Source organism: Scyliorhinus torazame, chromosome 25, assembly GCF_047496885.1.
Source record: "Scyliorhinus torazame isolate Kashiwa2021f chromosome 25, sScyTor2.1, whole genome shotgun sequence".
Lineage (NCBI taxonomy): Eukaryota > Metazoa > Chordata > Chondrichthyes > Carcharhiniformes > Scyliorhinidae > Scyliorhinus > Scyliorhinus torazame.
Window position 1 is genome coordinate 43,864,210 of NC_092731.1, and position 65,424 is coordinate 43,929,633.

At 45.6% G+C, this 65,424-nt stretch overlaps 23 non-coding genes across 23 annotated transcripts; all 23 read right to left on the reverse strand.

Moving 5' to 3' along the window:
• Nucleotides 1-260: 260 nt before the first annotated feature.
• Nucleotides 261-332, reverse strand: trnad-guc (transfer RNA aspartic acid (anticodon GUC)). Its single transcript has one exon. It is a non-coding gene; the product is annotated as a tRNA-Asp (tRNA).
• Nucleotides 333-1,624: 1,292 nt separating this feature from the next.
• On the reverse strand, nucleotides 1,625-1,696 carry trnad-guc (transfer RNA aspartic acid (anticodon GUC)). The gene has a single exon. It is a non-coding gene; the product is annotated as a tRNA-Asp (tRNA).
• A 2,655-nt stretch (nucleotides 1,697-4,351) lies between these two features.
• On the reverse strand, nucleotides 4,352-4,423 carry trnad-guc (transfer RNA aspartic acid (anticodon GUC)). The gene has a single exon. It is a non-coding gene; the product is annotated as a tRNA-Asp (tRNA).
• Nucleotides 4,424-5,715: 1,292 nt separating this feature from the next.
• On the reverse strand, nucleotides 5,716-5,787 carry trnad-guc (transfer RNA aspartic acid (anticodon GUC)). The gene has a single exon. It is a non-coding gene; the product is annotated as a tRNA-Asp (tRNA).
• A 2,655-nt stretch (nucleotides 5,788-8,442) lies between these two features.
• On the reverse strand, nucleotides 8,443-8,514 carry trnad-guc (transfer RNA aspartic acid (anticodon GUC)). Its single transcript has one exon. It is a non-coding gene; the product is annotated as a tRNA-Asp (tRNA).
• A 645-nt stretch (nucleotides 8,515-9,159) lies between these two features.
• On the reverse strand, nucleotides 9,160-9,231 carry trnad-guc (transfer RNA aspartic acid (anticodon GUC)). The gene has a single exon. It is a non-coding gene; the product is annotated as a tRNA-Asp (tRNA).
• Nucleotides 9,232-11,887: 2,656 nt separating this feature from the next.
• Nucleotides 11,888-11,959, reverse strand: trnad-guc (transfer RNA aspartic acid (anticodon GUC)). Its single transcript has one exon. It is a non-coding gene; the product is annotated as a tRNA-Asp (tRNA).
• Nucleotides 11,960-13,251: 1,292 nt separating this feature from the next.
• trnad-guc (transfer RNA aspartic acid (anticodon GUC)) lies at nucleotides 13,252-13,323 on the reverse strand. The gene has a single exon. It is a non-coding gene; the product is annotated as a tRNA-Asp (tRNA).
• A 9,350-nt stretch (nucleotides 13,324-22,673) lies between these two features.
• On the reverse strand, nucleotides 22,674-22,745 carry trnad-guc (transfer RNA aspartic acid (anticodon GUC)). The gene has a single exon. It is a non-coding gene; the product is annotated as a tRNA-Asp (tRNA).
• A 1,292-nt stretch (nucleotides 22,746-24,037) lies between these two features.
• Nucleotides 24,038-24,109, reverse strand: trnad-auc (transfer RNA aspartic acid (anticodon AUC)). The gene has a single exon. It is a non-coding gene; the product is annotated as a tRNA-Asp (tRNA).
• Nucleotides 24,110-25,401: 1,292 nt separating this feature from the next.
• trnad-guc (transfer RNA aspartic acid (anticodon GUC)) lies at nucleotides 25,402-25,473 on the reverse strand. The gene has a single exon. It is a non-coding gene; the product is annotated as a tRNA-Asp (tRNA).
• Nucleotides 25,474-30,852: 5,379 nt separating this feature from the next.
• trnad-guc (transfer RNA aspartic acid (anticodon GUC)) lies at nucleotides 30,853-30,924 on the reverse strand. Its single transcript has one exon. It is a non-coding gene; the product is annotated as a tRNA-Asp (tRNA).
• A 4,019-nt stretch (nucleotides 30,925-34,943) lies between these two features.
• Nucleotides 34,944-35,015, reverse strand: trnad-guc (transfer RNA aspartic acid (anticodon GUC)). The gene has a single exon. It is a non-coding gene; the product is annotated as a tRNA-Asp (tRNA).
• Nucleotides 35,016-36,307: 1,292 nt separating this feature from the next.
• On the reverse strand, nucleotides 36,308-36,379 carry trnad-guc (transfer RNA aspartic acid (anticodon GUC)). The gene has a single exon. It is a non-coding gene; the product is annotated as a tRNA-Asp (tRNA).
• Nucleotides 36,380-37,671: 1,292 nt separating this feature from the next.
• On the reverse strand, nucleotides 37,672-37,743 carry trnad-guc (transfer RNA aspartic acid (anticodon GUC)). The gene has a single exon. It is a non-coding gene; the product is annotated as a tRNA-Asp (tRNA).
• Nucleotides 37,744-38,388: 645 nt separating this feature from the next.
• trnad-guc (transfer RNA aspartic acid (anticodon GUC)) lies at nucleotides 38,389-38,460 on the reverse strand. The gene has a single exon. It is a non-coding gene; the product is annotated as a tRNA-Asp (tRNA).
• Nucleotides 38,461-39,752: 1,292 nt separating this feature from the next.
• trnad-guc (transfer RNA aspartic acid (anticodon GUC)) lies at nucleotides 39,753-39,824 on the reverse strand. Its single transcript has one exon. It is a non-coding gene; the product is annotated as a tRNA-Asp (tRNA).
• Nucleotides 39,825-41,116: 1,292 nt separating this feature from the next.
• On the reverse strand, nucleotides 41,117-41,188 carry trnad-guc (transfer RNA aspartic acid (anticodon GUC)). Its single transcript has one exon. It is a non-coding gene; the product is annotated as a tRNA-Asp (tRNA).
• A 2,647-nt stretch (nucleotides 41,189-43,835) lies between these two features.
• On the reverse strand, nucleotides 43,836-43,907 carry trnad-guc (transfer RNA aspartic acid (anticodon GUC)). Its single transcript has one exon. It is a non-coding gene; the product is annotated as a tRNA-Asp (tRNA).
• Nucleotides 43,908-49,220: 5,313 nt separating this feature from the next.
• Nucleotides 49,221-49,292, reverse strand: trnad-guc (transfer RNA aspartic acid (anticodon GUC)). Its single transcript has one exon. It is a non-coding gene; the product is annotated as a tRNA-Asp (tRNA).
• A 972-nt stretch (nucleotides 49,293-50,264) lies between these two features.
• trnad-guc (transfer RNA aspartic acid (anticodon GUC)) lies at nucleotides 50,265-50,336 on the reverse strand. Its single transcript has one exon. It is a non-coding gene; the product is annotated as a tRNA-Asp (tRNA).
• Nucleotides 50,337-51,621: 1,285 nt separating this feature from the next.
• Nucleotides 51,622-51,693, reverse strand: trnad-guc (transfer RNA aspartic acid (anticodon GUC)). Its single transcript has one exon. It is a non-coding gene; the product is annotated as a tRNA-Asp (tRNA).
• Nucleotides 51,694-55,531: 3,838 nt separating this feature from the next.
• On the reverse strand, nucleotides 55,532-55,603 carry trnad-guc (transfer RNA aspartic acid (anticodon GUC)). The gene has a single exon. It is a non-coding gene; the product is annotated as a tRNA-Asp (tRNA).
• Between the last annotated feature and the right edge of the window lie 9,821 nt (nucleotides 55,604-65,424).

The following is a 65,424-nucleotide window of genomic DNA, read 5'->3' on the forward strand; positions in this document are numbered from 1 at the left end:
CATATCGTGTGCGACAAATGGCGCATGTTGAAGGCAGCGTTTTTCTTTTACAGGGGCAAATATGGGAAATGAAGAAGGTAATGTGTCCGCTTCGCTGACCCATGCATTGCACAGAAATATTGGTGCAGGCGGTTTTGATGAGCGGTCTCAATTCCGCACTGTTGATTGCATCTCTGGGGCGGTGTGTCTTGGCAGATTCGACAGCCGATGTACCAATTCTAAAAAATCATTCCCAATTTTTTTCTGGTAAGGTACAAACTCTCCCCATCGGGGAATTGAACCCCGGTCTCCGGCGTGACAGGCGGGGATACTAACCACTATACTAACGAGGAACTTCGGTTTGGCACGATACGCTTGGCCAACTGAGGGTTTCTGCGCTTCTGAAATCACTCCATTTACTGAAGATGCTCGATTTGTCTGTGAAATCAGTAAAATCGCGGCAACTCAATACCATGTGGAATGGAAGATCGTCCCATGTTAATTTTGGAAGACTGGATGCAGGATCACCCAAACACTTCCGCGTGTATTGAGCTGTAAATATTGAGGCGGTTCTTCACTTCAGACCCTGACATCTGCAGGCGGGCTAATGGCAGCAATATTCACGCGATCAGTTCCAGTGGCATGAGATTCCGCAAAAATTATATCGGAAATTATGTTTGGCTCCATGTAAAGTAAAAACGATTTCAATTAACCAGTTGCCTAAACAGGGCCACTACTTATATAGTCAGCAAGCAACATTATACATCAGACTTTTGTGCAAATCAGGAGATGTGTATTTTTGCTTTTCCCAGAAAACACATTGAATTAAACTGTCTTGTTCACCATCACGACACAGTATGAAGAGAGATGGGATCGGCAGGTTCCAAAATCACGAATCACGTCGACGATGGTTACATTCGTGTCAGAAGTGTGTCGGCCCAGGGCACAGTGTCTGAGGGACTGGGTCTGCGTGGGGCAATTATGATATTCAGTCCACTGTCAATGAGATTTCGTTCCCCTTTACTTCGTATTAATAGATAGAGTAGTGAAGCAAAGAAGACATGAAAGACAAATTCAGGAACCACGGTTCAGAAGGGTCCACTATGCGTCACTTTACAAGACATTTCTTGGAATGAGGCTGATGCGTGTTGGGAGATGATCCGGTTCATCAAATTTATACATTTTGTGTCCAGTTTTTGCATTTTCATCGCGGTTCGAAGGCCGTTGTTTAATATCGCGGGGTGCAGGTCATCTGTATCGGCGAATGTGTTCCTAACCAGTAGCTGAGAGTCACTGTCCGATCCTGCTTGATTGTCTTATTATTCACGAGTTGGTTGAGTTGACCGTTGGAGAAATCTCTTTGAATTGTATCATTTTTGCGAGTGCATATCGTGTGCGACAAATGGCGCATGTTGAAGGCAGCGTTTTTCTTTTACAGGGGCAAATATGGGAAATGAAGAAGGTAATGTGTCCGCTTCGCTGACCCATGCATTGCACAGAAATATTGGTGCAGGCGGTTTTGATGAGCGGTCTCAATTCCGCACTGTTGATTGCATCTCTGGGGCGATGTGTCTTGGCGGATTCGACAGCCGATGTACCAATTCTAAAAAATCATTCCCAATTTTTTTCTGGTAAGGTACAAACTCTCCCCGTCGGGGAATTGAACCCCGGTCTCCCGCGTGACAGGCGGGGATACTAACCACTATACTAACGAGGAACTTCGGTTTGGCAGGATACGCTTGGCCAACTGAGGGTTTCTGCGCTTCTGAAATCACTCCATTTACTGAAGATGCTCGATTTGTCTGTGAAATCAGTAAAATCGCGGCAACTCAATACCATGTGGAAAGGAAGATCGTCCCATGTTAATTTTGGAAGACTGGATGCAGGATCACCCAAACACTTCCGCGTGTATTGAGCTGTAAATATTGAGGCGGTTGTTCACTTCAGACCCTGACATCTGCAGGCGGGCTAATGGCAGCAATATTCACGCGATCAGTTCCAGTGGCATGAGATTCCGCAAAAATTATATCGGAAATTATGTTTGGCTCCATGTAAAGTAAAAACGATTTCAATTAACCAGTTGCCTAAACAGGGCCACTACTTATATAGTCAGCAAGCAACATTATACATCAGACTTTTGTGCAAATCAGGAGATGTGTATTTTTGCTTTTCCCAGAAAACACATTGAATTAAACTGTCTTGTTCACCATCACGACACAGTATGAAGAGAGGTGGGATCGGCAGGTTCCAAAATCACGAATCACGTCGACGATGGTTACATTCGTGTCAGAAGTGTGTCGGCCCAGCGCACAGTGTCTGAGGGACTGGGTCTGCGTGGGGCAATTATGATATTCAGTCCACTGTCAATGAGATTTCGTTCCCCTTTACTTCGTAATAATAGACAGAGTAGTGAAGCAAAGAAGACATGAAAGACAAATTCAGGAACCACGGTTCAGAAGGGTCCACTATGCGTCACTTTACAAGACATTTCTTGGAATGAGGCTGATGCGTGTTGGGAGATGATCCGGTTCATCAAATTTATACATTTTGTGTCCAGTTTTTGCATTTTCATCGCGATTCGAAGGTCGTTGTTTAATATCGCGGGGTGCAGGTCATCTGTACCGGCGAATCTGTTCCTAACCAGTAGCTGCGAGTCACTGTCCGATCCTGCTTGATTGTCTTATTATTCACGAGTTGGTTGAGTTGACCGGTGGAGAAATCTCTTTGAATTGTATCATTTTTGCGAGTGCATATCGTGTGCGACAAATGGCGCATGTTGAAGGCAGCGTTTTTCTTTTACAGGGGCAAATATGGGAAATGAAGAAGGTAATGTGTCCGCTTCGCTGACCCATGCATTGCACAGAAATATTGGTGCAGGCGGTTTTGATGAGCGGTCTCAATTCCGCACTGTTGATTGCATCTCTGGGGCGGTGTGTCTTGGCGGATTCGACAGCCGATGTCCCAATTCTAAAAAATCATTCTCAATTTTTTTCTGGTAAGGTACAAACTCTCCCCGTCAGGGAATTGAACCCCGGTCTCCCGCGTGACAGGCGGGGATACTAACCACTATCCAACGAGGAACTTCCGTTTGGCAAGATACGCTTGGCCAACTGAGGGTTTCTGCGCTTCTGAAATCACTCCATTTACTGAAGATGCTCGATTTGTCTGTGAAATCAGTAAAATCGCGGCAACTCAATACCATGTGGAAAGGAAGATCGTCCCATGTTAATTTTGGAAGACTGGATGCAGGATCACCCAAACACTTCCACGCGTATTGAGCTGTAAATATTGAGGCTGTTGTTCACTTCAGACCCTGACATCTGCAGGCGGGCTAATGGCAGCAATATTCACGCGATCAGTTCCAGTGGCATGAGATTCCGCAAAAATTATATCGGAAATTATGTTTGGCTCCATGTAAAGTAAAAACGATTTCAATTAACCAGTTGCCTAAACAGGGCCACTACTTATATAGTCAGCAAGCAACATTATACATCAGACTTTTGTGCAAATCAGGAGATGTGTATTTTTGCTTTTCCCAGAAAACACATTGAATTAAACTGTCTTGTTCACCATCACGACACAGTATGAAGAGAGATGGGATCGGCAGGTTCCAAAATCACGAATCACGTCGACGATGGTTACATTCGTGTCAGAAGTGTGTCGGCCCAGGGCACAGTGTCTGAGGGACTGGGTCTGCGTGGGGCAATTATGATATTCAGTCCACTGTCAATGAGATTTTGTTCCCCTTTACTTCGTATTAATAGATAGAGTAGTGAAGCAAAGAAGACATGAAAGACAAATTCAGGAACCACGGTTCAGAAGGGTCCACTATGCGTCACTTTACAAGACATTTCTTGGAATGAGGCTGATGCGTGTTGGGAGATGATCCGGTTCATCAAATTTATACATTTTGTGTCCAGTTTTTGCATTTTCATCGCGGTTCGAAGGCCGTTGTTTAATATCGCGGGGTGCAGGTCATCTGTATCGGCGAATGTGTTCCTAACCAGTAGCTGAGAGTCACTGTCCGATCCTGCTTGATTGTCTTATTATTCACGAGTTGGTTGAGTTGACCGTTGGAGAAATCTCTTTGAATTGTATCATTTTTGCGAGTGCATATCGTGTGCGACAAATGGCGCATGTTGAAGGCAGCGTTTTTCTTTTACAGGGGCAAATATGGGAAATGAAGAAGGTAATGTGTCCGCTTCGCTGACCCATGCATTGCACAGAAATATTGGTGCAGGCGGTTTTGATGAGCGGTCTCAATTCCGCACTGTTGATTGCATCTCTGGGGCGATGTGTCTTGGCGGATTCGACAGCCGATGTACCAATTCTAAAAAATCATTCCCAATTTTTTTCTGGTAAGGTACAAACTCTCCCCGTCGGGGAATTGAACCCCGGTCTCCCGCGTGACAGGCGGGGATACTAACCACTATACTAACGAGGAACTTCGGTTTGGCAGGATACGCTTGGCCAACTGAGGGTTTCTGCGCTTCTGAAATCACTCCATTTACTGAAGATGCTCGATTTGTCTGTGAAATCAGTAAAATCGCGGCAACTCAATACCATGTGGAAAGGAAGATCGTCCCATGTTAATTTTGGAAGACTGGATGCAGGATCACCCAAACACTTCCGCGTGTATTGAGCTGTAAATATTGAGGCGGTTGTTCACTTCAGACCCTGACATCTGCAGGCGGGCTAATGGCAGCAATATTCACGCGATCAGTTCCAGTGGCATGAGATTCCGCAAAAATTATATCGGAAATTATGTTTGGCTCCATGTAAAGTAAAAACGATTTCAATTAACCAGTTGCCTAAACAGGGCCACTACTTATATAGTCAGCAAGCAACATTATACATCAGACTTTTGTGCAAATCAGGAGATGTGTATTTTTGCTTTTCCCAGAAAACACATTGAATTAAACTGTCTTGTTCACCATCACGACACAGTATGAAGAGAGGTGGGATCGGCAGGTTCCAAAATCACGAATCACGTCGACGATGGTTACATTCGTGTCAGAAGTGTGTCGGCCCAGCGCACAGTGTCTGAGGGACTGGGTCTGCGTGGGGCAATTATGATATTCAGTCCACTGTCAATGAGATTTCGTTCCCCTTTACTTCGTAATAATAGACAGAGTAGTGAAGCAAAGAAGACATGAAAGACAAATTCAGGAACCACGGTTCAGAAGGGTCCACTATGCGTCACTTTACAAGACATTTCTTGGAATGAGGCTGATGCGTGTTGGGAGATGATCCGGTTCATCAAATTTATACATTTTGTGTCCAGTTTTTGCATTTTCATCGCGATTCGAAGGTCGTTGTTTAATATCGCGGGGTGCAGGTCATCTGTATCGGCGAATCTGTTCCTAACCAGTAGCTGCGAGTCACTGTCCGATCCTGCTTGATTGTCTTATTATTCACGAGTTGGTTGAGTTGACCGGTGGAGAAATCTCTTTGAATTGTATCATTTTTGCGAGTGCATATCGTGTGCGACAAATGGCGCATGTTGAAGGCAGCGTTTTTCTTTTACAGGGGCAAATATGGGAAATGAAGAAGGTAATGTGTCCGCTTCGCTGACCCATGCATTGCACAGAAATATTGGTGCAGGCGGTTTTGATGAGCGGTCTCAATTCCGCACTGTTGATTGCATCTCTGGGGCGATGTGTCTTGGCGGATTCGACAGCCGATGTACCAATTCTAAAAAATCATTCCCAATTTTTTTCTGGTAAGGTACAAACTCTCCCCGTCGGGGAATTGAACCCCGGTCTCCCGCGTGACAGGCGGGGATACTAACCACTATACTAACGACGAACTTCGGTTTGGCAAGATACGCTTGGCCAACTGAGGGTTTCTGCGCTTCTGAAATCACTCCATTTACTGAAGATGCTCGATTTGTCTGTGAAATCAGTAAAATCGCGGCAACTCAATACCATGTGGAAAGGAAGATCGTCCCATGTTAATTTTGGAAGACTGGATGCAGGATCACCCAAACACTTCCGCGTGTATTGAGCTGTAAATATTGAGGCGGTTGTTCACTTCAGACCCTGACATCTGCAGGCGGGCTAATGGCAGCAATATTCACGCGATCAGTTCCAGTGGCATGAGATTCCGCAAAAATTATATCGGAAATTATGTTTGGCTCCATGTAAAGTAAAAACGACTTCAATTAACCAGTTGCCTAAACAGGGCCACTACTTATATAGTCAGCAAGCAACATTATACATCAGACTTTTGTGCAAATCAGGAGATGTGTATTTTTGCTTTTCCCAGAAAACACATTGAATTAAACTGTATTGTTCACCATCACGACACAGTATGAAGAGAGATGGGATCGGCAGGTTCCAAAATCACGAATCACGTCGACGATGGTTACATTCGTGTCAGAAGTGTGTCGGCCCAGGGCACAGTGTCTGAGGGACTGGGTCTGCGTGGGGCAATTATGATATTCAGTACACTGTCAATGAGATTTCGTTCCCCTTTACTTCGTATTAATAGATAGAGTAGTGAAGCAAAGAAGACATGAAAGACAAATTCAGGAACCACGGTTCAGAAGGGTCCACTATGCGTCACTTTACAAGACATTTCTTGGAATGAGGCTGATGCGTGTTGGGAGATGATCCGGTTCATCAAATTTATACATTTTGTGTCCAGTTTTTGCATTTTCATTGCGGTTCGAAGGCCGTTGTTTAATATCGCGGGGTGCAGGTCATCTGTATCGGCGAATGTGTTCCTAACCAGTAGCTGAGAGTCACTGTCCGATCCTGCTTGATTGTCTAATTATTCACGAGTTGGTTGAGTTGACCGTTGGAGAAATCTCTTTGAATTGTATCATTTTTGCGAGTGCATATCGTGTGCGACAAATGGCGCATGTTGAAGGCAGCGTTTTTCTTTTACAGGGGCAAATATGGGAAATGAAGAAGGTAATGTGTCCGCTTCGCTGACCCATGCATTGCACAGAAATATTGGTGCAGGCGGTTTTGATGAGCGGTCTCAATTCCGCACTGTTGATTGCATCTCTGGGGCGGTGTGTCTTGGCGGATTCGACAGCCGATGTCCCAATTCTAAAAAATCATTCTCAATTTTTTTCTGGTAAGGTACAAACTCTCCCCGTCAGGGAATTGAACCCCGGTCTCCCGCGTGACAGGCGGGGATACTAACCACTATCCAACGAGGAACTTCCGTTTGGCAAGATACGCTTGGCCAACTGAGGGTTTCTGCGCTTCTGAAATCACTCCATTTACTGAAGATGCTCGATTTGTCTGTGAAATCAGTAAAATCGCGGCAACTCAATACCATGTGGAAAGGAAGATCGTCCCATGTTAATTTTGGAAGACTGGATGCAGGATCACCCAAACACTTCCACGCGTATTGAGCTGTAAATATTGAGGCTGTTGTTCACTTCAGACCCTGACATCTGCAGGCGGGCTAATGGCAGCAATATTCACGCGATCAGTTCCAGTGGCATGAGATTCCGCAAAAATTATATCGGAAATTATGTTTGGCTCCATGTAAAGTAAAAACGATTTCAATTAACCACTTGCCTAAACAGGGCCACTACTTATATAGTCAGCAAGCAACATTATACATCAGACTTTTGTGCAAATCAGGAGATGTGTATTTTTGCTTTTCCCAGAAAACACATTGAATTAAACTGTCTTGTTCACCATCAGGACACAGTATGAAGAGAGATGGGATCGGCAGGTTCCAAAATCACGAATCACGTCGACGATGGTTACATTCGTGTCAGAAGTGTGTCGGCCCAGCGCACAGTGTCTGAGGGACTGGGTCTGCGTGGGGCAATTATGATATTCAGTACACTGTCAATGAGATTTTGTTCCCCTTTACTTCGTATTAATAGATAGAGTAGTGAAGCAAAGAAGACATGAAAGACAAATTCAGGAACCACGGTTCAGAAGGGTCCACTATGCGTCACTTTACAAGACATTTCTTGGAATGAGGCTGATGCGTGTTGGGAGATGATCCGGTTCATCAAATTTATACATTTTGTGTCCAGTTTTTGCATTTTCATCGCGGTTCGAAGGCCGTTGTTTAATATCGCGGGGTGCAGGTCATCTGTATCGGCGAATGTGTTCCTAACCAGGAGCTGCGAGTCACTGTCCGATCCTGCTTGATTGTCTTATTATTCATGAGTTGGTTGAGTTGACCGGTGGAGAAATCTCTTTGAATTGTATCATTTTTGCGAGTGCATATCGTGTGCGACAAATGGCGCATGTTGAAGGCAGCGTTTTTCTTTTACAGGGGCAAATATGGGAAATGAAGAAGGTAATGTGTCCGCTTCGCTGACCCATGCATTGCACAGAAATATTGGTGCAGGCGGTTTTGATGAGCGGTCTCAATTCCGCACTGTTGATTGCATCTCTGGGGTGATGTGTCTTGGCGGATTCGACAGCCGATGTACCAATTCTAAAAAATCATTCCCAATTTTTTTCTGGTAAGGTACAAACTCTCCCCGTCGGGGAATTGAACCCCGGTCTCCCGCGTGACAGGCTGGGATACTAACCACTATACTAACGAGGAACTTCGGTTTGGCACGATACGCTTGGCCAACTGAGGGTTTCTGCGCTTCTGAAATCACTCCATTTACTGAAGATGCTCGATTTGTCTGTGAAATCAGTAAAATCGCGGCAACTCAATACCATGTGGAAAGGAAGATCGTCCCATGTTAATTTTGGAAGACTGGATGCAGGATCACCCAAACACTTCCGCGTGTATGAAGCTGTAAATATTGAGGCGGTTGTTCACTTCAGACCCTGACATCTGCAGGCGGGCTAATGGCAGCAATATTCACGCGATCAGTTCCAGTGGCATGAGATGGCGTTTGTTTCGGTGCAACTTATTATTCATGAGTTGGTTGAGTTGACCGGTGGAGAAATCTCTTTGAATTGTATCATTTTTGCGAGTGCATATCGTGTGCGACAAATGGCGCATGTTGAAGGCAGCGTTTTTCTTTTACAGGGGCAAATATGGGAAATGAAGAAGGTAATGTGTCCGCTTCGCTGACCCACGCATTGCACAGAAATATTGGTGCAGGCGGTTTTGATGAGCGGTCTCAATTCCGCACTGTTGATTGCATCTCTGGGGCGGTGTGTCTTGGCGGATTCGACAGCCGATGTACCAATTCTAAAAAATCATTCCCAATTTTTTTCTGGTAAGGTACAAATCCTCCCCGTCGGGGAATTGAACCCCGGTCTCCCGCGTGACAGGCGGGGATACTAACCACTATACTAACGACGAACTTCGGTTTGGCTAGATACGCTTGGCCAACTGAGGGTTTCTGCGCTTCTGAAATCACTCCATTTACTGAAGATGCTCGATTTGTCTGTGAAATCAGTAAAATCGCGGCAACTCAATACCATGTGGAAAGGAAGATCGTCCCATGTTAATTTTGGAAGACTGGATGCAGGATCACCCAAACACTTCCGCGTGTATTGAGCTGTAAATATTGAGGCGGTTGTTCACTTCAGACCCTGACATCTGCAGGCGGGCTAATGGCAGCAATATTCACGCGATCGGTTCCAGTGGCATGAGATTCCGCAAAAATTATATCGGAAATTATGTTTGACTCCATGTAAAGTAAAAACGATTTCAATTAACCAGTTGCCTAAACAGGGCCACTACTTATATTGTCAGCAAGCAACATTATACATCAGACTTTTGTGCAAATCAGGAGAAGTGTATTTTTGCTTTTCCCAGAAAACACATTGAATTAAACTGTCTTGTTCACCATCACGACACAGTATGAAGAGAGATGGGATCGGCAGGTTCCAAAATCACGAATCACGTCGACGATGGTTACATTCGTGTCAGAAGTGTGTCGGCCCAGGGCACAGTGTCTGCGGGACTGGGTCTGCGTGGGGCAATTATGATATTCAGTACACTGTCAATGAGATTTCGTTCCCCTTTACTTCGTAATAATAGACAGAGTAGTGAAGCAAAGAAGACATGAAAGACAAATTCAGGAACCACGGTTCAGAAGGGTCCACTATGCGTCACTTTACAAGACATTTCTTGGAATGAGGCTGATGCGTGTTGAGAGATGATCCGGTTCATCAAATTTATACATTTTGTGTACAGTTTTTGCATTTTCATCGCGGTTCGAAGGCCGTTGTTTAATATCGCGGGGTGCAGGTCATCTGTATCGGCGAATCTGTTCCTAACCAGTAGCTGCGAGTCACTGTCCGATCCTGCTTGATTGTCTTATTATTCACGAGTTGGTTGAGTTGACCGTTGGAGAAATCTCTTTTAATTGTATCGTTTTTGCGAGTGCATATCGTGTGCGACAAATGGCGCATGTTGAAGGCAGCGTTTTTCTTTTACAGGGGCAAATATGGGAAATGAAGAAGGTAATGTGTCCGTTTCACTGACCCACGCATTGCAGAGAAATATTGGTGCGGACGGTTTTAATGAGCGGTCTCAATTCCGCACTGTTGATTGCATCTCTGGGGCGGTGTGCCTTGGCTGATTCGACAGCCGATGTACCAATTCGAAAAAATCATTCCCAATTTTTTTCTGGTAAGGTACAAACTCTCCCCGTCGGGGAATTGAACCCTGGTCGCCCGCGTGACAAGCGGGGATACTAACCACTAAAATAACGAGGAACTTCAGTATTGCGAGACACGCTTGGCCAACTGAGGGTTTCTGCGCCTCTGAAATCACTCCATTTACTGAAGATGCTCGATTTGTCTGTGAAATCAGTAAAATCGCGGCAACTCTATGCCATGTGGAAAGGAAGATCGTCCCATGTTAATTTTGGAAGACTGGATGCAGGATCACCCAAACACTTCCGCGTGTATTGAGCTGTAAATATTGAGGTGGTTGTTCACTTCAGACCCTGACATCTGCAGGCGGGCTAATGGCAGCAATATTCACGCGATCAGTTCCAGTGGCATGAGATTCCGCAAAAATTAGATCCGGAATTATGTTTGGCTCCATGTAAAGTAAAAACGATTTCAATTAACCAGTTGCCTAAACAGGGCCACTACTTATATAGTCAGCTAGCAACATTATACATCAGACTTTTGTGCAAATCAGGAGATGTGTATTTTTGCTTTTCCCAGAAAACACATTGAATTAAACGGTCTTGTTCACCATCACGACACAGTATGAAGAGAGATGGGATCGGCAGTTTCCAAAATCACGAATCACGTCGACGCTGGTTACATTCGTGTCAGAAGTGTGTCGGCCCAGGGCACAGTGTCTGAGGGACTGGGTCTGCGTGGGGCAATTATGATATTCAGTACACTGTCAATGAGATTTCGTTCCCCTTTACTTCGTAATAATAGGCAGAGTAGTGAAGCAAAGAAGACATGAAAGACAAATTCAGGAACCACGGTTCAGAAGGGTCCACTATGCGTCACTTTACAAGACATTTCTTGGAATGAGGCTGATGCGTGTTGAGAGATGATCCGGTTCAGCAAATTTATACATTTTGTGTACAGTTTTTGCATTTTCATCGCGGTTCGAAGGCCGTTGTTTAATATCGCGGGGTGCAGGTCATCTGTATCGGCGAATGTGTTCCTAACCAGTAGCTGAGAGTCACTGTCCGATCCTGCTTGATTGTCTTATTATTCACGAGTTGGTTGAGTTGACCATTGGAGAAATCTCTTTGAATTGTATCATTTTTGCGAGTGCATATCGTGTGCGACAAATGGCGCATGTTGAAGGCAGCGTTTTTCTTTTACAGGGGCAAATCTGGAAAATGAAGAAGGTAATGTGTCCGCTTCGCTGACCCATGCATTGCACAGAAATATTGGTGCAGGCGGTTTTGATGAGCGGTCTCAATTCCGCACTGTTGATTGCATCTCTGGGGCGGTGTGTCTTGGCGGATTCGACAGCCGATGTACCAATTCTAAAAAATCATTCCCAATTTTTTTCTGGTAAGGTACAAACCCTCCCCGTCGGGGAATTGAACCCCGGTCTCCCGCGTGACAGGCGGGGATACTAACCACTATACTAACGACGAACTTCGGTTTGGCAAGATACGCTTGGCCAACTGAGGGTTTCTGCGCTTCTGAAATCACTCCATTTACTGAAGATGCTCGATTTGTCTGTGAAATCAGTAAAATCGCGGCAACTCAATACCATGTGGAATGGAAGATCGTCCCATGTTAATTTTGGAAGACTGGATGCAGGATCACCCAAACACTTCCGCGTGTATTGAGCTGTAAATATTGAGGCGGTTGTTCACTTCAGACCCTGACATCTGCAGGCGGGCTAATGGCAGCAATATTCACGCGATCAGTTCCAGTGGCATGAGATTCCGCAAAAATTATATCGGAAAGAATGTTTGGCTCCATGTAAAGTAAAAACGATTTCAATTAACCACTTGCCTAAACAGGGCCACTACTTATATTGTCAGCAAGCAACATTATACATCAGACTTTTGTGCAAATCAGGAGATGTGTATTTTTGCTTTTCCCAGAAAACACATTGAATTAAACTGTCTTGTTCACCATCACGACACAGTATGAAGAGCGATGGGATCGGCAGGTTCCAAAATCACGAATCACGTCGACGCTGGTGACATTCGTGTCAGAAGTGTGTCGGCCCATGGCACAGTGTCTGCGGGACTGGGTCTGCGTGGGGCAATTATGATATTCAGTACACTGTCAATGAGATTTTGTTCCCCTTTACTTCGTAATAATAGACAGAGTAGTGAAGCAAAGAAGACATGAAAGACAAATTCAGGAACCACGGTTCAGAAGGGTCCACTATGCGTCACTTTACAAGACATTTCTTGGAATGAGGCTGATGCGAGTTGGGAGATGATCCGGTTCATCAAATTTATACATTTTGTGTCCAGTTTTTGCATTTTCATCGCGGTTCGAAGGCCGTTGTTTAATATCGCGGGGTGCAGGTCATCTGTATCGGCGAATGTGTTCCTAACCAGTAGCTGCGAGTCACTGTCCGATCCTGCTTGATTGTCTTATTATTCACGAGTTGGTTGAGTTGACCGTTGGAGAAATCTCTTTGAATTGTATCGTTTTTGCGAGTGCATATCGTGTGCGACAAACGGCGCATGCTGAAGGCAGCGTTTTTCTTTTACAGGGGCAAATATGGGAAATGAAGAAGGTAATGCGTGCGTTTCACTGACCCACGCATTGCACAGAAATATTGATGCGGGCGGTTTTGATGAGCGGTCTCAATTCCGCACTTTTGATTGCATCTCTGGGGCGGTGTGCCTTGGCGGATTCGACAGCCGATGTACCAATTCTAAAAAACCATTTTCAATTTTGTTCTGGTAAGGTACAAACTCTCCCCGTCGGGGAATTGAACCCCGGTCTCCCACGTGACAGGCGGGGATACTAACCACTATACTAACGAGGAACTCCGATTCGGTGTGCCATGCTTGGCCAACTGAGGGTTTCTGCGCCTCTGAAATCACTCCATTTACTGAAGATGCTCGATTTGTCTGTGAAATCAGTAAAATCGCGGCAACTCAATACCATGTGGAAAGGAAGATCGTCCCATGTTAATTTTGGAAGACTGGATGCAGGATCACCCAAACACTTCCACGTGTATTGAGCTGTAAATATTGAGGCTGTTGTTCACTTCAGACCCTGACATCTGCAGGTGGGCTAATGGCAGCAATATTCACACGATCAGTTCCAGTGGCATGAAATTTGGCAAAAATTAGATCGGAAATTATGTTTGGCTCCATATAAAGTAAAAACGATTTCAATTAACCTGTTGCCTAAACAGGGCCACTACTTATATAGTCAGCAAGCAACATTATACATCAGACTTTTGTGCAAATGAGGAGATGTGTATTTTTGCTTTTCCCAGAAAACACATTGAATTAAACTGTCTTGTTCACGATCACGACACAGTATGAAGAGAGATGGGATCGGCAGGTTCCAAAATCACGAATCACGTCGACGCTGGTTACATTCGTATCAGAAGTGTGTCGGCCCAGGGCACAGTGTCTGAGGGACTGGGTCTGCGTGGGGCAATTATGATATTCAGTACACTGTCAATGAGATTTTGTTCCCCTTTACTTCGTAATAATAGACAGAGTAGTGAAGCAAAGAAGACATAGAACATAGAACAATACAGCGCAGTACAGGCCCTTCGGCCCACGATGTTGCACCGAAACAAAAGCCATCCAACCTACACTATGCCATTATCAAAGAACAAAGAACAAAGAAATGTACAGCACAGGAACAGGCCCTTCGGCCCTCCAAGCCCGTGCCGACCATACTGCCCGACTAAACTACAATCTTCTACACTTCCTGGGTCCGTATCCTTCTATTCCCATCCTATTCATATATTTGTCAAGATGCCCCTTAAATGTCCCTATCGTCCCTGCCTCCACTACCTCCTCCGGTAGTGAGTTCCAGGCACCCACTACCCTCTGCGTAAAAAACTTGCCTCGTACATCTACTCTAAACTTTGCCCCTCTCACCTTAAACCTATGCCCCCTAGTAATTGACCCCTCTACCCTGGGGAAAAGCCTCTGACTATCCACTCTGTCTATGCCCCTCATAATTTTGTATACCTCTATCAGGTCGCCCCTCAACCTCCTTCGTTCCAGTGAGAACAAACCGAGTTTATTCAATCGCTCCTCATAGCTTATGCCCTCCATACCAGGCAACATTCTGGTAAATCTCTTCTGCACCCTCTCTAAAGCCTCCACATCCTTCTGGTAGTGTGGCGACCAGAATTGAACACTATACTCCAAGTGTGGCCTAACTAAGGTTCTATACAGCTGCAACATGACTTGCCAATTCTTATACTCAATGCCCCGGCCAATGAAGGCAAGCATGCCGTATGCCTTCTTGACTACCTTCTCCACCTGTGTAGCCCCTTTCAGTGATCTGTGGACCTGTACTCCTAGATCTCTTTGACTTTCAATACTCTTGAGGGTTCTACCATTCACTGTATATTCCCTACCTGCATTAGCCCTTCCAAAATGCATTACCTCACATTTGTCCAGGTTAAACTCCATCTGCCATCTCTCCGCCCAAGTCTCCAGACAATCTAAATCCTGCTGTATCCTCAGACAGTCCTCATCGCTATCCGCAATTCCACCAACCTTTGTGTCGTCTGCAAACTTACTAATCAGACCAGTTACATTTTCCTCCAAATCATTTATATATACTACAAAGAGCAAAGGTCCCAGCACTGATCCCTGTGGAACACCACTGGTCACAGCCCTCCAATTAGAAAAGCATCCCTCCATTGCTACCCTCTGCCTTCTATGGCCTAGCCAGTTCTGTATCCACCTTGCCAGTTCACCCCTGATCCCGTGTGACTTCACCTTTTGTACTAGTCTACCATGAGGGACCTTGTCAAAGGCCTTACTGAAGTCCATATAGACAACATCTACTGCCCTACCTGCATCAATCATCTTAGTGACCTCCTCGAAAAACTCTATCAAGTTAGTGAGACACGACCTCCCCTTCACAAAACCGTGCTGCCTCTCACTAATACGTCCATTTGCTTCCAAATGGGAGTAGATCCTGTCTCGAAGAATTCTCTCCAGTAATTTCCCTACCACTGAAGTAAGGCTCACCGGCCTGTAGTTCCCGGGATTATCCCTGCCACCCTTCTTAAACAGAGGAACAACATTGGCTATTCTCCAGTCCTCCGGGACATCCCCTGAAGACAGCGAGGATCCAAAGATTTCTGTCAAGGCCTCAGCAATTTCCTCTCCAGCCTCCTTCAGTATTCTGGGGTAGATCCCATCCGGCCCTGGGGACTTATCTACCTTAATATTTTTTAAGACACCCAACACCTCGTCTTTTTGGATCACAATGTGACCCAGGCTATCTACACCCCCTTCTCCAGACTCAACATCTACCAATTCCTTCTCTTTGGTGAATACTGATGCAAAGTATTCATTTAGTACCTCGCCCATTTCCTCTGGCTCCACACATAGATTCCCTTGCCTATCCTTCAGTGGGCCAACCCTTTCCCTGGCTACCCTCTTGCTTTTTATGTAAGTGTAAAAAGCCTTGGGATTTTCCTTAACCCTATTTGCCAATGACTTTTCATGACCCCTTCTAGCCCTCCTGACTCCCTGCTTAAGTTCCTTCCTACTTTCCTTATATGCCACACAGGCTTCGTCTGTTCCCAGCCTTTTAGCCCTGACAAATGCCTCCTTTTTCTTTTTGACGAGGCCTACAATATCATTCGTCATCCAAGGTTCCCGAAAATTGCCGTATTTGTCTTTCTTCCTTACAGGAACATGCCTGTCCTGTATTCCTATCAACTGACACTTGAAAGCCTCCCACATGTCAGATGTTGATTTGCCCTCAAACATCCGCCCCCAATCTATGCTCTTCAGTTCCCGCCTAATATTGTTATAATTAGCCTTCCCCCAATTTAGCACATTCATCCTCGGACCACTCTTATCCTTGTCCACCAGTACTTTAAAACTTACTGAATTGTGGTCACTGTTACCGAAATGCTCCCCTACTGAAACATCTACCACCTGGCCGGGCTCATTCCCCAATACCAGGTCCAGTACCGCCTCTTCCCTAGTTGGACTGTTTACATATTGTTTTAAGAAGCCCTCCTGGATGCTCCTTACAAACTCTGCCCCGTCTAAGCCCCTGGCACTAAGTGAGTCCCAGTCAATATTGGGGAAGTTGAAGTCTCCCATCACCACAACCCTGTTGTTTTTACTCTTTTCCAAAATCTGTCTACCTATCTGCTCCTCTATCTCCCGCTGGCTGTTGGGAGGCCTGTAGTATACCCCCAACATTGTGACTGCACCCTTCTTATTCCTGATCTCTACCCATATAGCCTCACTGCCCTCTGAGGTGTCCTCTCGCTGTATAGCTGTGATACTCTCCTGAACAAGTAGCGCAACTCCGCCTCCCCTTTTACATCCCCCTCTATCCCGCCTGAAACATCTAAAACCTGGAACGTTTAGCTGCCAATCCTGCCCTTCCCTCAACCAGGTCTCTGTAATGGCAACAACATCATAGTTCCAAGTAGTAATCCAAGCTCTAAGTTCATCTGCCTTACCCGTAATGCTCCTTGCATTAAAACATATGCACTTCAGGCCACCAGACCCGCTGTGTTCAGCAACTTCTCCCCGTCTGCTCTGCCTCAGAGCCACACTGTCCATATTCCCTAGTTCTCCCTCAACGCTCTCACCTTCTGACCTATTGCTCCCGTGCCCACCCCCCTGCCATACTAGTTTAAACCCTCCCGTGTGACACTAGCAAATCTCGCGGCCAGGATATTTATGCCTCTCCGGTTTAGATGCAACCCGTCCATCTTATACAGGTCACACCTGCCCCGGAAGAGCTCCCAGTGGTCCAGATAACCGAAACCCTCCCTCCTACACCAGCTGTTTAGCCACGTGTTTGTCTGCTCTATCTTCCTATTTCTAGCCTCACTGGCACGTGGCACAGGGAGTAATCCCGAGATTACAACCCTCGAGGTCCTGTCTTTTAACTTTCTGCCTAGCTCCCTGAACTCCTGCTGCAGGACCTCATGCCTCTTCCTGCCTATGTCGTTAGTACCAATATGTACAACGACCTCTACCTGTTTGCCCTCCCCCTTCAGGATTCCCTCTACCCGTTCGGAGACATCCTGGACCCTGGCACCAGGGAGGCAACATACCATCCTGGAGTCTCTTTCACGTCCACAGAAGCGCCTATCTGTTCCCCTGACTATAGAGTCCCCTATAACTATTACTCTTCTGCGCTTTGACCCTCCCTTCTGAACATCAGAGCCAGCCGTGGTGCCACTGCTCTGGCTGCTGCTGTTTTCCCCTGATAGGCTATCCCCCCCGACAGTATCCAAAGGGGTATATCTGTTCGAGAGGGGGACAACCACAGGGGATTCCTGCACTGACTGCCTGCCCTTTCTGGTGGTCACCCATTTCTCTGCCTGCACCTTGGGTGTGACCACACTTACATAACTGCGATCTATGACGCTTTCCGCCACCTGCATGCTCCTAAGTGCATCCAATTGCTGCTCCAACCGAACCATGCGGTCTGTGAGGAGCTGCAGTTGGGTGCACTTTCTGCAGATGAAGCCATCCAGGACGCTGGAAGCCTCCCGGACCTGCCACATCTCACAGTCAGAGCACAGCACCCCTCTAACTGACATTGCGTCAATTAATTAAAATTAAAATTTGTCTTTTTTTTTTAATAAATACTTTTTTTTTAAATTACAAAGTTACTGTCAACTATCTGTTTCCTAGCACTAGATTTCTAATAGAAATGCGATAGCTAACTATAATATCCTCCGATCTCTGGCTTAGATATCCTCTAAATTATAATTAAGTTATTATGTTTAATTAGTTCCCAAATAGTCAAAAAAATTTAGGTTAGAATCCCAACCAGCCACTCAGGTCACAGCTTTTCTGTGACGTCACTTCAGTTTCCCCCCGACACACACAATTTGAAAAAACAGGTATAAAAGTAAAAATCACTTGCTTACCTTCTGAGATGTTCTCAGGTTCTCTCGCTGACAGAGACTGCTCCTCCACCTCCAATCCTTGGCCTGCACAATGCTAATAATATATAATATAATATGGCACTTACCTTACACCAATGGGTCTTATTATTAGGTTAGAGGAGGAGGGTGGGTGGGAGACACTACACGTGTAGTGTCTCGGGTTTCCTCTCCACCAGAATTTATTGGGGGGGGGGGGGGGACTTGCCAGAGGTCGAACTTCCGGTTCCCGCCGAAATCCAAAGGGCTGCTCCTGTAAAGGTAAGGTTTTTAAACTCACTACTCACCTCCAAGAAGGCCCCTGCGCACCGCTGCCGCCGAAATCCAATGGGCTGCTCCTGTAAAGGTAAGTGCTTTTAAACTAACTACTCACCTCCCAGAAGGCCCCTGCGCACCGCTGCCGCCGAAATCCAATGGGCTGCTCCTGTAAAGGTAAGGTTTTTAAACTCACTACTCACCTCCCAGAAGGCCCCTGCGCACCGCTGCCGCCGAAATCCAAAGGGCTGCTCCTGTAAAGGTAAGGTTTTTAAACTCACTACTCACCTCCAAGAAGGCCCCTGCGCACCGCTGCCGCCGAAATCCAATGGGCTGCTCCTGTAAAGGTAAGTGCTTTTAAACTAACTACTCACCTCCCAGAAGGCCCCTGCGCACCGCTGCCGCCGAAATCCAAAGGGCTGCTCCTGTAAAGGTAAGGTTTTTAAACTCACTACTCACCTCCAAGAAGGCCCCTGCGCACCGCTGCCGCCGAAATCCAATGGGCTGCTCCTGTAAAGGTAAGTGCTTTTAAACTAACTACTCACCTCCCAGAAGGCCCCTGCGCACCGCTGCCGCCGAAATCCAATGGGCTGCTCCTGTAAAGGTAAGGTTTTTAAACTCACTACTCACCTCCCAGAAGGCCCCTGCGCACCGCTGCCGCCGAAATCCAAAGGGCTGCTCCTGTAAAGGTAAGGTTTTTAAACTCACTACTCACCTCCAAGAAGGCCCCTGCGCACCGCTGCCGCCGAAATCCAATGGGCTGCTCCTGTAAAGGTAAGTGCTTTTAAACTAACTACTCACCTCCCAGAAGGCCCCTGCGCACCGCTGCCGCCGAAATCCAATGGGCTGCTCCTGTAAAGGTAAGGTTTTTAAACTCACTACTCACCTCCCAGAAGGCCCCTGCGCACCGCTGCCGCCGAAATCCAAAGGGCTGCTCCTGTAAAGGTAAGGTTTTTAAACTCACTACTCACCTCCAAGAAGGCCCCTGCGCACCGCTGCCGCCGAAATCCAATGGGCTGCTCCTGTAAAGGTAAGTGCTTTTAAACTAACTACTCACCTCCCAGAAGGCCCCTGCGCACCGCTGCCGCCGAAATCCAAAGGGCTGCTCCTGTAAAGGTAAGGTTTTTAAACTCACTACTCACCTCCAAGAAGGCCCCTGCGCACCGCTGCCGCCGAAATCCAATGGGCTGCTCCTGTAAAGGTAAGTGCTTTTCATCCATATGTTTATCCAATAAACTTTTAAATGCCCTCAATGTTGGCGAGTTCACCACTGTAGCAGGTAGGGCATTCCACGGCCTCACTACTCTTTGCGTAAAGAACCTACCTCTGACCTCTGTCCTATATCTATTACCCCTCAGTTTAAAGTTATGTCCCCTCGTGCCAGCCATATCCATCCGCGGGAGAAGGCTCTCACTGTCCACCCTATCCAACCCCCTGATCATTTTGTATGCCTCTATTAAGTCTCCTCTCAACCTTCTTCTCTCCAACGAAAACAACCTCAAGTCCATCAGCCTTTCCTCATAAGATTTTCCCTCCATACCAGGCAACATCCTGGTAAATCTCCTCTGCACCCGCTACAAAGCCTCCACGTCCTTCCTATAATGCGGTGACCAGAACTGTACGCAATACTCCAAATGCGGCCGTACCAGAGTTCTGTACAGCTGCAACATGACCTCCCGACTCCGGAACTCAATCCCTCTACCAATAAAGGCCAACACTCCATAGGCCTTCTTCAAAACCCTATCAACCTGGGTGGCAACTTTCAGGGATCTATGTACATGGACACCTAGATCCCTCTGCTCATCCACACTTTCAAGAACTTTACCATTAGCCAAATATTCCGCATTCCTGTTATTCCTTCCAAAGTGAATCACCTCACACTTCTCTACATTAAACTCCATTTGCCACCTCTCGGCCCAGCTCTGCAGCTTATCTATATCCCTCTGTAATCTGCTACATCCTTCCACACTATCGACAACACCACCGACTTTAGTATCGTCTGCAAATTTACTCACCCACCCTTCTGCGCCTTCCTCTAGGTCATTGATAAAAATGACAAACAGCAACGGCCCCAGAACAGATCCTTGTGGTACTCCACTTGTGACTGTACTCCATTCTGAACATTTCCCATCAACCACCATCCTCTGTCTTCTTTCAGCTAGCCAATTTCTGATCCACATCTCTAAATCACCCTCAATCCCCAGCCTCCGTATTTTTTGCAATAGCCTACCGTGGGGAACCTTATCAAACGCTTTGCTGAAATCCATATACACCACATCAACTGCTCTACCCTCGTCTACCTGTTCAGTCACCTTCTCAAAGAACTCAATAAGGTTTGTGAGGCATGACCTACCCTTCACAAAGCCATGCTGACTATCCCTGATCATATTATTCCTATCTAGATGATTATAAATCTTGTCTCTTATAATCCCCTCCAAGACTTTACCCACTACAGACGTGAGGCTCACCGGCCTATAGTTGCCGGGGTTGTCTCTGCTCCCCTTTTTGAACAAAGGGACCACATTTGCTGTCCTCCAGTCCTCTGGCACTATTCCTGTAGCCAATGATGACATAAAAATCAAAGCCAAAGGTCCAGCAATCTCTTCCCTGGCCTCCCATAGAATCCTAGGATAAATCCCATCAGGTCCCGGGGACTTATCTATTTTCAGCCTGTCCAGAATTGCCAACACCTCTTCCCTACGTACCTCAATGCCTATTATTATTCTATTAGCCTGGGGCTCAGCATTCTCCTCCACAACATTATCTTTTTCCTGAGTGAATACTGACGAAAAATATTCATTTAGTATCTCGCCTATCTCTTCAGAGTCCACACACAATTTCCCATCCCTGTCCTTGACTGGTCCTACTCTTTCCCTAGTCATTCGCTTATTCCTGACATACCTATAGAAAGCTTTTGGGTTTTCCTTGATCCTTCCTGCCAAATACTTCTCATGTCCCCTCCTTGCTCGTCTTAGCTCTCTCTTTAGATCCTTCCTCGCTACCTTGTAACTATCCATCGCCCCAACCGAAACTTCACACTTCATCTTCACATAGGCCTCCTTCTTCCTCTTAACAAGAGATTCCACTTCCTTGGTAAACCACGGTTCCCTCGCTCGACGCCTTCCTCCCTGTCTGACCGGTACATACTTATCAAGAACACGCAGTAGCTGATCCTTGAACAAGCCCCACTTATCCAGTGTGCCCAACACTTGCAGCCTACTTCTCCACCTTATCCCCCCCAAGTCACGTCTAATGGCATCATAATTGCCCTTCCCCCAGCTATAACTCTTGCCCTGCGGTGTATACTTATCCCTTTCCATCATTAACGTAAACGTCACCGAATTGTGGTCACTGTCTCCAAAGTGCTCTCCTACCTCCAAATCCAACACCTGGCCTGGTTCATTACCCAAAACCAAATCCATGAAAGACAAATTCAGGAACCACGGTTCAGAAGGGTCCACTATGCGTCACTTTACAAGACATTTCTTGGAATGAGGCTGATGCGTGTTGGGAGATGATCCGGTTCATCAAATTTATACATTTTGTGTCCAGTTTTTGCATTTTCATCGCGGTTCGAAGGCCGTTGTTTAATATCGCGGGGTGCAGGTCATCTGTATCGGCGAATGTGTTCCTAACCAGTAGCTGAGAGTCACTGTCCGATCCTGCTTGATTGTCTTATTATTCACGAGTTGGTTGAGTTGACCGTTGGAGAAATCTCTTTGAATTGTATCATTTTTGCGAGTGCATATCGTGTGCGACAAATGGCGCATGTTGAAGGCAGCGTTTTTCTTTTACAGGGGCAAATATGGGAAATGAAGAAGGTAATGTGTCCGTTTCGCTGACACATGCATTGCACAGAAATATTGGTGCAGGCGGTTTTGATGAGCGGTCTCAATTCCGCACTGTTGATTGCATCTCTGGGGCGGTGTGTCTTGGCGGATTCGACAGCCGATGTACCAATTCTAAAAAATCATACCCAATTTTTTTCTGGTAAGGTACAAACTCTCCCCGTCGGGGAATTGAACCCCGGTCTCCCGCGTGACAGGCGGGTATACTAACCACTATACTAACGAGGAACGTCGGTTTGGCGAGACCCGCTTGGCCAACTGAGGGTTTCTGCGCCTCTGAAATCACTCCATTTACTGAAGATGCTCGATTTGTCTGTGAAATCAGTAAAATCGCGGTAACTCAATACCATGTGGAAAGGAAGATCGTCCCATGTTAATTTTGGAAGACTGGATGCAGGATCACCCAAACACTTCCGCGTGTATTGAGCTGTAAATATTGAGGCGGTTGTTCACTTCAGACCCTGACATCTGCAGGCGGGCTAATGGCAGCAATATTCACGCGATCAGTTCCAGTGGCATGAGATTCCGCAAAAATTATATCGGAAATTATGTTTGGCTCCATGTAAAGTAAAAACGATTTCAATTAACCAGTTGCCTAAACAGGGCCACTACTTATATAGTCAGCAAGCAACATTATACATCAGACTTTTGTGCAAATCAGGAGATGTGTATTTTTGCTTTTCCCAGAAAACACATTGAATTAAACTGTCTTGTTCACCATCACGAAACAGTATGAAGAGAGATGGGATCGGCAGGTTCCAAAATCACGAATCACGTCGACGATGGTTACATTCGTGTCAGAAGTGTGTCGGCCCAGCGCACAGTGTCTGAGGGACTGGGTCTGCGTGGGGCAATTATGATATTCAGTCCACTGTCAATGAGATTTCGTTCCCCTTTACTTCGTATTAATAGATAGAGTAGTGAAGCAAAGAAGACATGAAAGACAAATTCAGGAACCACGGTTCAGAAGGGTCCACTATGCGTCACTTTACAAGACATTTCTTGGAATGAGGCTGATGCGTGTTGGGAGATGATCCGGTTCATCAAATTTATACATTTTGTGTCCAGTTTTTGCATTTTCATCGCGGTTCGAAGGCCGTTGTTTAATATCGCGGGGTGCAGGTCATCTGTATCGGCGAATGTGTTCCTAACCAGTAGCTGAGAGTCACTGTCCGATCCTGCTTGATTGTCTTATTATTCACGAGTTGGTTGAGTTGACCGGTGGAGAAATCTCTTTGAATTGTATCATTTTTGCGAGTGCATATCGTGTGCGACAAATGGCGCATGTTGAAGGCAGCGTTTTTCTTTTACAGGGGCAAATATGGGAAATGAAGAAGGTAATGTGTCCGCTTCGCTGACCCATGCATTGCACAGAAATATTGGTACGGGCGGTTTTGATGAGCGGTCTCAATTCCACACTGTTGATTGCATCTCTGGGGCGATGTGTCTTGGCGGATTCGACAGCCGATGTACCAATTCTAAAAAATCGTTCCCAATTTTTTTCTGGTAAGGTACAAACTCTCCCCGTCGGGGAATTGAACCCCGGTCTCCCGCATGATAGGCGGGGATACTAACCACTATACTAACGAGGAACTTCGGTTTGGCACGATACGCTTGGCCAACTGAGGGTTTCCGCGCTTCTGAAATCACTCCATTTACTGAAGATGCTCGATTTGTCTGTGAAATCAGTAAAATCGCGGCAACTCAATACCATGTGGAAAGGAAGATCGTCCCATGTTAATTTTGGAAGACTGGATGCAGGATCACCCAAACACTTCCACGTGTATTGAGCTGTAAATATTGAGGCGGTTGTTCACTTCAGACCCTGACATCTGCAGGCGGGCTAATGGCAGCAATATTCACGCGATCAGTTCCAGTGGCATGAGATTCCGCAAAAATTATATCGGAAATTATGTTTGGCTCCATGTAAAGTAAAAACGATTTCAATTAACCAGTTGCCTAAACAGGGCCACTACTTATATAGTCAGCAAGCAACATTATACATCAGACTTTTGTGCAAATCAGGAGATGTGTATTTTTGCTTTTTCCAGAAAACACATTGAATTAAACTGTCTTGTTCACCATCACGACACAGTATGAAGAGAGGTGGGATCGGCAGGTTCCAAAATCACGAACCACGTCGACGGTGGTTACATTCGTGTCGGAAGTGTGTCGGCCCAGGGCACAGTGTCTGAGGGACTGGGTCTGCGTGGGGCAATTATGATATTCAGTACACTGTCAATGAGATTTCGTTCCCCTTTACTTCGTAATAATAGACAGAGTAGTGAAGCAAAGAAGACATGAAAGACAAATTCAGGAACCACGGTTCAGAAGGGTCCACTATGCGTCACTTTACAAGACATTTCTTGGAATGAGGCTGATGCGTGTTGGGAGATGATCCGGTTCATCAAATTTATACATTTTGTGTCCAGTTTTTGCATTTTCATCGCGATTCGAAGGTCGTTGTTTAATATCGCGGGGTGCAGGTCATCTGTATCGGCGAATGTGTTCCTAACCAGTAGCTGCGAGTCACTGTCCGATCCTGCTTGATTGTCTTATTATTCACGAGTTGGTTGAGTTGACCGGTGGAGAAATCTCTTTGAATTGTATCATTTTTGCGAGTGCATATCGTGTGCGACAAATGGCGCATGTTGAAGGCAGCGTTTTTCTTTTACAGGGGCAAATATGGGAAATGAAGAAGGTAATGTGTCCGCTTCGCTGACCCATGCATTGCACAGAAATATTGGTGCAGGCGGTTTTGATGAGCGGTCTCAATTCCGCACTGTTGATTGCATCTCTGGGGCGATGTGTCTTGGCGGATTCGACAGCCGATGTACCAATTCTAAAAAATCATTCCCAATTTTTTTCTGGTAAGGTACAAACTCTCCCCGTCGGGGAATTGAACCCCGGTCTCCCGCGTGACAGGCGGGGATACTAACCACTATACTAACAAGGAACTTTGGTTTGGCACGATACGCTTGGCCAACTGAGGGTTTCTGCGCTTCTGAAATCACTCCATTTACTGAAGATGCTCGATTTGTCTGTGAAATCAGTAAAATCGCGGCAACTCAATACCATGTGGAAAGGAAGATCGTCCCATGTTAATTTTGGAAGACTGGATGCAGGATCACCCAAACACTTCCGCGTGTATTGAGCTGTAAATATTGAGGCGGTTGTTCACTTCAGACCCTGACATCTGCAGGCGGGCTAATGGCAGCAATATTCACGCGATCAGTTCCAGTGGCATGAGATTCCGCAAAAATTATATCGGAAATTATGTTTGGCTCCATGTAAAGTAAAAACGACTTCAATTAACCAGTTGCCTAAACAGGGCCACTACTTATATAGTCAGCAAGCAACATTATACATCAGACTTTTGTGCAAATCAGGAGATGTGTATTTTTGCTTTTCCCAGAAAACACATTGAATTAAACTGTATTGTTCACCATCACGACACAGTATGAAGAGAGATGGGATCGGCAGGTTCCAAAATCACGAATCACGTCGACGATGGTTACATTCGTGTCAGAAGTGTGTCGGCCCAGCGCATAGTGTCTGAGGGACTGGGTCTGCGTGGGGCAATTATGATATTCAGTACACTGTCAATGAGATTTCGTTCCCCTTTACTTCGTATTAATAGATAGAGTAGTGAAGCAAAGAAGACATGAAAGACAAATTCAGGAACCACGGTTCAGAAGGGTCCACTATGCGTCACTTTACAAGACATTTCTTGGAATGAGGCTGATGCGTGTTGGGAGATGATCCGGTTCATCAAATTTATACATTTTGTGTCCAGTTTTTGCATTTTCATCGCGGTTCGAAGGCCGTTGTTTAATATCGCGGGGTGCAGGTCATCTGTATCGGCGAATGTGTTCCTAACCAGTAGCTGAGAGTCACTGTCCGATCCTGCTTGATTGTCTTATTATTCACGAGTTGGTTGAGTTGACCGGTGGAGAAATCTCTTTGAATTGTATCATTTTTGCGAGTGCATATCGTGTGCGACAAATGACGCATGTTGAAGGCAGCGTTTTTCTTTTACAGGGGCAAATATGGGAAATGAAGAAGGTAATGTGTCCGCTTCGCTGACCCATGCATTGCACAGAAATATTGGTGCAGGCGGTTTTGATGAGCGGTCTCAATTCCGCACTGTTGATTGCATCTCTGGGGCGGTGTGTCTTGGCGGATTCGACAACCGATGTACCAATTCTAAAAAATCATTCCCAATTTTTTTCTGGTAAGGTACAAACTCTCCCCGTCAGGGAATTAAACCCCGGTCTCCCGCGTGACAGGCGGGGATACTAACCACTATCCAACGAGGAACTTCCGTTTGGCAAGATACGCTTGGCCAACTGAGGGTTTCTGCGCTTCTGAAATCACTCCATTTACTGAAGATGCTCGATTTGTCTGTGAAATCAGTAAAATCGCGGCAACTCAATACCATGTGGAAAGGAAGATCGTCCCATGTTAATTTTGGAAGACTGGATGCAGGATCACCCAAACACTTCCGCGTGTATTGAGCTGTAAATATTGAGGCGGTTGTTCACTTCAGACCCTGACATCTGCAGGCGGGCTAATGGCAGCAATATTCACGCGATCAGTTCCAGTGGCATGAGATTCCGCAAAAATTATATCGGAAATTATGTTTGGCTCCATGTAAAGGAAAAACGATTTCAATTAACCACTTGCCTAAACAGGGCCACTACTTATATAGTCAGCAAGCAACATTATACATCAGACTTTTGTGCAAATCAGGAGATGTGTATTTTTGCTTTTCCCAGAAAACACATTGAATTAAACTGTCTTGTTCACCATCACGACACAGTATGAAGAGAGATGGGATCGGCACGTTCCAAAATCACGAATCACGTCGACGATGGTTACATTCGTGTCAGAAGTGTGTCGGCCCAGCGCACAGTGTCTGAAGGACTGGGTCTGCGTGGGGCAATTATGATATTCAGTACACTGTCAATGAGATTTCGTTCCCCTTTACTTCGTATTAATAGATAGAGTAGTAAAGCAGAGAAGACATGAAAGACAAATTCAGGAACCACGGTTCAGAAGGGTCCACTATGCGTCACTTTACAAGACATTTCTTGGAATGAGGCTGATGCGTGTTGAGAGATGATCCGGTTCATCAAATTTATACATTTTGTGTCCAGTTTTTGCATTTTCATCGCGGTTCGAAGGCCGTTGTTTAATATCGCGGGGTGCAGGTCATCTGTATCGGCGAATGTGTTCCTAACCAGTAGCTGAGAGTCACTGTCCGATCCTGCTTGATTGTCTTATTATTCACGAGTTGGTTGAGTTGACCGGTGGAGAAATCTCTTTGAATTGTATCGTTTTTGCGAGTGCATATCGTGTGCGACAAATGGCGCATGTTGAAGGCAGCGTTTTTCTTTTACAGGGGCAAATATGGGAAATGAAGAAGGGAATGTGTCCGTTTCGCTGACCCATGCATTGCACAGAAATATTGGTGCAGGCGGTTTTGATGAGCGGTCTCAATTCCGCACTGTTGATTGCATCTCTGGGGCGGTGTGTCTTGGCGGATTCGACAACCGATGTACCAATTCTAAAAAATCATTCCCAATTTTTTTCTGGTAAGGTACAAACTCTCCCCGTCAGGGAATTGAACCCCGGTCTCCCGCGTGACAGGCGGGGATACTAACCACTATCCAACGAGGAACTTCTGTTTGGCAAGATACGCTTGGCCAACTGAGGGTTTCTGCGCTTCTGAAATCACTCCATTTACTGAAGATGCTCGATTTGTCTGTGAAATCAGTAAAATCGCGGCAACTCAATACCATGTGGAAAGGAAGATCGTCCCATGTTAATTTTGGAAGACTGGATGCAGTATCACCCAAACACTTCCACGCGTATTGAGCTGTAAATATTGAGGCGGTTGTTCACTTCAGACCCTGACATCTGCAGGTGGGCTAATGGCAGCAATATTCACACGATCAGTTCCAGTGGCATGAAATTGGCAAAAATTAGATCGGAAATTATGTTTGGCTCCATATAGAGTAAAAACGATTGCAATTAACCTGTTGCCTAAACAGGGCCACTACTTATATAGTCAGCAAGCAACATTATACATCAGACTTTTGTGCAAATGAGTAGATGTGTATTTTGCTTTTCCCAGAAAACACATTGAATTAAACTGTCTTGTTCACGATCACGACACAGTATGAAGAGAGATGGGATCGGCAGGTTCCAAAATCACGAATCACGTCGACGCTGGTTACATTCGTGTCAGAAGTGTGTCGGCCAAGGGCACAGTGTCTGAGGGACTGGGTCTGCCTGGGGCAATTATGATATTCAGTACACTGTCAATGAGACTTTGTTCCCCTTTACTTCGTAATAATAGACAGAGTAGTGAAGCAAAGAAGACATGAAAGACAAATTCAGGAACCACGGTTCAGAAGGGTCCACTATGCGTCACTTTACAAGACATTTCTTGGAATGAGGCTGATGCGTGTTGAGAGATGATCCGGTTCATCAAATTTATACATTTTGTGTCCAGTTTTTGCATTTTCATCGCGGTTTGAAGGCCGTTGTTTAATATCGCGGGGTGCAGGTCATCTGTATCGGCGAATGTGTTCCTAACCAGTAGCTGAGAGTCACTGTCCGATCCTGCTTGATTGTCTTATTATTCACGAGTTGGTTGAGTTGACCGTTGGAGAAATCTCTTTGAATTGTATCGTTTTTGCGAGTGCATATCGTGTGCGACAAACGGCGCATGTTGAAGGCAGCGTTTTTCTTTTACAGGGGCAAATATGGGAAATGAAGAAGGTAATGTGTACGTTTCGCTGACCCACGCATTGCACAGAAATATTGGTGCAGGCGGTTTTGATGAGCGGTCTCAATTCCGCACTGTTGATTGCATCTCTGGGGCGGTGTGTCTTGGCGGATTCGACAGCCGATGTACCAATTCTAAAAAATCATTGCCAATTTTTTTCTGGTAAGGTACAAACTCTCCCCGTCTGGGAATTGAACCCCGGTCTCCCGCGTGACAGGCGGGGATACTAACCACTATACAACGAGGAACTTCGGTTTGGCAAGATAAGCTTGGCCAACTGAGGGTTTCTGCGCTTCTGAAATCACTCCATTTACTGAAGATGCTCGATTTGTCTGTGAAATCAGTAAAATCGCGGCAACTCAATACCATGTGGAAAGGAAGATCGTCCCATGTTAATTTTGGAAGACTGGATGCAGGATCACCTAAACACTTCCGCGTGTATTGAGCTGTAAATATTGAGGCGGTTGTTCACTTCAGACCCTGACATCTGCAGGCGGGCTAATGGCAGCAATATTCACGCGATCAGTTCCAGTGGCATGAGATTCCGCAAAAATTATATCGGAAATTATGTTTGGCTCCATGTAAAGGAAAAACGATTTCAATTAACCACTTGCCTAAACAGGGCCACTACTTATATAGCCAGCAAGCAACATTATACATCAGACTTTTGTGCAAATCAGGAGATGTGTATTTTTGCTTTTCCCAGAAAACACATTGAATTAAACTGTCTTGTTCACCATCACGACACAGTATGAAGAGAGATGGGATCGGCAGGTTCCAAAATCACGAATCACGTCGACGATGGTTACATTCGTGTCAGAAGTGTGTCGGCCCAGCGCACAGTGTCTGAGGGACTGGGTCTGCGTGGGGCAATTATGATATTCAGTACACTGTCAATGAGATTTCGTTCCCCTTTACTTCGTATTAATAGATAGAGTAGTGAAGCAAAGAAGACATGAAAGACAAATTCAGGAACCACGGTTCAGAAGGGTCCACTATGCGTCACTTTACAAGACATTTCTTGGAATGAGGCTGATGCGTGTTGGGAGATGATCCGGTTCATCAAATTTATACATTTTGTGTCCAGTTTTTGCATTTTCATCGCGGTTCGAAGGCCGTTGTTTAATATCGCGGGGTGCAGGTCATCTGTATCGGCGAATGTGTTCCTAACCAGTAGCTGAGAGTCACTGTCCGATCCTGCTTGATTGTCTTATTATTCACGAGTTGGTTGAGTTGACCGGTGGAGAAATCTCTTTGAATTGTATCATTTTTGCGAGTGCATATCGTGTGCGACAAATGGCGCATGTTGAAGGCAGCGTTTTTCTTTTACAGGGGCAAATATGGGAAATGAAGAAGGTAATGTGTCCGCTTCGCTGACCCATGCATTGCACAGAAATATTGGTGCAGGCGGTTTTGATGAGCGGTCTCAATTCCGCACTGTTGATTGCATCTCTGGGGCGATGTGTCTTGGCGGATTCGACAGCCGATGTACCAATACTAAAAAATCGTTCCCAATTTTTTTCTGGTAAGGTACAAACTCTCCCCGTCGGGGAATTGAACCCCGGTCTCCGGCGTGACAGGCGGGGATACTAACCACTATACTAACGAGGAACTTCGGTTTGGCACGATACGCTTGGCCAACTGAGGGTTTCTGCGCTTCTGAAATCACTCCATTTACTGAAGATGCTCGATTTGTCTGTGAAATCAGTAAAATCGCGGCAACTCAATACCATGTGGAAAGGAAGATCGTCCCATGTTAATTTTGGAAGACTGGATGCAGGATCACCCAAACACTTCCGCGTGTATTGAGCTGTAAATATTGAGGCGGTTGTTCACTTCAGACCCTGACATCTGCAGGCGGGCTAATGGCAGCAATATTCACGCGATCAGTTCCAGTGGCATGAGATTCCGCAAAAATTATATCGGAAATTATGTTTGGCTCCATGTAAAGTAAAAACGATTTCAATTAACCAGTTGCCTAAACAGGGCCACTACTTATATAGTCAGCAAGCAACATTATACATCAGACTTTTGTACAAATCAGGAGATGTGTATTTTTGCTTTTCCCAGAAAAAACATTGAATTAAACTGTCTTGTTCACCATCAGGACACAGTATGAAGAGAGATGGGATCGGCAGGTTCCAAAATCACGAATCACGTCGACGATGGTTACATTCGTGTCAGAAGTGTGTCGGCCCAGCGCACAGTGTCTGAGGGACTGGGTCTGTGTGGGGCAATTATGATATTCAGTACACTGTCAATGAGATTTTGTTCCCCTTTACTTCGTATTAATAGATAGAGTAGTGAAGCAAAGAAGACATGAAAGACAAATTCAGGAACCACGGTTCAGAAGGGTCCACTATGCGTCACTTTACAAGACATTTCTTGGAATGAGGCTGATGCGTGTTGGGAGATGATCCGGTTCATCAAATTTATACATTTTGTGTCCAGTTTTTGCATTTTCATCGCGGTTCGAAGGCCGTTGTTTAATATCGCGGGGTGCAGGTCATCTGTATCGGCGAATCTGTTCCTAACCAGTAGCTGCGAGTCACTGTCCGATCCTGCTTGATTGTCTTATTATTCACGAGTTGGTTGAGTTGACCGGTGGAGAAATCTCTTTGAATTGTATCATTTTTGCGAGTGCATATCGTGTGCGACAAATGGCGCATGTTGAAGGCAGCGTTTTTCTTTTACAGGGGCAAATATGGGAAATGAAGAAGGTAATGTGTCCGCTTCGCTGACCCATGCATTGCACAGAAATATTGGTGCAGGCGGTTTTGATGAGCGGTCTCAATTCCGCACTGTTGATTGCATCTCTGGGGCGGTGTGTCTTGGCAGATTCGACAGCCGATGTACCAATTCTAAAAAATCATTCCCAATTTTTTTCTGGTAAGGTACAAATTCTCTCCATCGGGGAATTGAACCCCGGTCTCCGGCGTGACAGGCGGGGATACTAACCACTATACTAACGAGGAACTTCGGTTTGGCACGATACGCTTGGCCAACTGAGGGTTTCTGCGCTTCTGAAATCACTCCATTTACTGAAGATGCTCGATTTGTCTGTGAAATCAGTAAAATCGCGGCAACTCAATACCATGTGGAAAGGAAGATCGTCCCATGTTAATTTTGGAAGACTGGATGCAGGATCACCCAAACACTTCCGCGTGTATTGAGCTGTAAATATTGAGGCGGTTGTTCACTTCAGACCCTGACATCTGCAGGCGGGCTAATGGCAGCAATATTCACGCGATCAGTTCCAGTGGCATGAGATTCCGCAAAAATTATATCGGAAATTATGTTTGGCTCCATGTAAAGTAAAAACGATTTCAATTAACCAGTTGCCTAAACAGGGCCACTACTTATATAGTCAGCAAGCAACATTATACATCAGACTTTTGTGCAAATCAGGAGATGTGTATTTTTGCTTTTCCCAGAAAACACATTGAATTAAACTGTCTTGTTCACCATCACGACACAGTATGAAGAGAGATGGGATCGGCAGGTTCCAAAATCACGAATCACGTCGACGATGGTTACATTCGTGTCAGAAGTGTGTCGGCCCAGCGCACAGTGTCTGAGGGACTGGGTCTGCGTGGGGCAATTATGATATTCAGTCCACTGTCAATGAGATTTCGTTCCCCTTTACTTCGTATTAATAGATAGAGTAGTAAAGCAGAGAAGACATGAAAGACAAATTCAGGAACCACGGTTCAGAAGGGTCCACTATGCGTCACTTTACAAGACATTTCTTGGAATGAGGCTGATGCGTGTTGAGAGATGATCCGGTTCATCAAATTTATACATTTTGTGTCCAGTTTTTGCATTTTCATCGCGGTTCGAAGGCCGTTGTTTAATATCGCGGGGTGCAGGTCATCTGTATCGGCGAATGTGTTCCTAACCAGTAGCTGAGAGTCACTGTCCGATCCTGCTTGATTGTCTTATTATTCACGAGTTGGTTGAGTTGACCGGTGGAGAAATCTCTTTGAATTGTATCATTTTTGCGAGTGCATATCGTGTGCGACAAATGGCGCATGTTGAAGGCAGCGTTTTTCTTTTACAGGGGCAAATATGGGAAATGAAGAAGGTAATGTGTCCGCTTCGCTGACCCATGCATTGCACAGAAATATTGGTGCAGGCGGTTTTGATGAGCGGTCTCAATTCCGCACTGTTGATTGCATCTCTGGGGCGGTGTGTCTTGGCGGATTCGACAACCGATATACCAATTCTAAAAAATCATTCCCAATTTTTTTCTTGTAAGGTACAAACTCTCCCCGTCAGGGAATTGAACCCCGGTCTCCCGCGTGACAGGCGGGGATACTAACCACTATCCAACGAGGAACTTCCGTTTGGCAAGATACGCTTGGCCAACTGAGGGTTTCTGCGCTTCTGAAATCACTCCATTTACTGAAGATGCTCGATTTGTCTGTGAAATCAGTAAAATCGCGGCAACTCAATACCATGTGGAAAGGAAGATCGTCCCATGTTAATTTTGGAAGACTGGATGCAGGATCACCCAAACACTTCCGCGTGTATTGAGCTGTAAATATTGAGGCGGTTCTTCACTTCAGACCCTGACATCTGCAGGCGGGCTAATGGCAGCAATATTCACGCGATCAGTTCCAGTGGCATGAGATTCCGCAAAAATTATATCGGAAATTATGTTTGGCTCCATGTAAAGTAAAAACGATTTCAATTAACCAGTTGCCTAAACAGGGCCACTACTTATATAGTCAGCAAGCAACATTATACATCAGACTTTTGTGCAAATCAGGAGATGTGTATTTTTGCTTTTCCCAGAAAACACATTGAATTAAACTGTCTTGTTCACCATCACGACACAGTATGAAGAGAGATGGGATCGGCAGGTTCCAAAATCACGAATCACGTCGACGATGGTTACATTCGTGTCAGAAGTGTGTCGGCCCAGGGCACAGTGTCTGCGGGACTGGGTCTGCGTGGGGCAATTATGATATTCAGTACACTGTCAATGAGATTTTGTTCCCCTTTACTTCGTATTAATAGATAGAGTAGTGAAGCAAAGAAGACATGAAAGACAAATTCAGGAACCACGGTTCAGAAGGGTCCACTATGCGTCACTTTACAAGACATTTCTTGGAATGAGGCTGATGCGTGTTGGGAGATGATCCGGTTCATCAAATTTATACATTTTGTGTCCAGTTTTTGCATTTTCATCGCGGTTCGAAGGCCGTTGTTTAATATCGCGGGGTGCAGGTCATCTGTATCGGCGAATCTGTTCCTAACCAGTAGCTGAGAGTCACTGTCCGATCCTGCTTGATTGTCTTATTATTCACGAGTTGGTTGAGTTGACCGTTGGAGAAATCTCTTTGAATTGTATCATTTTTGCGAGTGCATATCGTGTGCGACAAATGGCGCATGTTGAAGGCAGCGTTTTTCTTTTACAGGGGCAAATATGGGAAATGAAGAAGGTAATGTGTCCGCTTCGCTGACCCATGCATTGCACAGAAATATTGGTGCAGGCGGTTTTGATGAGCGGTCTCAATTCCGCACTGTTGATTGCATCTCTGGGGCGATGTGTCTTGGCGGATTCGACAGCCGATGTCCCAATTCTAAAAAATCATTTCCAATTTTTTTCTGGTAAGGTACAAACTCTCCCCGTCGGGGAATTGAACCCCGGTATCCCGCGTGACAGGCGGGGATACTAACCACTATACTAACGAGGAACTTCGGTTTGGCAGGATACGCTTGGCCAACTGAGGGTTTCTGCGCTTCTGAAATCACTCCATTTACTGAAGATGCTCGATTTGTCTGTGAAATCAGTAAAATCGCGGCAACTCAATACCATGTGGAAAGGAAGATCGTCCCATGTTAATTTTGGAAGACTGGATGCAGGATCACCCAAACACTTCCGCGTGTATTGAGCTGTAAATATTGAGGCGGTTGTTCACTTCAGACCCTGACATCTGCAGGCGGGCTAATGGCAGCAATATTCACGCGATCAGTTCCAGTGGCATGAGATTCCGCAAAAATTATATCGGAAATTATGTTTGGCTCCATGTAAAGTAAAAACGATTTCAATTAACCAGTTGCCTAAACAGGGCCACTACTTATATAGTCAGCAAGCAACATTATACATCAGACTTTTGTGCAAATCAGGAGATGTGTATTTTTGCTTTTCCCAGAAAACACATTGAATTAAACTGTCTTGTTCACCATCACGACACAGTATGAAGAGAGATGGGATCGGCAGGTTCCAAAATCACGAATCACGTCGACGATGGTTACATTCGTGTCAGAAGTGTGTCGGCCCAGCGCACAGTGTCTGAGGGACTGGGTCTGCGTGGGGCAATTATGATATTCAGTCCACTGTCAATGAGATTTCGTTCCCCTTTACTTCGTAATAATAGACAGAGTAGTGAAGCAAAGAAGACATGAAAGACAAATTCAGGAACCACGGTTCAGAAGGGTCCACTATGCGTCACTTTACAAGACATTTCTTGGAATGAGGCTGATGCGTGTTGGGAGATGATCCGGTTCATCAAATTTATACATTTTGTGTCCAGTTTTTGCATTTTCATTGCGGTTCGAAGGCCGTTGTTTAATATCGCGGGGTGCAGGTCATCTGTATCGGCGAATGTGTTCCTAACCAGTAGCTGAGAGTCACTGTCCGATCCTGCTTGATTGTCTTATTATTCACGAGTTGGTTGAGTTGACCGTTGGAGAAATCTCTTTGAACTGTATCATTTTTGCGAGTGCATATCGTGTGCGACAAATGGCGCATGTTGAAGGCAGCGTTTTTCTTTTACAGGGGCAAATATGGGAAATGAAGAAGGTAATGTGTCCGTTTCGCTGACCCATGCATTGCACAGAAATATTGGTGCAGGCGGTTTTGATGAGCGGTCTCAATTCCGCACTGTTGATTGCATCTCTGGGGCGGTGTGTCTTGGCGGATTCGACAGCCGATGTCCCAATTCTAAAAAATCATTCTCAATTTTTTTCTGGTAAGGTACAAACTCTCCCCGTCGGGGAATTGAACCCCGGTCTCCCGCGTGACAGGCGGGGATACTAACCACTATACTAACGAGGAACTTCGGTTTGGCACGATACGCTTGGCCAACTGAGGGTTTCTGCGCTTCTGAAATCACTCCATTTACTGAAGATGCTCGATTTGTCTGTGAAATCAGTAAAATCGCGGCAACTCAATACCATGTGGAAAGGAAGATCGTCCCATGTTAATTTTGGAAGACTGGATGCAGGATCACCCAAACACTTCCGCGTGTATTGAGCTGTAAATATTGAGGCGGTTGTTCACTTCAGACCCTGACATCTGCAGGCGGGCTAATGGCAGCAATATTCACGCGATCAGTTCCAGTGGCATGAGATTCCGCAAAAATTATATCGGAAATTATGTTTGGCTCCATGTAAAGTAAAAACGATTTCAATTAACCAGTTGCCTAAACAGGGCCACTACTTATATAGTCAGCAAGCAACATTATACATCAGACTTTTGTGCAAATCAGGAGATGTGTATTTTTGCTTTTCCCAGAAAACACATTGAATTAAACTGTCTTGTTCACCATCACGACACAGTATGAAGAGAGATGGGATCGGCAGGTTCCAAAATCACGAATCACGTCGACGATGGTTACATTCGTGTCAGAAGTGTGTCGGCCCAGCGCACAGTGTCTGAGGGACTGGGTCTGCGTGGGGCAATTATGATATTCAGTACACTGTCAATGAGATTTCGTTCCCCTTTACTTCGTAATAATAGACAGAGTAGTGAAGCAAAGAAGACATGAAAGACAAATTCAGGAACCACGGTTCAGAAGGGTCCACTATGCGTCACTTTACAAGACATTTCTTGGAATGAGGCTGATGCGTGTTGGGAGATGATCCGGTTCATCAAATTTATACATTTTGTGTCCAGTTTTTGCATTTTCATCGCGGTTCGAAGGCCGTTGTTTAATATCGCGGGGTGCAGGTCATCTGTATCGGCGAATGTGTTCCTAACCAGGAGCTGCGAGTCACTGTCCGATCCTGCTTGATTGTCTTATTATTCATGAGTTGGTTGAGTTGACCGGTGGAGAAATCTCTTTGAATTGTATCATTTTTGCGAGTGCATATCGTGTGCGACAAATGGCGCATGTTGAAGGCAGCGTTTTTCTTTTACAGGGGCAAATATGGGAAATGAAGAAGGTAATGTGTCCGCTTCGCTGACCCATGCATTGCACAGAAATATTGGTGCAGGCGGTTTTGATGAGCGGTCTCAATTCCGCACTGTTGATTGCATCTCTGGGGCGATGTGTCTTGGCGGATTCGACAGCCGATGTACCAATTCTAAAAAATCATTCCCAATTTTTTTCTGGTAAGGTACAAACTCTCCCCGTCGGGGAATTGAACCCCGGTCTCCCGCGTGACAGGCTGGGATACTAACCACTATACTAACGAGGAACTTCGGTTTGGCACGATACGCTTGGCCAACTGAGGGTTTCTGCGCTTCTGAAATCACTCCATTTACTGAAGATGCTCGATTTGTCTGTGAAATCAGTAAAATCGCGGCAACTCAATACCATGTGGAAAGGAAGATCGTCCCATGTTAATTTTGGAAGACTGGATGCAGGATCACCCAAACACTTCCGCGTGTATGAAGCTGTAAATATTGAGGCGGTTGTTCACTTCAGACCCTGACATCTGCAGGCGGGCTAATGGCAGCAATATTCACGCGATCAGTTCCAGTGGCATGAGATGGCGTTTGTTTCGGTGCAACTTATTATTCATGAGTTGGTTGAGTTGACCGGTGGAGAAATCTCTTTGAATTGTATCATTTTTGCGAGTGCATATCGTGTGCGACAAATGGCGCATGTTGAAGGCAGCGTTTTTCTTTTACAGGGGCAAATATGGGAAATGAAGAAGGTAATGTGTCCGCTTCGCTGACCCATGCATTGCACAGAAATATTGGTGCAGGCGGTTTTGATGAGCGGTCTCAATTCCGCACTGTTGATTGCATCTCTGGGGCGATGTGTCTTGGCGGATTCGACAGCCGATGTACCAATTCTAAAAAATCATTCCCAATTTTTTTCTGGTAAGGTACAAACTCTCCCCGTCGGGGAATTGAACCCCGGTCTCCCGCGTGACAGGCGGGGTTACTAACCACTATACTAACGAGGAACTTCGGTTTGGCACGATACGCTTGGCCAACTGAGGGTTTCTGCGCTTCTGAAAACACTCCATTTACTGAAGATGCTCGATTTGTCTGTGAAATCAGTAAAATCGCGGCAACTCAATACCATGTGGAAAGGAAGATCGTCCCATGTTAATTTTGGAAGACTGGATGCAGGATCACCCAAACACTTCCGCGTGTATTGAGCTGTAAATATTGAGGCGGTTGTTCACTTCAGACCCTGACATCTGCAGGCGGGCTAATGGCAGCAATATTCACGCGATCAGTTCCAGTGGCATGAGATTCCGCAAAAATTATATCGGAAATTATGTTTGGCTCCATGTATAGTAAAAACGACTTCAATTAACCAGTAGCCTAAACAGCGCCACTACTTATATAGTCAGCAAGCAACATTATACATCAGACTTTTGTGCAAATCAGGAGATGTGTATTTTTGCTTTTCCCAGAAAACACATTGAATTAAACTGTCTTGTTCACCATCACGACACAGTATGAAGAGAGATGGGATCGGCAGGCTCCAAAATCACGAATCACGTCGACGATGGTTACATTCGTGTCAGAAGTGTGTCGGCCCAGCGCACAGTGTCTGAGGGACTGGGTCTGCGTGGGGCAATTATGATATTCAGTACACTGTCAATGAGATTTCGTTCCCCTTTACTTCGTAATAATAGACAGAGTAGTGAAGCAAAGAAGACATGAAAGACAAATTCAGGAACCACGGTTCAGAAGGGTGCACTATGCGTCACTTTACAAGACATTTCTTGGAATGAGGCTGATGCGTGTTGGGAGATGATCCGGTTCATCAAATTTATACATTTTGTGTCCAGTTTTTGCATTTTCATCGCGGTTCGAAGGCCGTTGTTTAATATCGCGGGGTACAGGTCATCTGTATCGGCGAATGTGTTCCTAACCAGTAGCTGAGAGTCACTGTCCGATCCTGCTTGATTGTCTTATTATTCATGAGTTGGTTGAGTTGACCGGTGGAGAAATCTCTTTGAATTGTATCATTTTTGCGAGTGCATATCGTGTGCGACAAATGGCGCATGTTGAAGGCAGCGTTTTTCTTTTACAGGGGCAAATATGGGAAATGAAGAAGGTAATGTGTCCGCTTCGCTGACCCATGCATTGCACAGAAATATTGGTGCAGGCGGTTTTGATGAGCGGTCTCAATTCCGCACTGTTGATTGCATCTCTGGGGCGATGTGTCTTGGCGGATTCGACAGCCGATGTACCAATTCTAAAAAATCATTCCCAATTTTTTTCTGGTAAGGTACAAACTCTCCCCGTCGGGGAATTGAACCCCGGTCTCCCGCGTGACAGGCGGGGATACTAACCACTATCCTAACGAGGAACTTCGGTTTGGCACGATACGCTTGGCCAACTGAGGGTTTCTGCGCTTCTGAAATCACTCCATTTACTGAAGATGCTCGATTTGTCTGTGAAATCAGTAAAATCGCGGCAACTCAATACCATGTGGAAAGGAAGATCGTCCCATGTTAATTTTGGAAGACTGGATGCAGGATCACCCAAACACTTCCGCATGTATTGAGCTGTAAATATTGAGGCGGTTGTTCACTTCAGACCCTGACATCTGCAGGCGGGCTAATGGCAGCAATATTCACGCGATCAGTTCCAGTGGCATGAAATTTGGCAAAAATTAGATCGGAAATTATGTTTGGCTCCATATAGAGTAAAAACGATTTCAATTAACCTGTTGCCTAAACAGGGCCACTTATTATATAGTCAGCAAGCAACATTATACATCAGACTTTTGTGCAAATCAGGAGATGTGTATTTTTGCTTTTCCCAGAAAACACATTGAATTAAACTGTCTTGTTCACCATCACGACACAGTATGAAGAGAGATGGGATCGGCAGGTTCCAAAATCACGAATCACGTCGACGATGGTTACATTCGTGTCAGAAGTGTGTCGGCCCAGCGCACAGTGTCTGAGGGACTGGGTCTGCGTGGGGCAATTATGATATTCAGTCCACTGTCAATGAGATTTTGTTCCCCTTTACTTCGTAATAATAGACAGAGTAGTGAAGCAAAGAAGACATGAAAGACAAATTCAGGAACCACGGTTCAGAAGGGTCCACTATGCGTCACTTTACAAGACATTTCTTGGAATGAGGCTGATGCGTGTTGGGAGATGATCCGGTTCATCAAATTTATACATTTTGTGTCCAGTTTTTGCATTTTCATCGCGGTTCGAAGGCCGTTGTTTAATATCGCGGGGTGCAGGTCATCTGTATCGGCGAATGTGTTCCTAACCAGTAGCTGAGAGTCACTGTCCGATCCTGCTTGATTGTCTTATTATTCATGAGTTGGTTGAGTTGACCGGTGGAGAAATCTCTTTGAATTGTATCATTTTTGCGAGTGCATATCGTGTGCGACAAATGGCGCATGTTGAAGGCAGCGTTTTTCTTTTACAGGGGCAAATATGGGAAATGATGAAGGTAATGTGTCCGCTTCGCTGACCCATGCATTGCACAGAAATATTGATGCAGGCGGTTTTGATGAGCGGTCTCAATACCGCACTTTTGATTGCATCTCTGGGGCGGTGTGCCTTGGCGGATTCGACAGCCGAAGTACCAATTCTAAAAAACCATTCCCAATTTTGTTCTGGTAAGGTACAAACTCTCCCCGTCGGGGAATTGAACCCCGGTCTCCCACGTGACAGGCGGGGATACTAACCACTATACTAACGAGGAACTCCGATTTGGTGAGCCACGCTTGGCCAACTGAGGGTTTCTGCGCCTCTGAAATCACTCCATTTACTGAAGATGCACGATTTGTCTGTGAAATCAGTAAAATCGCGGCAACTCAATACCATGTGGAAAGGAAGATCGTCCCATGTTAATTTTGGAAGACTGGATGCAGGATCACCCAAACACTTCCACGCTTATTGAGCTGTAAATATTGAGGCTGTTGTTCACTTCAGACCCTGACATCTGCAGGTGGGCCAATGGCAGCAATATTCACACGAGCAGTTCCAGTGGCATGAAATTTGGCAAAAATTAGATCGGAAATTATGTTTGGCTCCATGTAAAGTAAAAACGATTTCAATTAACCTGTTGCCTAAACAGGGCCACTACTTATATAGTCAGCAAGCAACATTATACATCAGACTTTTGTGCAAATGAGGAGATGTGTATTTTTGCTTTTCCCAGAAAACACATTGAATTAAACTGTCTTGTTCACCATCACGACACAGTATGAAGAGAGATGGGATCGGCAGGTTCCAAAATCACGAATCACGTCGACGATGGTTACATTCGTGTCAGAAGTGTGTCGGCCAAGGGCACAGTGTCTGAGGGACTGGGTCTGCCTGGGGCAATTATGATATTCAGTACACTGTCAATGAGATTTTGTTCCCCTTTACTTCGTAATAATAGACAGAGTAGTGAAGCAAAGAAGACATGAAAGACAAATTCAGGAACCACAGTTCAGAAGGGTCCACTATGCGTCACTTTACAAGACATTTCTTGGAATGAGGCTGATGCGTGTTGGGAGATGATCCGGTTCATCAAATTTATACATTTTGTGTCCAGTTTTTGCATTTTCATCGCGGTTCGAAGGCCGTTGTTTAATATCGCGGGGTGCAGGTCATCTGTATCGGCGAATCTGTTCCTAACCAGGAGCTGCGAGTCACTGTCCGATCCTGCTTGATTGTCTTATTATTCACGAGTTGGTTGAGTTGACCGTTGGAGAAATCTCTTTGAATTGTATCATTTTTGCGAGTGCATATCGTGTGCGACAAACGGCGCATGTTGAAGGCAGCGTTTTTCTTTTACAGGGGCAAATATGGGAAATGAAGAAGGTAATGTGTGCGTTTCGCTGACCCACGCATTGCACAGAAATATTGATGCGGGCGGTTTTGATGAGCGGTCTCAATTCCGCACTTTTGATTGCATCTCTGGGGCGGTGTGCCTTGGCGGATTCGACAGCCGATGTACCAATTCTAAAAAACCATTCCCAATTTTGTTCTGGTAAGGTACAAACTATCCCCGTTGGGGAATTGAACCCCGGTCTCCCACGTGACAGGCGGAGATACTAACCACTATACTAACGAGGAACTCCGGTTTGGTTAGCCACGCTTGGCCAACTGAGGGTTTCTGCGCCTCTGAAATCACTCCATTTACTGAAGATGCTCGATTTGTCTGTGAAATCAGTAAAATCGCGGCAACTCAATACCATGTGGAAAGGAAGATCGTCCCATGTTAATTTTGGAAGACTGGATGCAGGATCACCCAAACACTTCCACGTGTATTGAGCTGTAAATATTGAGGCTGTTGTTCACTTCAGACCCTGACATCTGCAGGCGGGCTAATGGCAGCAATATTCACACGATCAGTTCCAGTGGCATGAGATTCTGCAGAAATTAGATCGGAAATTATGTTTGGCTCCATGTAAAGTAAAAACGATTTCAATTAACCTGTTGCCTAAACAGGGCCACTGCTTATATAGTCAGCAAGCAACATTATACATCAGACTTTTGTGCAAATGAGGAGATGTGTATTTTTGCTTTTCCCAGAAAACACATTGAATTAAACTGTCTTGTTCACCATCACGACACAGTATGAAGAGAGATGGGATCGGCAGGTTCCAAAATCACGAATCACGTCGACGCTGGTTACAGAAGTGTGTCGGCCAAGGGCACAGTGTCTGAGGGACTGGGTCTGCCTGGGGCAATTATGATATTCAGTACACTGTGAATGAGATTTTGTTCCCCTTTACTTCGTAATAATAGACAGAGTAGTGAAGCAAAGAAGACATGAAAGACAAATTCAGGAACCACGGTTCAGAAGGGTCCACTATGCGTCACTTTACAAGACATTTCTTGGAATGAGGCTGATGCGTGTTGGGAGATGATCCGGTTCATCAAATTTATACATTTTGTGTCCAGTTTTTGCATTTTCATCGCGATTCGAAGGTCGTTGTTTAATATCGCGGGGTGCAGGTCATCTGTATCGGCGAATCTGTTCCTAACCAGTAGCTGCGAGTCACTGTCCGATCCTGCTTGATTGTCTTATTATTCACGAGTTGGTTGAGTTGACCGTTGGAGAAATCTCTTTGAATTGTATCGTTTTTGCGAGTGCATATCGTGTGCGACAAATGGCGCATGTTGAAGGCAGCGTTTTTCTTTTACAGGGGCAAATATGGGAAATGAAGAAGGTAATGTGTACGTTTCGCTGAACCACGCATTGCACAGAAATATTGGTGCAGGCGGTTTTGATGAGCGGTCTCAATTCCGCACTGTTGATTGCATCTCTGGGGCGGTGTGCCTTGGCGGATTCGACAGCCGATGTACCAATTCTAAAAAATCATACCCAATTTTGTTCTGGTAAGGTACAAACTCTCCCCGTCGGGGAATTGAACCCCGGTCTCCCACGTGACAGGCGGAGATACTAACCACTATACTAACGAGGAACTCCAGTTTGGTAGGCCACGCTTGGCCAACTGAGGGTTTCTGCGCCTCTGAAATCACTCCATTTACTGAAGATGCTCGATTTGGCTGTGAAATCAGTAAAATCGCGGCAACTCAATACCATGTGGAAAGGAAGATCGTCCCATGTTAATTTTGGAAGACTGGATGCAGGATCACCCAAACACTTCCACGTGTATTGAGCTGTAAATATTGAGGCTGTTGTTCACTTCAGACCCTGACATCTGCAGGTGGGCTAATGGCAGCAATATTCACACGATCAGTTCCAGTGGCATGAAATTTGGCAAAAATTAGATCGGAAATTATGTTTGGCTCCATATAAAGAAAAAACGATTTCAATTAACCTGTTGTCTAAACAGGGCCACTACTTATATAGTCAGCAAGCAACATTATACATCAGACTTTTGCGCAAATGAGGAGATGTGTATTTTTGCTTTTCCCAGAAAACACATTGAATTAAACTGTCTTGTTCACGATCACGACACAGTATGAAGAGAGATGGGATCGGCAGGTTCCAAAATCACGAATCACGTCGACGCTGGTTACATTCGTGTCAGAAGTGTGTCGGCCAAGGGCACAGTGTCTGAGGGACTGGGTCTGCCTGGGGCAATTATGATATTCAGTACACTGTCAATGAGATTTTGTTCCCCTTTACTTCGTAATAATAGACAGAGTAGTGAAGTAAAGAAGACATGAAAGACAAATTCAGGAACCACGGTTCAGAAGGGTCCACTATGCGTCACTTTACAAGACATTTCTTGGAATGAGGCTGATGCGTGTTGAGAGATGATCCGGGTCATCAAATTTATACATTTTGTGTCCAGTTTTTGCATTTTCATCGCGGTTCGAAGGCCGTTGTTTAATATCGCGGGGTGCAGGTCATCTGTATCGGCGAATGTGTTCCTAACCAGTAGCTGCGAGTCACTGTCCGATCCTGCTTGATTGTCTTATTATTCACGAGTTGGTTGAGTTGACCGTTGGAGAAATCTCTTTGAATTGTATCATTTTTGCGAGTGCATATCGTGTGCGACAAATGGCGCATGTTGAAGGCAGCGTTTTTCTTTTACAGGGGCAAATATGGGAAATGAAGAAGGTAATGTGTCCGTTTCGCTGACCCACGCATTGCACAGAAATATTGGTGCGAGCGGTTTTGATGAGCGGTCTCAATTCCGCACTGTTGATTGCATCTCTGGGGCGGTGTGTCTTGGCGGATTCGACAGCCAACGTACCAATTCTAAAAAATCATTCCCAATTTTTTTCTGGGAAGGTACAAACTCTCCCCGTCGGGGAATTGAACCCCGGTCTCCCGCGTGACAAGCAGGGATACTAACCACCATACTAACGAGGAACTTTGGTTGGGCTAGCCACGCTTGGCCAACTGAGGGTTTCTGCGCCTCTGAAATCACTCCATTTACTGAAGATGCTCGATTTGTCTGTGAAATCAGTAAAATCGCGGCAACTCAATACCATGTGGAAAGGAAGATCGTCCCATGTTAATTTTTGAAGACTGGATGCAGGATCACCCAAACACTTCCACGTGTATTGAGCTGTAAATATTGAGGCTGTTGTTCACTTCAGACCCTGACATCTGCAGGTGGGCTAATGGCAGCAATATTCACGCGATCAGTTCCAGTGGCATGAGATTCCGCAAAAATTAGATCGGAAATTATGTTTGGCTCCATGTAAAGTAAAAACGATTTCAATTAACCAGTTGCCTAAACAGGGCCACTACTTATATAGTCAGCAAGCAACATTATACATCAGACTTTTGTGCAAATCAGGAGATGTGTATTTTTGCTTTTCCCAGAAAACACATTGAATTAAACTGTCTTGTTCACGATCACGACACAGTATGAAGAGAGATGGGATCGGCAGGTTCCAAAATCACGAATCACGTCGACGCTGGTTACATTCGTGTCAGAAGTGTGTCGGCCAAGGGCACAGTGTCTGAGGGACTGGGTCTGCTTGGGGCAATTATGATATTCAGTACACTGTCAATGAGATTTTGTTCCCCTTTACTTCGTAATAATAGACAGAGTAGTGAAGCAAAGAAGACATGAAAGACAAATTCAGGAACCACGGTTCAGAAGGGTCCACTATGCGTCACTTTACAAGACATTTCTTGGAATGAGGCTGATGCGTGTTGAGAGATGATCCGGTTCATCAAATTTATACATTTTGTGTCCAGTTTTTGCATTTTCATCGCGGTTCGAAGGTCGTTGTTTAATAATAATGTGGCGCTGCTAGTCAAGAGCAGTATTACGGTGGCGGAGAGGATGCTAGATGGGGACTCTTCTGCCGAGGTAGTATGGGCTGAAGTTAGAAACAGGAAAGGAGAGGTCACCCTGTTGGGAGTTTTTTATAGGCCTCCTAATAGTTCTAGGGATGTAGAGGAAAGGATGGCGAAGATGATTCTGGATATGAGCGAAAGTAACAGGGTAGTTATTATGGGAGATTTTAACTTTCCAAATATTGACTGGAAAAGATATAGTTCGAGTACAATAGATGGGTCGTTTTTTGTACAGTGTGTGCAGGAGGGTTTCCTGAAACAATATGTTGACAGGCCAACAAGAGGCGAGGCCACGTTGGATTTGGTTTTGGGTAATGAACCAGGCCAGGTGTTGGATTTGGAGGTAGGAGAGCACTTTGGGGACAGTGACCACAATTCGGTGACGTTTACGTTAATGATGGAAAGGGATAAGTATACACCGCAGGGCAAGAGTTATAGCTGGGGGAAGGGCAATTATGATGCCATTAGACGTGACTTGGGGGGATAAGGTGGAGAAGTAGGCTGCAAGTGTTGGGCACACTGGATAAGTGGGGCTTGTTCAAGGAACAGCTACTGCGTGTTCTTGATAAGTATGTACCGGTCAGACAGGGAGGAAGGCGTCGAGCGAGGGAACCGTGGTTTACCAAGGAAGTGGAATCTCTTGTTAAGAGGAAGAAGGAGGCCTATGTGAAGATGAAGTGTGAAGTTTCGGTTGGGGCGATGGATAGTTACAAGGTAGCGAGGAAGGATCTAAAGAGAGAGCTAAGACGAGCAAGGAGGGGACATGAGAAGTATTTGGCAGGAAGGATCAAGGAAAACCCAAAAGCTTTCTATAGGTATGTCAGGAATAAGCGAATGACTAGGGAAAGAGTAGGACCAGTCAAGGACAGGGATGGGAAATTGTGTGTGGAGTCTGAAGAGATAGGCGAGATACTAAATGAATATTTTTCGTCAGTATTCACTCAGGAAAAAGATAATGTTGTGGAGGAGAATGCTGAGCCACAGGCTAATAGAATAGATGGCATTGAGGTACATAGGGAAGAGGTGTTGGCAATTCTGGACAGGCTGAAAATAGATAAGTCCCCGGGACCTGATGGGATTTATCCTAGGATTCTATCGGAGGCCAGGGAAGAGATTGCTGGACCTTTGGCTTTGATTTTTATGTCATCATTGTCTACAGGAATAGTGCCAGAGGACTGGAGGACAGCAAATGTAGTCCCTTTGTTCAAAAAGGGGAGCAGAGACAACCCCGGCAACTATAGGCCGGTGAGCCTCACGTCTGTAGTGGGTAAAGTCTTGGAGGGGATTATAAGAGACAAGATTTATAATCATCTAGATAGGAATAATATGATCAGGGATAATCAGTATGGCTTTGTGAAGGGTAGGTCATGCCTCACAAACCTTATTGAGTTCTTTGAGAAGGTGACTGAACAGGTAGATGAGGGTAGAGCAGTTGATGTGGTGTATATGGATTTCAGCAAAGTGTTTGATAAGGTTCCCCACGGTAGGCTATTGCAAAAAATACGGAGGCTGGGGATTGAGGGTGATTTAGAGATGTGGATCAGAAATTGGCTAGCTGAAAGAAGACAGAGGGTGGTGGTTGATGGGAAATGTTCAGAATGGAGTGCAGTCACAAGTGGAGTACCACAAGGATCTGTTCTGGGGCCGTTGCTGTTTGTCATTTTTATCAATGACCTAGAGGAAGGCGCAGAAGGGTGGGTGAGTAAATTTGCAGACGATACTAAAGTCGGTGGTGTTGTCGATAGTGTGGAAGGATGTAGCAGATTACAGAGGGATATAGATAAGCTGCAGAGCTGGGCCGAGAGGTGGCAAATGGAGTTTAATGGAGAGAAGTGTGAGGTGATTCACTTTGGAAGGAATAACAGGAATGCGGAATATTTGGCTAATGGTAAAGTTCTTGAAAGTGTGGCTGAGCAGAGGGATCTAGGTGTCCCTGTACATAGATCCCTGAAAGTTGCCACCCAGGTTGATAGGGTTGTGCAGAAGGCCTATGGAGTGTTGGCCTTTATTGGTAGAGGGATTGAGTTCCGGAGTCGGGAGGTCATGTTGCAGCTGTACAGAACTCTGGTACGGCCGCATTTGGAGTATTGCGTACAGTTCTGGTCACCGCATTATAGGAAGGACGTGGAGGCTTTGGAGCGGGTGCAGAGGAGATTTACCAGGATGTTGCCTGGTATGGAGGGAAAATCTTATGAGGAAAGGCTGATGGACTTGAGGTTGTTTTCGTTGGAGAGAAGAAGGTTAAGAGGAGACTTAATAGAGGCATACAAAATGATCAGGGGGTTGGATAGGGTGGACAGTGAGAGCCTTCTCCCGCGGATGGATATGGCTGGCACGAGGGGACATAACTTTAAACTGAGGGGTAATAGATATAGGACAGAGGTCAGAGGTAGGTTCTTTACGCAAAGAGTAGTGAGGCTGTGGAATGCCCTACCTGCTACAGTGGTGAACTCGTCAACATTGAGGGAATTTAAAAGTTTATTGGATAAACATATGGATGATAATGGCATAGTGTAGGTTGGATGGCTTTTGTTTCGGTGCAACATCGTGGGCCGAAGGGCCTGTACTGCGCTGTATTGTTCTATGTTCTATGTTCTATCGCGGGGTGCAGGTCATCTGTATCGGCGAATCTGTTCCTAACCAGTAGCTGCGAGTCACTGTCCGATCCTGCTTGATTGTCTTATTATTCACGAGTTGGTTGAGTTGACCGTTGGAGAAATCTCTTTGAATTGTATCGTTTTTGCGAGTGCATATCGTGTGCGACAAATGGCGCATGTTGAAGGCAGCGTTTTTCATTTAAGGGGCAAATGTGGGAAATGAAGAAGGTATGTGTCCGGTTCGCTGACCCACGCATTGCACAGAAATATTGGTGCGGGCGGTTTTGATGAGCGGTCTCAATTCCGCCCTGTTGATTGCATCTCTGGGGCGGAGTGCCTTGGCTGATTCGACAGCCGATGTACCAATTCTAAAAAATAATTCCCAATTTTTTTCTGGTAAGGTACAAACTCTCCCCGTCAGGGAATTGAACCCTGGTCTCCCGCGTGACAGGCGGGGATACTAACCACTATACTAACGAGAAACTTAAATTTGGGGAGCTAGGCTTGGCCAACTGAGGATTTCTGCGCGTCTGAAATCACTCCATTTACTGAAGATGCTCGATTTGTCTGTGAAATCAGTAAAATCGCGGCAACTCAATACCATGTGGAAAGGCAGATCGTCCCATGTTAATTTTGGAAGACTGGATGCAGGATCACCCAAACACTTCCACGTGTATTGAGCTGTAAATATTGAGGCTGTTGTTCACTTCAGACCCTGACATCTGCAGGTGGGCTAATGGCAGCAATATTCATGCGATCAGTTGCAGTGGCACGAGATTCCGCAAAAATTAGATCGGAAATTATGTTTGGATCCATGTAAAGTAAAAACGATTTCAATTAACCTGTTGCCTAAACAGGGCCACTACTTATATAGTCAGCAAGCAACATTATACATCAGACTTTTGTGCAAATGAGGAGATGTGTATTTTTGCTTTTCCCAGAAAACACATTGAATTAAACTGTCTTGTTCACCATCACGACACAGTATGAAGAGAGATGGGATCGGCAGGTTCCAAAATCACGAATCACGTCGACGCTGGTTACATTCGTGTCAGAAGTGTGTCGGCCCAGGGCACAGTGTCTGAGGGACTGGGTCTGCGTGGGGCAATTATGATATTCAGTACACTGTCAATGAGATTTCGTTCCCCTTTACCGGTGGAGAAATCTCTTTGAATTGTATCATTTTTGCGAGTGCATATCGTGTGCGACAAATGGCGCATGTTGAAGGCAGCGTTTTTCTTTTACAGGGGCAAATATGGGAAATGAAGAAGGTAATGTGTCCGCTTCGCTGACCCATGCATTGCACAGAAATATTGGTGCAGGCGGTTTTGATGAGCGGTCTCAATTCCGCACTGTTGATTGCATCTCTGGGGCGGTGTGTCTTGGCAGATTCGACAGCCGATGTACCAATTCTAAAAAATCATTCCCAATTTTTTTCTGGTAAGGTACAAACTCTCCCCGTCGGGGAATTGAACCCCGGTCTCCCGCGTGACAGGCGGGGATACTAACCACTATACTAACGAGGAACTTCGGTTTGGCGAGATACGCTTGGCCAACTGAGGGTTTCTGCGCTTCTGAAATCACTCCATTTACTGAAGATGCTCGATTTGTCTGTGAAATCAGTAAAATCACGGCAACTCAATACCATGTGGAAAGGAAGATCGTCCCATGTTAATTTTGGAAGACTGGATGCAGGATCACCCAAACACTTCCGCGTGTATTGATCTGTAAATATTGAGGCGGTTGTTCACTTCAGACCCTGACATCTGCAGGCGGGCTAATGGCAGCAATATTCACGCGATCAGTTCCAGTGGCATGAGATTCCGCAAAAATTATATCGGAAATTATGTTTGGCTCCATGTAAAGTAAAAACGATTTCAATTAACCAGTTGCCTAAACAGGGCCACTACTTATATAGTCAGCAAGCAACATCAGACTTTTGTGCAAATCAGGAGATGTGTATTTTTGCTTTTCCCAGAATACACATTGAATTAAACTGTCTTGTTCACGATCACGACACAGTATGAAGAGAGATGGGATCGGCAGGTTCCAAAATCACGAATCACGTCGACGCTGGTTACATTCGTGTCAGAAGTGTGTCGGCCCAGGGCACAGTGTCTGAGGGACTGGGTCTGCGTGGGGCAATTATGATATTCAGGACACTGTCAATGAGATTTCGTTCCCCTTTACTTCGTAATAATAGACAGAGTAGTGAAGCAAAGAAGACATGAAAGACAAATTCAGGAACCACGGTTCAGAAGGGTCCACTATGCGTCACTTTACAAGACATTTCTTGGAATGAGGCTGATGCGTGTTGAGAGATGATCCGGTTCATCAAATTTATACATTTTGTGTCCAGTTTTTGCATTTTCATCGCGGTTCGAAGGCCGTTGTTTAATATCGCGGGGTGCAGGTCATCTGTATCGGCGAATGTGTTCCTAACCAGTAGCTGAGAGTCACTGTCCGATCCTGCTTGATTGTCTTATTATTCACGAGTTGGTTGAGTTGACCGTTGGAGAAATCTCTTTGAATTGTATCATTTTTGCGAGTGCATATCGTGTGCGACAAATGGCGCATGTTGAAGGCAGCGTTTTTCTTTTACAGGGGCAAATATGGGAAATGAAGAAGGTAATGTGTCCGCTTCGCTGACCCATGCATTGCACAGAAATATTTGTGCAGGCGGTTTTGATGAGCGGTCTCAATTCCGCACTGTTGATTGCATCTCTGGGGCGGTGTGTCTTGGCGGATTCGACAGCCGATGTACCAATTCTAAAAAATCATTCCCAATTTTTTTCTGGTAAGGTACAAACCCTCCCCGTCGGGGAATTGAACCCCGGTCTCCCGCGTGACAGGCAGGGATACTAACCACTATACTAACGAGGAACTTCGGTTTGGCAAAATACGCTTGGCCAACTGAGGGTTTCTGCGCTTCTGAAATCACTCCATTTACTGAAGATGCTCGATTTGTCTGTGAAATCAGTAAAATCGCGGCAACTCAATACCATGTGGAAAGGAAGATCGTCCCATGTTAATTTTGGAACACTGGATGCAATTCACCCAAACACTTCCGCGTGTATTGAGCTGTAAATATTGAGGCGGTTGTTCACTTCAGACCCTGACATCTGCAGGCGGGCTAATGGCAGCAATATTCACGCGATCAGTTCCAGTGGCATGAGATTCCGCAAAAATTATATCGGAAATTATGTTTGGCTCCATGTAAAGTAAAAACGATTTCAATTAACCAGTTGCCTAAACAGGGCCACTACTTATATAGTCAGCAAGCAACATTATACATCAGACTTTTGTGCAAATCAGGAGATGTGTATTTTTGCTTTTCCCAGAAAACACATTGAATTAAACTCTCTTGTTCACCATCACGACACAGTATGAAGAGAGATGGGATCGGCAGGTTCCAAAATCACGAATCACGTCGACGATGGTTACATTCGTGTCAGAAGTGTGTCGGCCCAACGCACAGTGTCTGAGGGACTGGGTCTGCGTGGGGCAATTATGATATTCAGTACACTGTCAATGAGATTTTGTTCCCCTTTACTTCGTAATAATAGACAGAGTAGTGAAGCAAAGAAGACATGAAAGACAAATTCAGGAACCACGGTTCAGAAGGGTCCACTATGCGTCACTTTACAAGACATTTCTTGGAATGAGGCTGATGCGTGTTGAGAGATGATCCGGTTCGTCAAATTTATACATTTTGTGTCCAGTTTTTGCATTTTCATCGCGGTTCGAAGGTCGTTGTTTAATATCGCGGGGTGCAGGTCATCTGTATCGGCGAATCTGTTCCTAACCAGTAGCTGCGAGTCACTGTCCGATCCTGCTTGATTGTCTTATTATTCACGAGTTGGTTGAGTTGACCGTTGGAGAAATCTCTTTGAATTGTATCGTTTTTGCGAGTGCATATCGTGTGCGACAAATGGCGCCTGTTGAAGGCAGCGTTTTTCTTTTACAGGGGCAAATATGGAAAATGAAGAAGGTAATGTGTGCGTTTCGCTGACCCACGCATTGCACAGAAATATTGATGCGGGCGGTTTTGATGAGCGGTCTCAATTCCGCACTTTTGATTGCATCTCTGGGGCGGTGTGCCTTGGCGGATTCGACAGCCGATGTACCAATTCTAAAAAACCATTCCCAATTTTGTTCCGGTAAGGTACAAACTATCCCCGTCGGGGAATTGAACCCCGGTCTCCCACGTGACAAGCGGAGATACAAACCACTATACTAACGAAGAACTCCGGTTTGGTGAGCCACGCTTGGCCAACTGAGGGTTTCTGCGCCTCTGAAATCACTCCATTTACTGAAGATGCTCGATTTGTCTGTGAAATCAGTAAAATCGTGGCAACTCAATACCATGTGGAAAGGAAGATCGTCCCATGTTAATTTTGGAAGACTGGATGCAGGATCACCCAAACACTTCCACGTGTATTGAGCTGTAAATATTGAGGCTGTTGTTCACTTCAGACCCTGACACCTGCAGGTGGGCTAATGGCAGCAATATTCACACGATCAGTTCCAGTGGCACGAAATTTGGCAAAAATTAGATCGGAAATTATGTTTGGCTCCATATAAAGTAAAAACGATTTCAATTAACCTGTTGCCTAAACAGGGCCACTACTTATATAGTCAGCAAGCAACATTATACATCAGACTTTTGTGCAAATGAGGAGATGTGTATTTTTGCTTTTCCCAGAAAACACATTGAATTAAACTGTCTTGTTCACGATCACGACACAGTATGAAGAGAGATGGGATCGGCAGGTTCCAAAATCACGAATCACGTCGACGCTGGTTACATTCGTGTCAGAAGTGTGTCGGCCAAGGGCACAGTGTCTGAGGGACTGGGTCTGCCTGGGGCAATTATGATATTCAGTACACTGTGAATGAGATTTCGTTCCCCTTTACTTCGTATTAATAGATAGAGTAGTGAAGCAAAGAAGACATGAAAGACAAATTCAGGAACCACGGTTCAGAAGGGTCCACTATGCGTCACTTTACAAGACATTTCTTGGAATGAGGCTGATGCGTGTTGAGAGATGATCCGGTTCATCAAATTTATACATTTTGTGTCCAGTTTTTGCATTTTCATCGCGATTCGAAGGTCGTTGTTTAATATCGCGGGGTGCAGGTCATCTATATCGGCGAATCTGTTCCGAACCAGTAGCTGCGAGTCACTGTCCGATCCTGCTTGATTGTCTTCTTATCCACGAGTTGGTTGAGTTGACCGTTGGAGAAATCTCTTTGAATTGTATCGTTTTTGCGAGTGCATATCGTGTGCGACAAACGGCGCATGTTGAAGGCAGCGTTTTCTTTTACAGGGGCAAATATGGGAAATGAAGAAGGTAATGTGTAACGTTTCGCTGACCCACGCATTGCACAGAAATATTGATGCGGGCGGTTTTGATGAGCGGTCTCAATTCCGCACTTTGATTGCATCTCTGGGGCGGTGTGCCTTGGCGGATTCGACAGCCGATGTACCAATTCTAAAAAACCATTCCCAATTTTGTTCTGGTAAGGTACAAACTCTCCCCGTCGGGGAATTGAACCCCAGTCTCCCGCGTGACGGGAGAGGATACTAACCACTATACTAACAAGGAACTTCGGTTTAGTACGACACGCTTGGCCAACTGAGGGTTTCTGCGCCTCTGATATCACTCCATTTACTGAAGATGCTCGATTTGTCTGTGAAATCAGTAAAATCGCGGCAACTCAATACCATGTGGAAAGGAAGATCGTCCCATGTTAATTTTGGAAGACTGGATGCAGGATCACCCAAACACTTCCGCGTGTATTGAGCTGTAAATATTGAGGCTGTTGTTCACTTCAGACCCTGACATCTGCAGGCTGGCTAATGGCAGCAATATTCAGGCGATCAGTTCCAGTGGCATGAGATTGAATTAAACTGTCTTGTTCACCACCACGACACAGTATGAAGAGAGATGGGATCGGCAGGTTCCAAAATCACGAATCACGTCGACGCTGGTTACATTCGTGTCAGAAGTGTGTCGGCCCAGCGCACAGTGTCTGAGGGACTGGGTCTGCGTGGGGCAATTATGATATTCAGTACACTGTGAATGAGATTTTGTTCCCCTTTACTTCGTAATAATAGACAGAGTAGTGAAGCAAAGAAGACATGAAAGACAAATTCAGGAACCACGGTTCAGAAGGGTCCACTATGCGTCACTTTACAAGACATTTCTTGGAATGAGGCTGATGCGTGTTGAGAGATGATCCGGTTCATCAAATTTATACATTTTGCGTACAGTTTTTGCATTTTCATCCCGGTTCGAAGGCCGTTGTTTAATATCGCGGGGTGCAGGTCATCTGTATCGGCGAATCTGTTCCTAACCAGTAGCTGCGAGTCACTGTCCGATCTTGCTTGATTGTCTTATTATTCACGAGTTGGTTGAGTTGACCGTTGGAGAAATCTCTTTGAATTGTATCGTTTTTGCGAGTGCATATCGTGTGCGACAAATGGCGCATATTGAAGGCAGCATTTTTCTGCTACATGTGGGAAATGAAGAAGGTAATGTGTCCGTTTCGCTGACCCACGCATTGCACAGAAATATTGGTGCGGGCGGTTTTGATGAGCGGTCTCAATTCAGCACTGTTGACTGCATCTCTGGGGCGGTGTGTCTTGGCGGATTCGACAGCCGATGTACCAATTCTAAAAATTCGTTCACAATTTTTTTCTGGTAAGGTACAAACTCTCCCCGTCGGGAAATTGAACCCCGGTCTCCCGCGTGACAGGCGGGGATACTAACCACTATACTAACGAGGAACTTCAGTTTGGCGAGACACGCTTGGCCAACTGAGGGTTTCTGCGCCTCTGAAATCACTCCATTTACTGAAGATGCTCTATTTGTCTGTGAAATCAGTAAAATCGCGGCAACTCAATACCATGTGGAAAGGAAGATCGTCCCATGTTAATTTTGGAAGACTGGATGCAGGATCACCCAAACACTTCCGCGTGTATTGAGCTGTAAATATTGAGGCGGTTCTTCACTTCAGACCCTCACATCTGCAGGCGGGCTAATGGCAGCAATATTCACGCGATCAGTTCCAGTGGCATGAGATTCCGCAAAAATTAGATCGGAAATTATGTTTGGCTCCATGTAAAGTAAGAACGATTTCAATTAACCAGTTCCCTAAACAGGGCCACTACTTATATAGTCAGCAAGCAACATTATACATCAGACTTTTGTGCAAATCAGGAGATGTGTCTTTTTGCTTTTCCCAGAAAACACATTGAATTAAACTGTCTTGTTCACCATCACGACACAGTATGAAGAGAGATGGGATCGGCAGGTTCCAAAATCACGAATCACGTCGACGCTGGTTACATTCGTGTCAGAAGTGTGTCGGCCCAGGGCACAGTGTCTGAGGGACTGGGTCTGCGTGGGGCAATTATGATATTCAGTACACTGTCAATGAGATTTCGTTCCCCTTTACTTCGTAATAATAGACAGAGTAGTGAAGCAAAGAAGACATGAAAGACAAATTCAGGAACCACGGTTCAGAAGGGTCCACTATGCGTCACTTTACAAGACATTTCTTGGAATGAGGCTGATGCGTGTTGAGAGATGATCCGGTTCATCAAATTTATACATTTTGTGTCCAGTTTTTGCATTTTCATCGTAGTTCGAAGGCCGTTGTTTAATATCGCGGGGTGCAGGTCATCTGTATCGGCGAATCTGTTCCTAACCAGTAGCTGCGAGTCACTGTCCGATCCTGCTTGATTGTCTTATTATTCACGAATTGGTTGAGTTGACCGTTGGAGAAATCTCTTTGAATTGTATCGTTTTTGCGAGTGCATATCGTGTGCGAAAAATGGCGCATGTTGTAGGCAGCGTTTTTCTTTTAAGGGGCAAATGTGGGAAATGAAGAAGGTATGTGTCCGTTTCGCTGACCCACGCATTGCACAGAAATATTGGTGTGGCCGGTTTTGATGAGCGGTCTCAATTCCGCACTGTTGATTGCATCTCTGGGGCGGTGTGTCTTGGCGGATTCGACAGCCGATGTACCTATTCTAAAAAATCATTCCCAATATTTTTCTGGTAAGGTACAAACTCTCCCTGTCGGGGAATTGAACCCCGGTCTCCCGCGCGACAGGTGGGGATACTAACCACTATACTAACGAGGAACTTTGGTTTGGGGAGACACGCTTGGCCAACTGAGGGTTTCTGCGCCTCTGAAATCACTCCATTTACTGAAGATGCTCGATTTGTCTGTGAAATCAGTAAAATCGCGGCAACTCAATACCATGTGGAAAGGAAGATCGTCCCATGTTAATTTTGGAAGACTGGATGCAAGATCACCCAAACACTTCCGCATGTATTGAGCTGTAAATATTGAGGCGGTTGTTCACTTCAGACCCTGACATCTGCAGGCGGGCTAATGGCAGCAATATTCACGCGATCAGTTCCACTGGCATGAGATTCCGCAAAAATTATATCAGAAATTATGTTTGGCTCCATGTAAAGTAAAAACAATTTAAATTAACCAGTTGCCTAAACAGGGCCACTACTTATATAGTCAGCAAGCAACATTAGACTTTAGTGCAAATCAGGAGATGCGTATTTTTGCTTTTCCCAGAAAACACATTGAATTAAACTGTCTTGTTCACCACCACGACACAGTATGAAGAGAGATGGGATCGGCAGGCTCCAATATCACGAATCACGTCGACGCTGGTTACATTCGTGTCAGAAGTGTGTCGGCCCAGGGCACAGTGTCTGAGGGACTGGGTCTGCCTGGGGCAATTATGATATTCAGTACACTGTCAATGAGATTTCGTTCCCCTTTACTTCGTAATAATAGACAGAGTAGTGAAGCAAAGAAGACATGAAAGACAAATTCAGGAACCACGGTTCAGAAGGGTCCACTATGCGTCACTTTACAAGACATTTCTTGGAATGAGGCTGATGCGTGTTGAGAGATGATCCGGTTCATCAGATTTATACATTTTTTGTCCAGTTTCTGCATTTTCATCGCGGTTCGAAGGCCGTTGTTTTATATCGCGGGGTGCAGGTCATCTGTATCGGCGAATCTGTTCCTAACCAGTAGCTGCGAATCACTGTCCGATCCTGCCTGAGTTGGTTGAGTTGACCGTTGTTGAAATCTCTTTGAATTGTATCGTTTTTGCGTGTGCATATAGTGTGTGACAAATGGCGCATGTTGAAGTCAGCGTTTTTCTTTTACAGGGGCAAATGTGGGAAATGAAGAAGGTAATGTGTCCGGTTCGCTGACCCACGCATTGCACAGAAATATTGGTGCGGGCGGTTTTGATGAGCAGTCTCAATTCCGCCCTGTTGATTGCATCTCTGGGGCGGTGTGCCTTGGCGGATTCGACAGCCGATGTTCCAATTCTAAAAAATAATTCGCAATTTTTTTCTGGGAAGGTACAAACTCTCCCAGTCGGGAATTTGAACCCCGGTCTCCCACGTGACAGGCAGGGATACTAACCACTATACTAACGAGTAAATGCTATTTTGTGAGCCCCGCTTGTCCAACTGAGGGTTTCTGTGCCTCTGAAATCACTCCATTTACTGAAGATGCTCGATTTGTCTGTGAAATCAGTACAATCGCGGCAACTCAATACCATGTGGAAATGAAGATCGTCCCATGTTAACTTTGGAAGACTGGATGCAGGATCACCCAATCTCTTCCACGTGTATTAAGCTGTAAATATTGAGGCGGTTGTTCACTTCAGACCCTGAAATCTGCAGGCGGGCTCATGGCAGCAATATTCACGCGATTAGTTCCAGTGGCATGAGATTCCGCAGAAATTAGATCGGAAATTATATTTGGCTCCATGTAAAGTAAAAACGATTTCAATTAACCCGTTGCCTAAACAGGGCCACTACTTATATAGTCAGCAAGCAACATTATACATCAGACTTTTGTGCAAATCAGGAGATGCGTATTTTTGCTTTTCCCAGCAAACACATTGAATTAAACTGTCTTGTTCACCATCAGGACACAGTATGAAGAGAGGTGGGATCGGCAGGTTCCAAAATCACGAATCACGTCGACGCTGGTTACATTCGTGTCAGAAGTGTGTCGGCCCAGGGCACAGTGTCTGCGGGACTGGGTCTGCGTGGGGCAATTATGATATTCAGTACACTGTCAATGAGCTTTCTTTCCCCTTTTGCTACCCTCTTGCTATTTATGTACGTGTAAAAAGCCTTGGGATTTTCCTTCACCCTCCTTTCCAATGACGTATCATGACCCCTTCTAGCCCTCCTGACTCCTTGCTTAAGTTCCTTCCTACTTTCCTTATATTCCACACAGGCTTCATCTGTTCCCAGCCTTTTAGCCCTGACAAATGCCTCCTTTTTCTTTTTGACGAGGCCTACAATATCTCTCGTTAACCAACATTCCCGAAAATTGCCGTATATATCCTTCATCCTCACAGGAACATGCCGGTCCTGAATTCCTTTCAACTGACACTTGAAAGCCTCCCACATGTCAGATGTTGATTTGCCCTCAAACATCTGCCCCCAATCTAGGTTCTTCAGTTCCCGCCTAATATTGTTATAATTAGCCTTCCTCCTATTTAGCACATTCATCCTAGGACCACTCTTATCCTTGTCCACCAGTACTTTAAAACTTACTGAATTGTGGTCACTGTTACCGAAATGCTCCCCTACTGAAACATCTACCACCTGGCCGGGCTCATTCCCCAATACCAGGTCCAGTACCGTCCCTTCCCTAGTTGGACTGTCTACATATTGTTTTAAGAAGTCTTCCTGGATGCTCCTTACAAACTCCGCCCCGTCTAGGCCCCTGGCACTAAGTGAGTCCCAGTCAATATTGGTGAAGTTGAAGTCTCCCATCACCACACCCCTGTTGTTTTTACTCTTTTCCAAAATCTGTCTACCTATCTGCTCCTCTATCTCCCGCTGGCTGTTGGGATGCCTGTAGGAACCCCCCCCAACATTGTAACTGCACCCTTCTTATTCCTGATCTCTACCCATATAGCCTCACTGCCCTCTGAGGTGTCCTCCCGCAGTACAGCTGTGATATTCTCCCTAACCAGTAGCACAACTCCGCCTCCCCTTTTACATCCCCCTCTATCCCGCCTGAAACATCTAAATCCTGGAACGTTTAGCTGCCACACATACACAGTCACAGACTTTTTCAGAGACAAACGATCTCTCCCTCAGGCACGCGCTTAGCATAAACTATTTCCAAAACACATTCTCTTTTTCTGTCTCCCTCTCACACATATGCACATATTCTCTGATACAATCGCACTCCCTCTAGCTCTCTGCCTCAGAAACACAGACACAAATTGCTTCTGAGTTTGCCTATCTCTCTGTGTCTCTCTTTCACACACACACACACACAGACAGACAAGGACCGTTCTGTCACACGCTCTCTCTCTCTCAAACGCACACACACAAACTCTTTCTGGCTCTCTCTCGCTGTCCTTATCTCTCTCTCTACCTCGCTATATCTCTTTCAATCTCTCTCTCACATACACACTGTCACAGACTCTTGTCATGATATTCAAACACACACATCATGATGGACACACCAACAGGCAAATCAGAGCACACAACACCACAACCAATCACAGACAAGAACACCAACCACATAAAAAGCACGAGCACGACACCTGGTGGGCAGTAGGTCTGGGGATAAAGAAACAGAGAAGAGCTGTTACAACATCACAAGCAGGGAACCCCCACGTGCAGAGTGCAAAGACAAAACTGTACATAGTAAGTTTGAATAAAATAGCGTTGTACCATATACAACCGTGTTGGCTCATCTGTGTGTCAGAACACCCAACACCACATGGTACAGGAGTGGATCGATACCTGCCTACTAACCTGCCATTCTGGACATGGACCGCACCGACAAACCGCAGCCGTTGCAAGTCGCGGGGAACCTAGGTACCAATTGGAAGCTCTTCAGGCAGCGATTTGACCTGTACATCCGTGCCACCGAAAAACAGAGTGCCTCGGATGACACGAAGATTGCAATGCTCCTCTTCTACGCAGGTCAGCACGCCACCGACGTCTTCAACTCACTGGTGTTCGAAGAAGGCGAAAACCAATCCAAATATGACACGGTCATCCTCAAACTGGACCAGCACTTTCAAGTTGAAGTAAATGAAAGTTTTGAAAGATACCTCTTTCAGCAACGCCTGCAAGGTAAGGAGGAGCTTTTTCAACCCTTCTTGACGCACCTCCGGATTCTAGCGCAGTCCTGCGGTTACGGCACCACCACAGAGTCCATGATCAGGGACCAGATTGTTTTTGGCGTTGCCTCTAGTGGCCTACGCCAGCAGCTTCTTAAAATGAAAAGCCTCACCTTAGCGTCTGCTGTGGAAGCCTGTGTCCTCCACGAAAATGCTACCTGCCGTTTTGCCCGATTTCAGGCGTCCGAGTTGGCACGGAGGGGGTCCCCAGCCGTCGAATCGGCAAGCCAGGCCGCCCACGACGTCGAACGCATCCAGGCCGTCGATTACTTCCCGACCCACGGCCCGGACGACAGCGGCCGCTTCCCGCGCTTTTCGCGGTCTCCCGCGCAGGTGCGCGCCAAAAATAACGGCCACCACGAGGGACGCACTGCGCAGGCGCGCCCACCGCAAGATCGCACTGCGCATGCGCAGTGGCGCAACGAACGCCGTGACGTCATGACGTGCGGCAATTGTGGAGCTCTACATTTAAAAGGTCCTGCAAAAAACCGACAGTGCCTCAGATGTGGCAAGATGGGCCACTACGCAGCCCACTGTCGTTCGGCTCAACCCATGGATCCGGCGCATCCTCGACAATCTCGCAGACAAGTCAGGACCGTCCAGCCCACGCATCAAGACTTCCAGTTAAGTGATGCAGATGACCAGGATGCCTTCCGCGTTTCCGTCATCGATGTCAACAAGGTCAATGCCATCAATCCAGCCGATGAGTGGTGTGCCACCCTGACGGTCAACCCGAACTCGTCGCAAGCCCATTAGACTGGACTTATAATACCGTTCATATGTTTAACAAGTTGCACAATTTTACATGATAACCTGTTGTTGTTTATCGTTCCAGATGTCGTCTGACTGGACAACTGTTCAAGTTTTTTTTTCTTCTTCTCTCGTTCGCATTTATGTTATGTTATGGTACAACTTGGTTCATGTGACGCACCCGACATCGCCCCATGTACATAGTTCCGTCATATTCACATGCTGCACACGACACACACACACTCTTAGATGCACTCACGACACGATCATATTTATTACCACGTAGGCACATATCTTTGTAAAAAGGGGTGATGTCATGATATTCAAACACACACATCATGATGGACACACCAACAGGCAAATCAGAGCACACAACACCACAACCAATCACAGACAAGAACACCAACCACATAAAAAGCACGAGCACGACACCTGGTGGGCAGTAGGTCTGGGGATAAAGAAACAGAGAAGAGCTGTTACAACATCACAAGCAGGGAACCCCCACGTGCAGAGTGCAAAGACAAAACTGTACATAGTAAGTTTGAATAAAATAGCGTTGTACCATATACAACCGTGTTGGCTCATCTGTGTGTCAGAACACCCAACACCACAACTCTCAAAAACGTTTTTCTGACACAAACACTCTCACTCTCTCTCTCCTCCACACACTCTTTCTGGCACATTCTACCTCTCTATCTCTCTCTGCCTCTGCCTCTGTCTCCATCACTATCTCTATCTCTGCCCAGTTCGGCCTACTCCCATTTTTGTCTGGTCTCGTCCAGTGGAGTTCTAGCTCCATCCAGTAGCTATCCGAATATTTTGACATAAACATCCACCCCGTCTCGCTGCTGGTGCCTCTCAGGTCCTCCAGTCGTGTGTTTTCTGGGGGCCCGGGGTACCCTACAGTCTCTTTGCGGAGGAGGTGTTTTATTTGGAAGTGTCTCAATTCCTGTCCTTTTCCTAGTGTCCACTTCCTCATCACTTCGCCCAGTGTCGCCAATGGGCTCGTTGTGCATCTTGCTGAGGAGCATAGGAGTGCTGATGACACACAGACTACTTTAGACGCACGCACACACTCGCTCACACACACAGACTACTTTTAATGCATGCGCACACACAGGCTACTTTTGACACGCACACGCACTCTCTGGCACACACAGACTACTTTTGACGCACACGTTCATTCTCTCGCACACACTCGCACACACACATGCATATACTACTTTGGACGTGCATGTTCACTCTTTCATGCACACACACGCATGCACAGACTACTTTTGACGTACAGGTTCACTCTCTTGCGCACACACAGATAGACTATTTCTGATGCACATCTCGCTCTTGCACACACACAGACTATTTCTGACGCACAACTCTCTCTCGCACACACACTTGCGCTCAGACACACAGACTAACTTTGAGTCACAGGTTCATTCTCTCGCACAGAAACACACAGAGAGACTACCTTTGACGCACACATCTCTCTCGCACGCACACACAGACTATTTCTGACGCAATGCTCTCCCTCTTGCATACGCACGCAGACTATTTCTGATGCACATCTCGCTCTCCCGCGCACACACTTGCACACACACAGACTACTTTTGACTCACAAATTCACTCTCTCGCACACACACTCGCACACACAGACTATTTCTGATGCACAATCCCTCCCTCTCTCGCAAACGCACAGACTATTTCTGACGCACATCTCTCTCTCCCGCACACACACTTGCACACACACAGACTACTTTTGACTCACAAATTCACTCTCTCGCACACACAGACTATTTCTGACGCACATCTCTCTCGCCCGCGCACACACTTGGACACACACACAAACAGACCACTTTTGACGCACATCTCTCTCTCTTGCACATAAACACAGACGATTTCTGACGGACATCTCTCTCTCTCTCGCACACAGACACAGACTATGTCTGATGCACATCTCTCTCTCCTGCACACACAGACTATTCCTGACGCACATGCTCGCCCCCTCGCGCACACACACACACTCTATTTCTGACACACATGCTCTCCCTCTCGCAGACACACAATTTCTGACACAATGCTCTCCGTCTCTCTTACTCTCTCTCTCACAGACACAGACACAGACTCTTTCTGGCACACATCGTCTCTCTCCAGCGCAAACCCACGCACACAAACTCTTTCTGACACACACTCACTCTCTCTTAATCCCTCTCACACACAGGCACAGACTCTTTCTGACACCACTCTCTCGCTCTCTTCCCCCCTCTCTCTCCCTCTCACACAAACACACTCACACACAGACGCTTTCTGAAATATACAATCACTCTTTCTCGCGCACACGCACTCATACGCACACAGAGACTCTTTCTGACACACCCGATCTCCCCCTACCTCCCTCCCTCTCTCGCCCACACACACAAACACTTTCTGACTCCCTCTATCTTTCAATCTTTCTCCCTCTCATACACACATACAGTCATCGACTCTTTCTGACGCAGACACACTCCATCTCTCGCTCTCTCTTAATGAAGTTTCATCAGATTTGTTCCAGGGATTTTTCGAGTGTCCTATCAAGATAGATGGAAGAAGCTAGGCCGGTATTTTGCACAGTTTATTTCTGACACACACACTCTCTCTCACTCTCTCTCTCCCGCTCCCTCTTATTTTGAGCAGTAAGTTGATAAGATTGAGAAATATAAAATACTTATAAGGGTAGACAGCTTAGCTGCAGGTAAAATGTTAACCATTGTTTGTGAGTTTGGAACCGGTGGGACAATAGCAAAAGCAAAAAGCAGCAACCCATTTAGTAGAAAGGTGACGATATTTACTCAAAAGATTGTTGAATAATCAAAATTTTCTGTGCCAGAGGACCATGGGAGCTCAGAAATTGAGTGGTATTGTGATTGAATACAGCTGTTTATCGGAAGTATGTTTGTATCGAACAGATGTGTTATCATCACCATCCAACTTACTCCCTCAATGCCACTCAATATATATTGAAGGAAATGGAGCAGATTGGTATGAAGAAAATGGAGACCACATGTTTATTTGGAACAAAAGAGCTTAGATGAATGAATGGAGAAAAGCATTTTCAGAGCATAATATAGAAAAAAGCAAACAGCGTTCAAGCCAATATATGTCGATCAAGCCTAATAAAGCCCAAAACATTATAAATATGATTCTCGGGGGATAACAATGGCAAGAATTGAAGATGAACATTGATCAACACTTTCGTATGACGTGTTTGAAAAGGTGGGTACGTTGTTTGAGTGCTCCGTCTCCTTATAACAATACCACTAATAGCACTACTGATTATACTTTAATAACAGGAGTAGCAATAATGCAAATGCATTGGCTGAGGTGCAAACAAAATCCACAAACATAATTTCAGATGTGAGGCAGCGCATTTCATGAAGTGTAAACGGTGAAGAGGGAAGGACAGGGGTAATCTGATGACAGTGTTTGCATGCCGCACAATTTCTAGGGAAGAGCTCCAGATATTCCCAATTGTAGTCAGACTAAATCTAGATAAGAAAACAAGATGAGAGTAAAACTAATAATTTCCTCTCGAAATACAGCAGCATGTTTATCACCAATTACTAAACAGAATGTGGAACTTCCCTCCAGTTTGCTGAATTGATCAGAATATC